This window comes from Mauremys reevesii, linkage group 1, assembly GCF_016161935.1.
Source record: "Mauremys reevesii isolate NIE-2019 linkage group 1, ASM1616193v1, whole genome shotgun sequence".
NCBI lineage: Eukaryota > Metazoa > Chordata > Testudines > Geoemydidae > Mauremys > Mauremys reevesii.
The window spans coordinates 355320851-355391039 of NC_052623.1; the positions used below are offsets into that span (position 1 = coordinate 355320851).

Below are 70189 nucleotides of genomic sequence, written 5' to 3' on the forward strand. Positions count from 1 at the left end.
CTTGTCCCCAGCACTGTTACCACGTTGCATTCCCATAGCACCTAGGAGCCCCAGTCACCAGCCAGGCCCCTGCGAGCCCCAGTCACCAACCAGGCCCCTGCTGTATTTGGGGCTGTACAAACAGAACAGACAGCTGCGTTAGCAAAGGAGAGATTCCCCAATGTGCACAGCCCCAGGCTAGCAACCAATTCCCCTTCCCAGAGTACTGTTCAGTCAGGCTGGGGGGCCTGAACAGCTTCCACACCATGTCCCTACCCACGGGGGCAGCACACGCCTGGGACAAGCGCCACCCCACCAGCTTGACAGACAGTGGTTCTGTTCTAGGCACTGACCCAAGGAACGTAGCAGGCTCCCGTCGACTATGAAAACCTCGGATGCTCCTGCTCCAAAACGCAGAGCACTCTGCTCCTTGAACGGAAGGAGAATCTGCATGAGCAATATAGTGCATATGACCCAGCTGAGCTGTTAGGATTCCACCCAGCAGAGGGCAGTAGTGTGTGCAAACACAGGCACACATTTTATTTCAGGGCAGGTGCAGTACAGAGAAAACCAAATAACTTCAGCCAGAACCCGATTTGATTTTATTCTCCACGGAAGCAAAGGGAACACATCACAGAGGAGCTAATTTCACAGATAAATATAGAACCCACGTGTTACTTACAAACATCCCAAAAGAGAGACGTCTCTGCCGATCCCTCCCTTTGTACAGTGTTCAAAATATATATCTGTGCATGTTCCAAGAAGACTGTTACAGCCTCTCCATGCTAGGAGGAGATGCTGCCTCTTGGGGGCAGGAGAGCACATGGGCAGATGTCCATCCACAGAGGTAACACACAGATCATGTGGTCTCACCTTCCACCTTGGTGCAGCTGATGGCGGTTGCAGGGCGCGCGCTGACTGAGCGTTACTGGCGGAGGGGAAGGATGGTTATACCTTCCTCTGACCCACCTGGCACCAGCCCCTGGCCAAGATAAACTACCCACAGGCACTAGGGCTGCAAGGGACTGTTACGGACATCTCGTCTGACTTCCTGCAGAGCACGGGCCAGAGAATTCCACCAAGTGACGCCTGCATCAGGCCCATAACGTGTGGTTGAATTGGGGCATCTTCTAGAAAGCCACCCCGCCTCGAAGCAAAGAGCCCACCGGATGGAGAAGCCGCCCCATCCCTGGGAAAGCTGTTCCAATGGTCCATTACCAGCACCGGTAACAATTTGCACCATATTTCCAGTTTTAACTTTGCCAACTCCCAGCCCTTGGATTGTGTTCCACCTTTGCCTGCTAGGCTCAGGAGCCCTCCAGTATCAAGTATCTTCTGCCTGTGCAGGTAACTAATTAGATGGATCAGCCACTGGTTCAGATGCAGCAAACCCTCTGGGGAGAGACGCTGTGCTGCTTTTCATGCCTGTTCTCTCAGTCAGACCCTGCCTGGTTCACGCACGCCAGGCTGGTGACTGCAAACGCCTGTTACCCCGCTCGCTTCCTGCCACATGGCCCCTCACCGCTGCCTTACACAACGGGGCGAGCCTCTCTCGCAAACAATGTTGGACAGGCATAGAGCGTCGGGATACAAAACTGCTTACCTCCTCCTGCCACGTGTAACCTGGGCTAACGGTGCGACTTCGTCCCCCTTAGGGGTGACACCGCGTACACAGGTTTACGAGTGTTAGTGGCTGAGCTAACAGACTTGGTCCGTCAGCTCAGACAGCCACGGCCACGTTTCTAGAGCCGGAGATCGCAGGTTCAATCCCTGCAGCTGGACCCATTCAGGAGCACTGTTATACATACGGCTTAGCGAGAGCTCAGCAAGAGAGCAGCTGCTCTGAGGGTTTAAACACCCCTAAATTCGAGGCTTGGGGGAACTGACTTCAGTGTAGTCAGACTGGTAGAAGCTGTTACATTAATGGCCCTGACAACTGGACTCTTCCGTGCCCAGAATGGGACACGCGACTCCACCGCTGTCTCTGCTCTATGCTTGAGGATCTGCCGCTTCGGCCCCTTCCCACAGCCAAGCACCTGGGGCTGCGGGCACAGCGGCCGGACCTGGGGTAGCCAGCGCCCCCGCCGATCTTTGGCCATGTCCACTGAACTCAAGAGTCCAGAGCCAAGACCCACGCGGGCCTCCGGCTAGACTACAACCCCACAGACAGGGCTTCCCAGAGCTGCTGCCTGCCACAGGGATCAGCTGGGAGAAACTCGGCCTCTTGGGAGCTTTCAAGAGCCCAAAACATCCTCCCCGAGGTGACCCAGCTGTGTGCCGTGGGGATACCAGGCCCGGCGCGGCTGTCACATCAGCCTGGGCATGCCTGGAGGCTTCATATCCCGTGCCCAGGACCCACGTCAGAGTCAGATGGTGCCCCCAGACTGGAGTCAGCGCCCTGGAGGGCTGGGCTCCAGATCCCATTCCCAGCCCCCCCGTGTGGTTTTTGGCCACTAGTTACATCCTCTAGCCCTCCCCCCTTAGCAGCCCCCTCCTGATTACTGATGCTTCTCTGGATTCAGTGTAAGATCAGTGCAGGGTCAGGGGCTGATCATTCTGCTGTCTGGCGTCACTCCCAGCTGGTCCAGGCCTGGGGGGCAGGAACGTGGCTAGGACCCCCTTCCCGTACTCCAAGACCACACAGGAGGAAAGACACTTGTACCTGCATTATACCGCCAACCCCCTCATTTACCTCCCTTCCGTACCAGCCAGCCCAGCCCGGGTCCAATGCGCCAGCCTTCCAGGGGAAGATGCAGCCAAGGCAGCTCTCAAGACAATTCCCAGAGAGGGCCGGGGCAGCTGGGAAATCTTTTGCTCTTTTCCCTATTTAAAAAAAAAGCTGCCAAAAAAAGGACCAAGATGTGAGTCACTTGGGCGGGGATGCTACGGATGATGCCGGAGACAAAGCAGCCTCTCGCTGGCTGCCTGGGGGTCTCTCCTGGGGGCTACCCCCTTGTCCAGTCCCCTGCAGGGCAGAGTGAGCAATAGCAAGGAAAAACGCAGGTGGTTTCTTCCTCCTGGGGTACGCCGCTCCCTGCCACGGGACGAGATGCACTCGCTCTTCTGGGTGGGGTTTCAGAACCAAGGATCTGCTCGGTGCTGCTGGTTGTAGAGCTGCAGCTTGATCTGGTCTTTGATCTGGTTGATGAGGATCTGGGAGAGCAGGATTCCCACCAGCTGCAAGGAGAGGAGAGCACCACAGGCTGAATGCGCCGGGGAGAGCTCAGGCACAGGCGAGCTTGTTGCTCCAACCGGGACCGGCCGGCATCCTCGCTGGCCAATTGGTGCGCTCCCCTCCCGAGGCTGAGCCCGTCAGAAAGTCTCGCCACGGGACAAACGCACGGCTATTGACGAGAATATCCGGCGTTTATGTCTGGTGCTCGGGGGAGAGAGCCATGGCCCAGGCTGGAGCCGGTAAAGGGGTGAGCGGGCCGGGCGAGGGCTCCCTCCGCCCCCAGTAACTCTGCCGATCCCAACCCACAGCCTGTTCCAGCCCCGGGCTCCCCCCCACAGCTCTGCCACGCTCCTCAGCCCAGGGCACCAGTGCGATCCGAGGCTTCCTTAGGATTCCCCCTGGTTACATGCACAAAGTCAAAACGTGACCGGAGGGGCGGGGGAACCAGTCCTTTGCAGTCTGAATGCTGCTAGCATCCCAGACCCACTGACACGGGGGGCGTGAATTCATGCGTACGCACAAATTACCGGCTACACCCCTCAGATCTAGGGGTGCCCAATCCCCTGGCTTCAGGTCTAAGGGGCCATTCCCTTTTCATCCAGAGGACGACCCCTGCTCCATATACGGTGGCTCTGACTCTCCTGCAGGGGCGTGGGGGCTATGCCGAGCAGGCTGGGCCTGTCCCTTGCTCCCTTCTGCCAGAGCTAATGGGGGGCAGAAACTCTCCCCCCCCCCCGCCAAGTTTGAGTGCAAACACCAGCCCCTCTGGCCCCAGCAGAGCGCAGCCCGGGGAGGTGGGCGCTACCTGTGGGATGGCCAAGCCCAGCGCGATGCCCCCCAGCAGGAAGAGGTTGCTGTGGATCCAGTTCACCAGCTTGTCGATGCAGCCGTTGGTGTAGATGAACTCGCTGGCCTCCAGGTAGTTCATGGCCTGCATCCCCTGGCCACACATGGTGTTGATGACGGCCTGCGGGGAAGTACCGGGGCAGGTGACGGCGAGCCGGGGTGCCAGGGGACGGCTAGCGTGCTGCGGCCATGCCTCACACTCCGCCACGGGCCACGCAAGTCGCTCCAGCTCCCTCTCAGGCCTGGGGGATGGGGGGAAGGGGTCGGGCTTTCTCGAGCTGCTGCCTAATGGCACGTGGGACAGACCCAGGGACAGGTTCCGGCTTCCTTAGCCAACACGTCCTTGTTAACGTCCTGTTTCCCTGGGCGCTCTCTCCTGCAAGCCCAACCTCCAGCCCTCCGTAGTTCCCCCATCGCGGGAGGGTCTGGGGTCCGCAGCATGCTCCTAGCTGGGAGAGCGGCAGTGCTGCTTCCTAGGGAAAAGGGCAGATGCTCCGTTGCTTGTGACTTTTCGGGAGATTAGGCTGCAGGGCATCACCTTGTCTGGCTGTGGGACGGGCGGACTAGAGGGGATCCCATCCCTTATGGATGAGGCAGCCAAGAAGTGCCATGACGTACGGGAACCCACGTGAGCTGCTTTGCCATCCCGTGGCACGTCCGTGGGGCATTTACAGACACAAGCCATGCAAGTTTCACGGGACTCCTTTTCCACCCAGCATCTACAGTGAGGGTCTCCCCCTCGTAGGAGCTGCTGGGGCTGGGGATGGGAGAGGGGGGAGGGTATGCATCCCTCGCACAGCCTCTGTCTCCCTGACCCACTCGGGGACCACGGGGCCAGTACCTGCCTGTGCCTGGTGAGAGCCTGGGAAACCCCAGAATCAGGCCCCTTGTTTGTCACTCAGGATCAGTGATCGGCTCCCCCTTTTTCAGGGCTCAGAAACAATAGCCCTTCCCAGCCGTGATTGGGGCAGGGCAGCACCGGCCATCTCAACGGCGCCCCCAGACACCCTGCCTCCAGAGGGAGAAGAATTAGCAGGGCCTGCACCGATTCCTATACAGCGTCCCCAGCCCTCTCCTCCTACCCCGGCCTTGTCACTCAGCTAGGGTGACCAGACAGCAAGTGTGAAAAATCGGACAGGGGGTGGGGGGTAATAGGAGCCTATATAAGAAAAAGACCCAAAAATCGGGATTGTTCCTATAAGATCGGGACATCTGGTCACCCTACACTCAGCTGAGGGAGCTTCTTCCGCACCCAGCCAGGCCATGTCACGGACCAGCCTGGTCAGCTGGAGCTGTAGGCGCCACTGGGCTATGAGCGCCCCCTAGTGGCATGAGGGTTTGTCCAGCTGCAAAGGTCACTAAAGAGGAGCTGGCACAGGGATCACATGAATCTCAGAATCGCAGGACTGGAAGGGACCTCGAGAGGTCATCTAGTCCAGTCCCCTGCACTCAGGGCAGGACTAAGTATTATCTAGACCATCCCTGACAGGGGTTTGTCTAACCCACTCTTAAACCGCCAGTGATGGAGATTCCACAACCTCCCTGGGCAATTTATTCCAGTGTTTAACCACCCTGACAGTTAGGAAGTTTTTCCTAATCTCCAACCTAAACCTCCCTTGCTGCAATTTAAGCCCATCGCCTCTTGTTCTAGCCGCAGAAGTTAAGGAGAACAAATTTTTCTCCCTCCTCCTTGTACCAACATTTTACGTACTTGAAAACGTTTATATCAGTTTCTCAGGCTTCTCGTCTCCAGTTTAAACAAACCCAATTTTTTCCATCTTCCCTCGTAGCTCACGTTTTCTAGACTTGTAATCATTTTTGTGGCTCTTCTCTGGACTTTCTCCAGTTTGTCCACATCCTTCCTGAAATGTGGTGCCCAGAACTGGACACAATGCTCCAGCTGAGGTTGTATCAGCGCGGAGTAGAGCAGAAGAATGACTTCTCGTGTCTTGCTTACAATACTTCTGCTAATACAGCCCAGAATGAGGTTTGCTTTCTTTGCACCAGCGTTACACTGTTGACTCATATTTAGCTTGTGATCCACTATGACCCCCAGATCCCTTCCCGCAGTGCTCCTTCCTAGGTAGTCATTCCCCATTTTGTATGTGTGCACCTGATTGTTCCTTCTTAAGTCGAGTACTTTGCCTTTGCCCTTATTGAATTTCATCCTATTTACTTCAGACCATTTCTCCAGTTTGTGCAGATCATTTTGAATTTTAATCTTATTCTCCAAAGCACTTGCAACCCCTCCTAGCTTGGTATCGTCCACAAACTCTATAAGTGTACTCTCTATGCCATTATCTAAACCACTGATGAAGACACTGAACAGAACCGGACCCAGAACCGATCCCTGTGGGACCCTACTTGTTATGCCCTTCCAGCTTGACTGTGAACCACTGATAACTAGTCTCTGGGAACAGTTTTCCAACCAGTTCTGCACCCACTTTATAGTAGCTCCATCTAGGTTGCATTTCCCTAGTTTGTTTATGAGAAGGTCATGTGAGACAGCATCAAAAGCTTTACTAAATTCAAGATATACCACATCTACCGCTTCCTGCCTATCCACAAGGCTGGTTACCCTGTCAAAGAAAGCTATCAGGTTGGTTTGAGATGATTTGTTCTTGACCAATCCATGCTGACTGTTACTTATCACCTTATTATCTTCTAGATGTTTGCAAACTGATTGCTTAATTATTTGCTCCATTATCCTTCCGGGTACTGAAGTTAAGCTGATTGGTCTGTAATTCCCCAGGTTGTCCTTATTCCCCTTTTTATGAATGGCAGAGGGCACATGGAGGAGTCGTCCAATGCTACTCAGCTACCCGGCTTAGAGACTTCCTTGGCCCTGGGTGCAGGGCGGTCACCAGAATTGGAGGGTGGCGAGGAGAAGTCCTGTTCCCAGCAGAACAGTGCGGCTGCTCTTACCTGGTCAGCTGCACGCAGGCAGCAGGAATAAGGCACAGAACAGCGCTCCCTACTGGGGTTGTCAGCAGTGCAGTTGAAATACATGTTTTGGGACCAGTCCTTGTAGGAGACACCCCCACAGCAACTGAACTGTAACGAGACAGCACAGGTCAAAGAGGGCCAGGGAAGGGGAAACGGGGCAGATCTCAGAGGGCGTCTCTTTAAAGAGAGGCCAGGTCAATTTGAATGGGTTTTTAATGTTTTAGTAGGTCCTACATAAACAACAGTTTAAAAACAGATGTAGCAGGGGAATGAAAGACTCAAATAAATACATTACTCCCCATGGAGAAGAAACCTTAAGAACCAGAGAGACTGTCAGGTTGGGTCAAATTTAAACTTGTTTGTAATGTGGCTTCATGCTTTGCCAGGGTGAGACCATGGGCGAAAGCAAAAGACAGGGAACTCTAAAGGAAGCATGATTGTATTTTTCTAGTGCTAGTCCCATTCCCATTCCCTCCAGCCTCCATCATAGGGGAGGAGGCGCTCGGACGCTGCCGTGGTGAGGGGCCTACAGAGACCAATGGAAATGGGAGACCAGGGCTCTGGGGGACAAAGGGTTAATAAGGGTCTCTGAGCAGAGGAGTGGGAGTATATTTAGACTCCAGATGTGCAACGCCAGCTGCACGACCGTCCTGGGACCAAGCCCGCGGCAGGAGAACACAGAATCACGTGTGCGTACACGAGAGAGTTCGGCAGGTACTTGTGACTAGCACGACTGGACTCAAACTGGGAGGGGTGTGGTCTGCGATGGCACCGCCCTCCTGACGGAAGACGGGGGCCCACAAAGAAGCAGAAGGAGGTGGGACTAGTGGAATGGGGTCTGATGGACAATGGAAGGGAACCAGAGACCCGTGGACAGCCGCGGCCACTGCTCCGAGGAGGGAAGCAGATCCTGGCCCTGCAGCCTCGGCGAGGAGAGAGACTGTGCTACGTGCTTTGAAAGGGATCTTGGGTCAAGGCCGGAGAGATGATTTCAGGGGTGCTTTAAAGAGAGGGGAACAGCACGCGTGAGAGTTTGGAGGGCCCGGACCATACCCTAGGCCTGGCCGAGGACCAGCCATCCCTGCTACGGGGCTGGGAGACCCAGCCATCCCCATCACGGAGGCGGCCAGAGAGCTCGCCCAGGGCCAGTCACCCCATAGGAGGCAGGAGACCCAGCTGAGGGCTCTTTGACGGGACCCACCTCCTTCTGCCCATAGTCGATGAGGTTCTGCAGGTCCAGGTCGTCCCGGTAATGCACGACGGCATTGTTGATGATCTCGCTCACCTTCCCGCGTGCCTGGGGGAGGAACGCCGAGAGGTCACCAGGGAGATTTCCCTCCGGCCTAGGTGTTTGCACGCCCCTCACCACGGCAGCATCCAAGCACCTCCTCCCGTACGATTTAACCTCACAGCTGCCTGATGGGCAGGTGTCACCCCCAGTTTCTAGATCACATGTGGAGCCAGAGACCTGAACCCATGTTCCCTGAATCGCAGGCCAGTGGCCTCACCCCAGCCCATCCTGCCCTGCCCTCTCCACTTGTTTGGGGTGAGGCGGGGACATACTGGAAACCAAAACGCTGGCCACTGACACAGACAAGGAGGTCAGAGACCAAACCCTGGGGCAGACCCACCCAGCCAGCTGCACTCGGGTGCTCACGCCCCAGCCGAAGGCTGATGTGTTTGTCTCCAAGTCTGCTGGGGAAGCCTTGGATCAAAACAAACTTTTTCCTTTAAATAAGATATAAAAAAGAGAGAACAGTCTCTGTTCATGCCCAGACACCTCGCCCCCCATGTGCGGTTCAGCCTCTTTGGCCCTCCGTCCCCACGTAGAACCACCTTTCCCCGGAGAATCGCAGCTTAGTGAGGGAAGAAATCTATTCTGTGCTCCCGGGCAGCTCCCGGCCAATCCAGGACTGGGTCCTCCAGTTATGCTGGGGCATCCTTCCCCCCCCCCGCCCTCCCCAAAAGAACAATGTTCACCCCAGCTCTCTGGTGTATTTACCTTGTCAGAGAAGACAAAGCCCAGCACTCCAGCTGCCAGCTGCAGCAGGAAGACTATGGTTAGGCAGATTGAGAACTGCAGGAGAGAGAAAACTGCCATCAGCAAATTGCCACGGAAGAGGCAACAATGCACCATCTTTTACGGAGCCGGAGTTGCGCCACCATGACCCAAGCAGGGACGCTTGAAGCTGCAAGGTCCCAGGGCAGCAGGACTCCAGGCCCATCACCTTATATTCCTGTAGTGCCTTTTTTACCGATTCCTATCTACTGACCACTTCACCCAGCACCGAAACGCAGCCACCTCTGGGGTGGAACAGAACGGCTGCTTAACAATGCACAGAGGATTGGGACAGGGAGAGAGAAACAGTCACTTTTTGAAACTGCAGGGGATGTCAGAGAGGCATAGTGGAGTTAATACCTCATTCTTGCAAAATATGCTCTGGGATCATCCCAGAGTGCTCAGAGCCTGGGTTTTACATCTCTTCTGGAAGATGGCACCTCTTGAAGCAGAGCGCTCCGGTAGGACCTTGCTGGGTCACTGGTTCAGGGCTGAATCAGACAGAACCCACCTCCTATGGATTTGCCACACTGCTCTAAAGCATTGTCCATGTCTGTGCTAGCAAACACTGAGGGCTGAGAGCTGTATGTAACTACAGGAGCTCTGTACAGACTCCAGCATCTGTTCCCCCCCGGCTATGCAAGCAGCTCCTACCAACAACTGACTGGATGTGTGAAGGAACAAGAAACCCTCTTTAGCCGAGACGCCCAGCTCAGTGCCATTAAAGGCACTTTGGAAAGGGTCAGTTTCCCTGGGTATCTCTTGGGGTGCAGGAGTTCCCCAGCTCTGGCCACTAGAGGGAGCCACAAGCTTTCCCATCATCAGCATGGCTGGGCACCAGTGGAGATTTCACACCAATGGGTGGGGGAAGGAAATCGGAGACAGAGCAGAGAGACCCTGGTCCCATCAGTCCTGACGGCTGCCTGAGGTGCCAGTCATTGGCGGGGGGGACCCCAAACCCACTCCTGGCGGTTTCTGCAGAGCCAGGTAGACAGCGGGGTCCCCATGAGGCTTCCCATCCCCTGCCCTGGCTATAACCCCCTTACGACTGTCCCCTTCTCCCCCCCGGCCCAGGCGTGGATCCCGCAGCCTCCCGTCCGCTCACCGTCTGCAGCAGGCAGATGTTCTCACGCAGGGAGCCGATGCAGCCGCAGAAGGTGATCAGGAACATCAGGATGCCGACCACGATGAGCAGGATGGCGGGATCCACCGCGAGGCAGGCCATGGCTGCCTCTGCCAGACGGGAGCAGAGAGGTTGGGGGAGAGAGGACACGAGAGCTGTTAGTCCAGCAGCACCACCCTGCCCGCTAAAGGAACCCAAAGACGACGGCTCTATGGGGTGGGGCTCAGGGAAGGATCCTTTGGGTCCCCAGCCTCTCCCATTATCACCCCCTCCGCTTTCTACCCTCTACTGCAACAGGCCCCTCCAGAGCCAGCCAGCCACTAGAGACGCCTTTCCCCAGGGCTCTCCAGTGCTTCTGGCCCCGGGGCAAGAAGGAACAAGTCCAGATCCAGGCTGCTGTAACTCCACGCGGCCCCGAGACCAGAGGGTTATTTGGCAATGGACAATGGCCCCAGATCTGAGCAGGCCTGTGACAAGCAGGAGTGGGGATGGGGACGCGTCCAAGCCCCGTTTCACTGGACAAGAGCGGCAGCTTCTCCCCTCTCACCGCAGACGACATCTGCCGCACACAGCGGGCTGTGCTCCCCACACAGAGACCTCACCCCCCCTTAGCCGCGTTCCAGTCCCAGACCCAGGGAACGGCTCCGCTCTCCTCCTCAAACCCGTCTGCTTCCAGGGCAGCCAGTCTCCGGGGCCCTCCCCTGCCTCCCACCGGAAGGAGAGATCCCAGAGCCCCAGCACAGACCTGGGGCAAGGGGAAGGCGCCAGTCGCTCACCTGCGTGCTTCATCAGCCTGGCGTAGATGCCTACGGCCACCATCACCATCGAGATCATCTGTAGAGGCAGGACATGGAGATTCAGAGCCAGCCACCTGCTCGGCACTTCAACCCACACATGCAGTGTCCCTAAATGAGGAGCGGGTACTGGGGGCCTCCAGAGGGCTCAGGGGATTGGCAATAGGATAAGGAGCCCGCCCCATAGGCACGAGATCAAATCCCGGTCAGCCCAGCCAAGGTTGAAAGTTACCACCATCTGAGGAGTGCTTGGGGCCTTGCTAAGTGTTAGAATATAGATATGTAGGCCTGCATAGGCCTAGACTTTAAGAACTTAGGTGTATTTTTATCACTTAGCAAGTTACAGGGGCACAAAAACAAAGAATCAGAATCTTAGTCTGCCTGTGTCTGGGCCTTCTCTCACTAGGAGAGTCTGAGGCCTGGTTCTTAGGCTAAGGCCTTTGGCTAAGCAGGAGAGGCAGCCATAAGCTGGGAAGCGAACGGTCACATCCTCCTGTCCCAAACCCGTCACACTGAAATAAGGTGATGTTGGGCTGTTAGGAAGACGATCCTGTCCTGATAGTGCTCATCACCACCAGATAAAGAAACAGATCTTAAGATGATTAAAGAAAACGTAGTTCGACAGCATCCTGTCTGGCAAGAAATCACTTCTCAATGGCTGTGGTTGGGAAACCCTCATTTCTGTATGTTTTATCTTTATGGCCCCCACTTTCCTATTGTTAATCTGTCTGGTTCTCTGATTGTTTCTGTCTGCTGTATAATCAAGACTGCTAGGTGTAAATTAATTAGGGGAGTGGGATATAATTGGTTAGAGAATTGTGTTACAATATGTTGGGATTAGTTAGTTAAATTTCAGTAAAATGATGAGTTAAGGTCTAGCTGAGAATATTGTAGTAAGATGAGGCCCTGAAACAAATTCTTGTGTCAGAGGCCCAGTCTGAGGCCTGAAGCCTGAACCAAAGTACTTCCAGGCACTGCTGAGCAAAAGCTGGGCTGTGAGCCAGAGGCAGGCCCCACTCACAGAAGCTGGTGAGAGGAGGGCTGCTAGAAGCAGGTGCATCCACACCTAAGTGCTAATAAGAGAAACTTGTGCCAAGATGGCATCAGAACGCTCCACAGAGATAACAAGGAACAGGCAGGTGCATCTTAAAGGCAGGGTCAAAAGGACAACATGATGGAGAGATCTGTTTGAAACAACATGATCAACGGGGAGACAGCCCCCAATGAGCCATATGTCAATACGTCAGGAGGGATGAGTAATCTGTCCTGTAACTATATAAAAGTAGGTCCCAGAGTGCACATCTTTGTCTGGCCTAGGGAGCAGTGGAAAGTCCCGCCACTGACTGAGCCGGTCCATTGCCAGGGGGCACAAATTCGTAGTAGGTCTACGGGAAACTATTACCGTGCTTCATTTGACAATAAACCTGGCTCGGGATCCTTCGTACTTTACTAGAGTCTGTGGTCTTTGGGGGATCTCTCGGGGTTTGCTGTGTCAGCGACCTGCGCAGAGTGGGGGCAGCACACAGAGGGAACACGCACTGTTCCCATCATCAACTGTTATCATCGAACAAGAGCAGAGCACCACACTGGTAGCTACTGACAACACTGGTGACCCCGACCGCTGATCTGGTGAGTAAGCGAGCTGCTCGCTGTAGGAATCGCCATCTAACATGGCAGAAAACCACGAGCTAGGGAACCCCCTTAACACCTCCCTGCAAATCCCCCCAGAGTTTAAAAAATACAATGAGGAAGAAACATGTAATGTAATTTGTAAGGCTAGGGCAGAGACTGTAGCCTTAACATGTAAACTATTGCAAACTATAACCAGGGCTGTTGAACGGTTAAAACAGCACCCCACAAAATTGGTGGGGCAAGTAACAGTAACAAAGAAAGAGTTAAAAGAATCAAAAGAAGTTACACGGCCCTGGAATGTTCCCATCCCCCTTGCAGGGTGGCGAGCAGCCCAGAGACAACCAGCACAGGAACAGAATAAAACACTGGAAACAACTGCAAGGACCCGACAAAAAAAATACATGTGCCGTCCCCTGTTATGAATATTGGTGGTAAACACCAGGCTTCAGGGAGCTCCCCTGTGCCTGAAGAACGAAGACAGAAGTGGAAAAAGGTGCCCTAGTAAAATTAAAAGATGAAACAGGGTCCACTGCAGTGCAACCACCACCTTATGATAAAGCCAGGTACTGGTACAACCTAAACCGGGCCCTGATGGGTGCCCGTCAGAACGGGAGAAGTAAGTGCACGGAAGGAAAGAGGAGCACACAGCACTGTCACTGAATTGGTAAATCAAATGAAGGAAAAAATGGAACAGTTCACAGAGCACATTAGGAGACAGGAGCTGCAACTTGATCGCAGGGGAGTGAATTAAAAAGAATTTCAAAGTAAATACCCCAAATTAAGTGGGTTAACACCTAGAATTGATGCATTAACACATGGAGTTGCCCCAAAACAGTTAACTGCAGCACAAAAGGGCACTCCCGCCATCCATCTGGCATGCACACAAAAGCAACAGACACCGGGGGAACAAATTCAGGTTTTACAAGAGCAGGTAACTACCCCCCTTCTCCTCTCAAAGCCAGGATAAAAACCGGGGGCGCGGTTCCCAACTGTGCAGGTTCCCAAATGCTTTGACCCACGGAACCACACTGCGCTCAGTGTCTGAAAATAGAACCTTCTTTCTCAAATATTACATACCGGTTACGTTTTGTCCTTTCTATGCTTTCTCAGTTTGCTAAACTTGCTGCTGCTGCCTGTACTTTCAAACACCTTGATAGAGTTAATCTCTCTTGGCTCAGGTCTCGCTACCTTCCTAGGTTGCTTTTCACCTCCCTTTCCCCCGCCTCTCTTCACTTTGGCTCTCTCACTTTGTTTTAAAAGTTATAGTTTTTACAGAAACCTTCAAAGGATAAAGCAATTGAAAACAGAACAAAACAAGACACAAAAAGAAAACGGTAAGAACTTTACTTTAAATAAATCCAGTAAATTAATTATTTTAACCCTTCAGGAATGCAACAGCTGGAATTATTCCTAACTTTCTAGAAGATATGGTTGCCAAGCAACAGAAATGCACACTCTGCTTCTAATCCTAACCATTAACTAATATTTAAAACATGAACCTCTCTTATTTCCATATAGCAGAGTTTTAAAATAATGTTAAATATGAAGTAATGCAAAATTCATCGTTACCAAATGAATACATTTGGCAAATATGAATTTTTTTTATCAATTTATGTTACAAGTTTTAAAGAAGGTCAAACATTTGAATAAACAAATTGTAACCCTTTTTATTTTATTTTTTATTGTGTTTGCCTTATTTTGTATAGTTATGAATAGAATTCTGGCACCATTTGTTTTTAATTGTAAGGTTGTCCTGTATGTCATGTGTGTTGTCTTCTGTTCTATGTTGTGTGTGTCACGTGACTATTTTTTATTATTTTTATTTTGTTGCAACAAAAGTCAATTTTATACCCTTTTTAAAAAATATACGTAAATGTGGTACCACGCTATTTTAAAATCATGGTTGGGATATAATCATAGTATTAACACCACCAATTTTTTGTGTAAAGTCAAAAAGGTTTCAGTTACAAATATATGTCCATATATTTATGCCTCAACAAATAATGCAATTGCCAACAAAAAGAATTCTCTTTTTGAAAACAGTTTTGTTTTTTTACGTATTTTTTATTGTTATTCAAAGAAAAAAGGTAACATTAAGGTAAAGATAATATTAACAAAATGTCGATTTCTTGTTTGGGCTTTTTATAAACTTGTTTGTACTTTTAAATACAGCTATAAGAATGTGACAGCAAAAAATGTATTTATAAAGCTAATAATTTATTCATAAAGCAACCAAACGTCAACAGGTTTTCAACAGGTTTCCACCTTTGGCTCCCAAACACAACAAAGCATCATGAAAGTTTAATATCCTCAAAGTATTTGCATGGACCTGTATTGAAAATTTATTTTGGTTTAATTTTATAGTTGGTTTAATTGTATATGCTTTTCTTCTGCTATGCTATGTTAATGGGAAGCAATGGTTGTTAAAGTTTGTGCTTCTAAACAGTTAACAAGAGTGAAGTTGGTATCACAAGCAAATTAACTCTAAAAAGCTTGTTAAAATTATGTTACTAACTCTTTTGCTGAAACAAAGTGTTCAGCAAGGGAAAGGATTACACCTTCGCATGTAGGAGAACACTTCAACCTCCCTGGCCACACAATAGCAGATCTTAAGGTGGCCATCCTGCAGCAAAAAAACTTCAGGACCAGACTTCAAAGAGAAACTGCTGAGCTTCAGTTCATCTGCAAATTTGACAGCATCAGCTCAGGATTAAACAAAGACTGTGAATGGCTTGCCAACTACAGAACCAGTTTCTCCTCCCTTGGTTTTCACACCTCAACTGCTAGAACAGGGCCTCATCCTCCCTGATTGAACTAACCTCGTTATCTCTAGCCTGCTTCTTGCTTGCATATATAAACCTGCCCCTGGAAATTTCCACTACTTGCATCCGACGCAGTGGGTATTCACCCACGAAAGCTCATGCTGCAAAACGTCTGTTAGTCTATAAGGTGCCACAGGATTCTTTGCTGCTTTTACAGATCCAGACTAACACGGCTACCCCTTTGATACTTGACACCTTCGCATGGAACATCGTGAGCATCTATTTTAGCCGTTAAGCATAACATTTACTGTGAAATATTAGTAATGCACCTCAAATGAAAATGAATGTCTATACAACAATTGAAAAAGTATAGCTTGTGTTATAAAAGACTCAGTCCCTACTACATTGTTCTTATTACATTGTAAACAAACTAAGTTAAACTGTGTATTAAGTTTGGGTTACTGAAAACAATCAACAACAAAAAACCAAACAAAAAAACCCCCTTTATTATGTTAACTAACTAGCTGTTTAAGCTGCATCCCACAGACACCAGAAAATATCACACCCTGAAAGACACCAGTTGATATCAGGACACAGTGAAGAAACCCCCAGCATCAAGAAAAGAAAAATGAAGTGCTTTATAAATGAGAGACTGGTCAAACACACCTCTACCTACCATATATGGACAATTGAGTTAACGATCAGCTAAAAACCACTAGCTGGACCAGGAAAACTATCATTTAATTTCAACTTGATTACGGTGTAAAAACAACTGTATTATTGCTGTGTTACTGTATTATCATTGTACTGTTGTATTACTGCTGTATTGTATTATTGCTGTACACCATTTACAATGTGCATAACTTTGCTAAACTGTTTAATCAACACACAGGTAAAAATTAAACAAATGACAGCAAACAAGGTGAAGGCAAGGAAAAAACAAAGTGGTAAACACACAAAAAGTTACATAGTAACTACAAAATGGGTAAACACATTGCCTGTTAGTACCAGTCATAATTCGGGTCGGTGACAATGCATCCTAACTGAGGCACATGTTATTCAAAACACTCTTGTTCAGGGCTGCCCACAGGATTCAGGGGGCCTGGGGCAAAGCAATTTTGGGGGCCCCTTCCATAAAAAAAAGTTGCAATACTATAGAATACTGTATTCTCGTGGGGGCCCCTGCGGGGCTTGGGGCAAATTGCCCTACTTGCCCTCCCCCGAGCAGCCCTGATCTTGTTCAGCGTCTGGGTGCCAATATTAAATCCTGACACAGCAGTATTTGATAAATTGGTTACTGTCCTTTCAGTAGGTTATCTGGATGATAGCATCCATAATAAACAACCGGATCTGCATCAATCACTGGTGTATCACAGAGCAATTCAACCAATGGAACAGAGAAGTGGCACTCCTGTTTCCTGCCCAGCGACGCTTACCAGAGGGTGACAACCAGCAGTACGGGTAATTTATAACATGGCTGGGCAGTACCGTGTAGTAACTAATCACAACATATTTATATATAAAAAGGCCTCAGTGGTAGTGTCACTGCTCCAAATTTCTGTTTTACTTCTCACATATGAGGACACATTATCACAATCCCTATCCCAGTATTTCAAAACACTCAGCCTACTACTACTAATGAGACAGATGGTAACTGTCATTGCCCTAAGAAAAGGGGGTTGCTATCTGCAGTATCACAAGGGCCAAACTGCAACAACAGATTGGAAAAGAATTGTTATGCTTGGATAGGAAGCGTTGCTGTATGTACACATACATACTATACACGTATGCCCATATACACCATATCCATATTACTAATATATATTAATGATTTGGGAGTGCCCCTAAGACTCAGTTATAAAACGGCATTCCTTAGTCGAGGTCCCGGGTCTAACATTCCCAGGCCCACAATAAGGGACTAAAATTAATTGAATAATAAAATCTGTCTACCAGTCGTATGAGGGAATGTGCAGAGTGAACGACAGGTGGGGCATGGGTGTATGGATGGTAAAAGGAGGTAACCACATAACAGTGTTTAGCCCACTGGGTTATCTTCAGTCCATGCATTATGCTTTTCCAGGACGATGGGTAAACAATCCTCCCCATAAAAAGACAAAATGAGGGAATATAGTAAGATGAAGCCCTGAAACATTAACTCTTGTGTCAGAGGCCCAGTCTGAGGCCTGAAGCCTGAACCAAAGTACTTCCAGGCATTGCTAAGCAAAAGCAATGAGGCAGGCCCCACTCACAGAAGTTGGCCAGAAGAGGGTTGCTAGAAGCAGGTGCATCCACACGTAAGTGCTAATAAGAACTTGTGCCAAGATGGCATCAGAACACTCCACAGAGATAACAAGGAACAGGCAGGTGCGTCTTAAAGGCAGGGTCAAAAGGACAACATGATGGAGAGATCTGTTTGAAACAACATGATCAAAGGGGAGACAGCCCCCAATGAGCCAAGGGGCGCATCTTTGGCCAGCCTAGGAGGTAGTGGAAAGTCCCGCCACTGACTGAGCTGGTCCATTGCCAGGGGGCACAAATTCGTAGCATGTCCTGTTGAGTCTACGGGAAACTATTACTGTGCTTCGTTTGACAATAAACCTGGCTCGGGTTCCTTCGTAGCTTACTAGAGTCTGTGGTCTTTGGGGGATTCTCTCGGGGTTTGCTGTGTCAGCGACCTGCGCAGAGCCGGGGCAGCACACAGAGGGATCACGCATGCAGCTGACTGTTATCATCAAACAAGAGCAGAGCACCACACCGGTAGCTACTGACAACAAATATTACATGAAATGGAAGAAGAGGAAATTGGGATCATGCTTGCTGTGTGCGTGACAAGAACCGGGGGAGAGGGTGACGGGAAACACTAAGCAGTATGGATAGGGCCCACGGGCCCTCTACCCACAGCCACTATTAGTCTGCTGGGTGTCCTTGAATGAGTCACTTTATGCCTCAGTTTCCCTTTGTCAGCAGGTATTGACCGAGCTTCGTAAAACACCCATCAGCCACAGGGCTCAGAATGCCGAGTATCACGGTGCCCAGTCCCTAAGGGACAAGTATCCACAGAACATCCCCCCCCCACGGCAGGTGGACAGCAAGGACTGGATGGGCCCTAAACTCCCCTCTCGCCCTGATGGGGGATCCAAGCGGGGCTGGGGGCAGTACACCGGGGAAGGGACTTCACTCTGCAGGGCCGTCAGCCAGCTCCTTTCACCAGCTCTGGATTCCCACCCACCCACGGAATCAGCGCCTGGAGTGATGCTTTGCAGCCAAGCCGTGTGTGTGTGTGGGGGGGTGCGTGCCGTATACTTTCCAGGTTCACATACACAGCCGCACACACCTTCCCCCTCCCACTCAGGGACGCCACGCCTGGCTGGCTGAATAAAGCAGCAGCATTTCAAGCAACGCTGCTCTCCCACAGCTCTGTCCATCCTGGAACAGCCGACCGCCAGAGCCAGGAGCTAGGCGGTAGGAGTGGAAGTGGATTCTTTCTGTTCCACAGGCAGGCTGATCCGCAGACCCTACAGCCCCCTTGCCTACTGCTGTGTAAAAGGCTCCTGGTGCTTTGCACTGGCAGACGAATATCAATGCCCAGGGGCATGCGTCTAACCCAGCGAGGCAGGAGCACACCCAGCGGGGAAGCTGGCGCCAGCCACGGGAGTTAAAGGGGAAGCAGGCAGCAGGCAGGTGCCTTGCCGCTGAGCTCCATCACTAAATGCCACTGCAAAAGGAGGCTTAGAAACAAGCCTGGCCCCCTCCAGCCCCTGGGGGAGGAGCCTTGTTAAAACCTGTTACCAAGAGGCCTTCACTTATACGGCGCTGCGCAAACCCTGGCCCGCTTTCTGTCGATAGAGGAAACTGAGGCTCAGAGGTGACGCCGCTGGCCCGCGGCCGGTGCCTGAGGAACAGCTGCAAATAGAGCCCAAGAGTCCCTGCCCAGTGCTCAGTCCACCAGACCGCGCAGCCTCTGCTAGCCACTTCCTTCACTTGGGCCTCGCATGGTACGTCCACACTGCCGTTAAAACCCGTGGCCAGCTGGCTTGGGCTAGGGCTGAGGGGCTGTTTAGCCATTTGGGTTTGGTCCGGAGTCTGGGCTCTAGGACCCTGCAAGGTAGAAGGGTTGAGCCTCCACACAGCAACTCAACTGCCCCTTAGCCTGGATCGGCTGGGACAGGCCAGCCGGGGGCATCTAACTGCAGGGTAGACCTACCCGCTGCCGGCTGGAAGGTAACAGAGTCCCTCCAGGCTTCCTCTCGGGCTGGATTCTCTGTATTGGTCTCCCATTACAGGAGGCACCAATGACAGGGCCGAGTTCCAGGGTCAGATTCCTTCTTTCCTAACCCTGAGGGACATCCTGACCAGACCAGACCAGGGAGAGGGACCCCCCCTAAAGGGCATCGCCACCTCTGCTGGCTACAGCTGAATCCCGAACACCCGCTGGGATGAAACGGGATCGGGCTTTAACAGCAGCATCTCGACTGACTTCGTCTCTGTCCTCCAAAAGGACGGTTATCACCATCCGAGACACCATCAAAGAAACCGTCTAACAAGGAAGGTTTCCGTCTAAAACTCTCTGCAGCTCAGGGGCAAGGGAACAAGGGAGGCTGTTAAAACGAAGCCTGACAATACTTTACATTTCAAATGCTTTAGTTGGTTTTCCTTCTTTTCTTTACCTTTACTAAATCCAATGGTTTTTACATGGTGCGTTTGCCATGGCGAGCGGCTGGCTGAGGGCTCAGCACAGCGAGCCTTGTTTAACGCTGTTCGGTGATGGCCAGCGACTGGGTGAGGATAACCCCTTTAGTCCCTCTACATTAATACAACACCCCTCCAGGGCCTTTTGCACTGCTCCCAAGAGCCACGCGTCGCTGCAGGGCCTGCGGCTGTCCTTTCCCGGAGCCCGGAGGGTGAATGCAGACAGAGGCCGGTGAATTCAGGCAGTTTCTCTTGCGTTTGTGGGCCCTGCATCTCTGCCCCGATAAGACATGCCGCTCGCTGCTCCCCGGCAGCTCTGAACCCAGGGACTGGGAGCGGGGTGGCTTACAGGCAAGTCTATCAGGACCACAAAGGCGGCCCTGGCTGGGGAAGGAGAGTCAAGCCAGAGGCTCTCCCCACTTTGGCTTCCAGCCTTCCCCCTTCGCACAGCAGCTTACGCACGTCCCCTCCTGCCCGTTCTCCCAGGCAGAAAGCAGCTTAGGTTGAATTTATAGAAGTCGATTTTTCAGAAATCGATTTCATACAGTCGATTGTGTGTATCCCCACTTAAGACCATTAAGTCAGCGGTGTGCGTCCACAGCACCCAGGCTAGCGTCGACTTTCAGAGCATTGCACTGTGGGTAGCTGTCCCACAGTTCCCGCAGTCTCCGCCGCCTATTGGAATTCTGGGTTGAGCTCCCAATGCCTGATGGGGCAAAAACATTGTCGCAGGTGGTTCTGGGTAAACGTCAGCCCCCCGCCCCATGAAAGCAATGACAATAAATCATTTCTTGCCTTTTTTCCTGGGTTACCTGTGCAGACACCATACCACGGCAAGCATGGATCCTGCTCAGCTCACCGTCACCATACGTCTCCTGTGCTGGCAGCTGTGGGACTGTGTTGCTACACAGCAGCAGCTCATTGCCTTTTGGCAGCAGACGGTGCATTACAACTGGTAGCCATCATCGGCGTCTCCTGGGTGCTCTTTTAGCCGACTTCGGTGAGGTCGGTCGGGGCGCCTGGACACGATGGGAGACAACAATGGCCAGCAGTCGTACTTCACCGTCTTCTGGCAAGCACCCAGGAGACGACGATGGCCAGCAGTCACACTGCACCGTCTGCTGCCAGGCTAAGATGTATAGGAGAGATGGAGTGGATCAAAACAATAGAGACCAGATTTGTTTTGTATTCATTTGTATTCTTCCCTCCCCCGGTGAATAGTGGGCAGGGGAGGGATAGCTCAGTGGTTTGAGCATTGGCCTGCTAAACCCAGGGTTGAGAGTTCAATCCTTGAGGGGGCCATTCTATGTGACAACCCTGTAGGCCATGTCATCAGTCGCCCCTCCCTCCATCAGAGCAACAGCAGACAATCATTTTGAGTCTTTTTTCAGCCCAGACGCCATACCACAGCAAGCATGGAGCCTGCTCAGGTCACCGCCGCAATTAGGAGCACTGTGAACACCACGCACCTTATCCTGCAGTATATGCAGAACCAGAACTTGCAAAAGCAAAACCAGGAGAGGCAGCGCAGTGATGAGGACATGGACATAGACTTCTCTCAAAGTACAGGCCCCGGCAATGTGGACATCATGGTGTTAATGGGGCAGGTTCATGCCATGGAACGCCAATTCTGGGCCCAGGAAACAAGCACAGACTGGTGGGACTGCATAGTGTTGCAGGTCTGGGACAATTCCCAGTGGCTGCAAAACTTTTGTTTGCATAAGGGCCACTTGCATGGAACTTTGTGACTTGCTTTCCCCTGCCCTGAAGCGCCAGAATACCAAGATGAAAGCAGCCCTCACAGTTCACAAGTGAGTGGCGATAGCCCTCTGGAAGCCTGCAATGCCAGAGAGCTACCGGTCAGTCAGGAATCAATTTGGAGTGGGCAAATCAACTGTGGGGGCTGCTGTGATCCAAGTAGCCAACGCAATCAAAGAGCTGCTGCTATCAAGGGTAGTGACTCTGGGAAACGTGCAGGCCATAGTGGATGGCTTTGTTGCAATGAGATTCCCTAACTGTGGTGGGGCGATAGATGGAACCCATATCCCTGTCTTGGCACCGGAGCACCACGCCAGCGAGTACATAAACCACAAGGGGTATTTTTCAATGGTGCTGCAAGCACTGGTGCATCACAAGGGACATTTCACCAACATCAACGTGGGATGGCCGGGAAAGGTACGTGACGCTCGCATCTTCAGGAACTCCGGTCTGTTTCAAAAGCTGCAGGAAGGGACTTTCTTCCCAGACCAGAAAATAACCGTTGGGGATGTTGAAATGCCTATAGTTATCCTTGGGGACCCAGCCTACCCCTTAATGCCATGGCTCATGAAGCCATACACAGGCAGCCTGGACAGTCGTCAGGAGCTGTTCGACTACAGGCTGAGCAAGTGCAGAATGGTGGTAGTGTGTGCTTTTGGACGTTTAAAAGCGCGCTGGCGCAGTTTACTGACTTGGATAGACCTCAGCGAAACCAATATTCTCATTGTTACCACTCGCTGTGCACGCCACAATATCTGTGAGAGTAAGGGGGAGACGTTTATGGTGGGGTGGGAGGTTAAGGCAAATTGCCTGGATGCTGATTACACGCAGCCAGACACCAGGGTGGTTATCAGAGAAGCTTTGAAAACCAGTTTCATGACTGGCCAGGCTACGGTGTGAAAGTTCTGTTTGTTTATCCTTGATGAGCCCCCCCCACTCCCCCTTGGTTCACTCTACTTCCCTGTAAGCTAAACACCCTCCCCTCCCCACTTTGATCACCGCTTGCAGAGACAATGAAGTCATTGTTGCTTCACATTCATGCATTCTTTATTAATTCATAACGCAAATAGGGGGATGACTGCCAAGGTAACCCAGGAGGGGTGGGGGAGGAGGGAAGGACAAGGCCACACTGCACTTTAAAACGTATTGAATGCCAGCTTTCTGTTGCTTGGGCAGTCCTTTAGGGTGGAGTGGCTGGAGGCCCCCCCACCACGTTCTTGGGTGTCTGGGTGAGGAGGCGGGCTGCTGGCTACACAGGGGCTGTCACAGCGGCGGTGTGCTCAAGCTGCCTCTCCTGAACCTCAACCATACGCTGGAGCATACGAGTTTGATGCTCCAGTAGCCTCAGCATTGCCTCTTGCCTTCTGTCACCAAGCTGACGCCACCTATTATCTTCAGCCCACCACCTGTCCTCGCGTTCATATTGTGCTTTCCTGGACTCTGACACTGTCTGCCGCCACGCATTCTGCTGGGCTCTTTCAGTGTGGGAGGACTGCATGAGCTCAGAGAACATTTCATCATGAGTGCGTTTTTTTCACCTTCTAATCTTCGCTAGCCTCTGGGAAGGAGAAGATAGTGTGAGCGTTGAAACATTTGCAGCTGGTGGAGGGAAAAAAAGGGAGAGTGGTAGTTAAAAAGACATTTTAGAGAACAATGGGTAACTCTTCCACAGTAAACCTTGCTGTTAACAAGGTTTTAGGTTATACCTTCGGTATAAGGTCGCGTTTTGCCTCTTACTGAGGGTATGCCGGTTTGGTGTGAGAGATCTTTCATGCAGGGCCAGGCAACAGAATTCGGCTTGCAGGCAGCCACGGTAAGACAATCTTTTGGCTCTTTTAACCTTCATAACATGTGGGAATGGTTTCAAACAGCAGCGCCCTCATTTCCCATACCAAGCAGCCATTGGGTTGGCCATTTAAAAGGAGGAGGGGCTGCGGTTTTCGGGTTAATGTGCAGCACAAACCCACCTAACCTCCTCCCCCCCACGCCCAATTCTCCGGGATGATCGCTTCGCCCCTCCCCCCACTGCGTGGCTAACGGCGGGGAACGTTTCTGTTCAGCCAGAGGCAAACAGCCTAGCAGGAATGGGCACCTCTGACTGTCCCCTTAATAAAATCACCCTGTTTCAACCAGGTGACCAGGAATGATATCACTCTCCTGAGATAAAGAACGGATGCTGTTTGAATGCCAGCAAACACCGGGACCATACGCTGCCATGCTTTATTATTCAATGATTCCAGACTACATGCTACTGGCCTGGCGTGGTAAAGTGTCCTACCATGGAGGACGGAATAAAGCAGCCCTCCCCAGAAACCTTTTGCAAAGGCTTTGGGAGTACATCCAGGAGAGCTTTATGGAGATGTCCCTGGAGGATTTCCGCTCCATCCCCAGACACGTGAGCAGATTTTTCCAGTAGCTGTACTGGCCGTGAATGCCAGGGCAAATCAATCATTAAACACGCCTGCTTTTAAACCATGTATAATATTTACAAAGGTACACTCACCAGAGGTCCCTTCTCCACCTGGCAGGCCCGGAATGCTGCCTTGGCTGGGTTCGGGGGGTACTGACTCCAGGTCCAGGATGAGAAACAGTTCCTGGCTGTCGGGGAAAATGGTTTCTCCACTTCCTTGCAATGAGCTATCATCTTCCTCGTACCCAAAACCCGCTTCCCTGTTGCGTGCTACTCCATTGATGGAGTCAAGGCACAGGGGTGGCATAGTGGTGGCTGCACCTCCTAGCATGGCATGCAGCTCAGCATAGAAGCGGCATGTCTGGAGCTCTGACCTGAACCGGCCATTTGCCTCTCCGGTTTTTTAGTAGGTTCGCCTCAGCTCCTTAAGTTTCACGCAGCACTGCTGCTAGTCCCTGTTACAGCCTCTGTCCTTCATGCCCTTGGAGATTTTTTCAAATGTTTGGGCATTTCATCTTTTGGAACGGAGTTCAGCTAGCACGGATTCGTCTCCCCATATGGCGAGCAGATCCCGGACCTCCCGTTCGGTCCATGCTGGGGCTCTTTTGTGATCCTGGGACTCCTCTGCTGATGAGATCTGCACTCACCTGCACCTTGCCGCGCTGGCCAAACAGGAAATGAGATTCAAAAGTTCGCGGGCCTTTTGCTGTCTACCTGGCCAGTGCATCGGAGTTGAGAGCTCTGTCCAGAGTGGTCACAACGGAGCACTCTGGGATAGCTCCCGGAGGCCAATACTGTCAAATTGCGTCCACACTACCCCAAATTCGATCCGGCAAGGTTGATTTCAGCGCCAATCCCCTCGTCGGGCGAGGAGTACAGAAATCGATTTTAACAGCCCTTTAAGTAAAAAATAACGGCTTCGTCGTGTGGATGGGTGCAGGGTTAAATCGATCTAACGCTGCTAAATTTGACCTAAACTCTCAGCGTAGACCAAGGCTCAGACACACATCCCAGCCGCCTGAGCCCTGAGAAATAGCCGAGCCAGCCCTCAGGCACACGGGGCAGGAGGCTAGACGAGGCCTGAGAGCTCACTGACCGGCCTTGTGCTGAAACCAGCACCAACGCCAGGTGGCCCGGCTGAGCGGGCAGGAGCCAAGCACAGACACTCGGGCAGTTGCATGCGAGCGGGACGGCTTTCCTGGGAAGCCGAAGGTGGAGTTCGGAGGCTAACGGGTTCTGGGGTTTAGAGCACCCTAGAAGGAACCCCCCCTCACTCCAGGGCCTATGCTTTGCTGCTGCTTCTGAGAGCAACAGCGAAGTAAAAACAGCCTCCAGCACTTACATTTCAAACAGGACAGCCCCATGTTAAACCTCAGTCTAGGTGTTTTAAACACCCTTTGTTACCTGAGCACCATCCAAGCACTCAGCCCCGTACCAAGACGGGCAGCCCGGAGGAGCACAGACTCTAAACAAAATCCTACCACCCCCAGCTCTGCCATAGAGCCTCTGTGCAACCACAGGTGTAACACAACCCCGCCCCGTGCCTCCATTTCCCCTCCCACCCTTCACCTGTCCTGTCCATTTAGCTTGCAAGCGCTTCAGCACGAAGGCTGTTGCCTACCATAACGTAGCCTCAGTCTTGGCTGGGGCCACTAGGCAATTAGGAAAATACACACACACACACACACTTTTACAGAGTCTAAAGTTTGGCTTACGTCTGATCTGAAGTGCAGCTACAGGCGGAAGAGAAAAGGGACCTTTTTCACACAGCCTCTCTCAGCTGTATTGGTTTTCATACACACGTTTATCCCTGTCAGCCCTGCAGAACCCAGGCAGCTAGAGGAGGAAATCTGCTCTGCCTCCTACCCCAGCAGGTTTTCCCCACTTGCACCCCTATGGCCTGTACACCCGGAACACACACAGTTTAGATCAAGCTCTCTGCTCCTTGCGATTGCCACGCAAACCCCACCTGCTCGGTACGGCGGCACCGGAGTCTGTGCTACACTAGAGAGATTTTTGCACGACTTTCTCAGCATTGCTCCCACTGGCTCAGCTCCACCTGAATTAGCGTTAGCGTTATCCACCCCTACTCAGTGCGGTGGTCTGCTCCCCTCTGCTGGTGGCTGGGCCATATATAGACACTGACAAGTTTGTCACACCCTTAGCTTACAGACCTGAGGTCCCTTAGAAAGGCCCAGGCTTTTAGATCCAGAGGTCTTTGGTCTGATCTCTGCTGCCAGTGACCTACCCTGCAGCGGCGTAGCTGGGCTGCCAGGACAGCAGCCAGAGCTGGCTTTGTAACAGCACATGTTCGTACAGCACTAGGACGCAATGCAGAACGTGGGGCTATTAAATAGAAGTGAATAATCAAATCAATTGAAGCGTTAGTTAGGTTCAGACGGCAGGTTACTTGGGATCGTGTGCGAGGCAAAGAGAACAGCTGGGTTTTCACACGACAGGGGAGGCAACGGGGGGGAACAGAATCAGTTGGAGACCTCCAAGAGGAAGCAGCCCCACAGTGCCATCTTTTCTTGATCCTTAGAGCCCTTTACACAGACCCACAGATGCTGAGAGCTCCCCGTGCCTCCAGACTGCCAGTCATTTCACACGCAAGTCACCCTGTGGGCTGTATCTGCGCCAGGCCGTTCCCCTCCCTAGAAATCCCCGACTGCCTTCATCTGCATCGGCATCCACCGGCGCTTCAGCAGCCAACCCCACACAGAGCAGGCCTGGGGCACATGGGGTGTTAAAACGCCGGGGAAGGCCGCCCCGCGCCAGACGCCCCCCTAGCAGTGGAGCTATCCGAACCCAGGTCAGAAGAAATCCCAACTCCACTGGAGTGATGCAAAGTTATGCCCGGGACAAGTGACAACATTTAAATGTATGTAAACGACTCAGCCCCCACCCCAGCCATTCACGCACCGAGTTCTGGATAGCTGCACACGGTGCCTGCTGTAATGCTCCATCCAGACACGGCTGAGTGACGGATCACGGGCTCAGCTACCCAGCCTGAACGGCAGATGCGTCTGCCCTGCCAGCCTGCTGCGGTGCTACCGCGCCCGGGTGCCCTTTATCTTCCATTCTCTTTCCTCGCCGGCCACCTCCAGCCAAACCCGCTGACAAAGCAACACGGCTCGGAGCCCCCGATGGCCCTTGCTGACCTCGGTGCAGGGACCCACGGACGTTTCCAGCCCCAGATGGGCCGACAGGCCACGGGAGGGATAAGCCACGAGACCCCAGGTGCTGGCACAGGAGTCATCGGGCAGCTCACACCCAGGGCCAGTGAAGTGGATGGAGCTTGCGGCATCCTGGGGAGACAAGCGAGGTGGGATGCGTAGGCAGCTAGTGGCACAGTCCCCTCCGCTTCCGCCCGGGGGGGGCAAGTGGGGCAATTTGCCCCAGGCCCCCCAGGGGCCCCGCGAGCCCTGGCCCGGCGGCAGTCCAGGTCTTCGGCGGCATTTTGGCGGTGGGGGGGCCTTCAGTGCTGCCGAAGATGCAGAATGACTGAAGGGCCCCACTGCCGAAGACCGGGACCACCACTGGGTGAGTACAAGCACCGCAGCTCCCTCGCCTTGCGCCAGGCCCCCTGAATCCTCTGACGCCCAGGTGCATGGCACACACCAAAAAGCTCCCAGATCAAGGATGCAGTCGGGCCATCGCTGCTTCTGGAGACCATGGGACGGGGCCCTGCTCCCCTTGGGAGACCTCCAAAGGGGCACAGTCTGCCCCCCAAGGCACAGCAGCCCCGGGCTGGAGTCTCTCGGCCAGAGAGGAGCGGACAGTTTCATTTCATCCCGTATGAACCAAGATTTTCTTTTTCCGGTGGCAATCTCTCTTCGTCCCATTCAGACCAATTTTAGCCCCCCAGGCCGTTGTGTTTTGCACTACGTGCTCCCTGGCTCACTAGTGCTGGCACGCTGCACGGCCGCTTCACGCTCAGAGCACGCCCAGGATGCAATGCTCTCGGACCAAAGGAACCCTGGCACCCCCCGAGGGCCCAGCACCTCTGTGGGGCACCGCACCCGTGACCACCACAACCCAGCTCCAGAACCCGGGTGCAGGCCGCTGCAGCTGCCGGGGAACATCAGGCGGCCCCGACACGGAGAGCGTTTATAAGCCAGAGACAAGACGAAAACACAAGGAACTAGTCTGGAGGTGGTGGAGCGGGAGCAGCAGCCAAACGCGCACGCCAGGGCTGTTCAGAAGGCAGCTGGAGCGATTCAGCCAGCACAATGGCTCTCAGAAGAGGAAAGATCTGTGCTGGGGGAGAGACGCCCAGCAGCAGCCTTGCACAGCAGGAGAAAGAACATTGTGGCCTGAGCGCTGGGGCAGTCCACCCTTTCGATTTTAAAGCGACACCGCCTAAATACGAGTCCTTTCACAGGGTGTCCTTCCCTTGGTTAGATTATTAAAACAACATTTTAGCAAAGCCTGATTTACTGTACTAGGGGCGTTTCATGCCATATTTAGCATTAAACTAGACCAAACTAGTCAGTTTCATTGTATAGGCTGCATTCACTAGCTGCCCGCTCTCGTACGGGTGCACGCCTTTAACTCTCCCATGCATTTCCTTCTCATTTCACGAGAGCTTTTATACTTATAATGAATCAAATCCATCCCCATGGATACCTAATGCACGGTCTCCTGGGTGTCACTTTACCTCCACTATGCTCGAGAGAGAGACAAGGCGGATGAGGTAAACACATCTTTTACTGCACCAGCTTTTGCCAGTGAGACAGACAAGCTTTCGTGCTTGCAGAACACTGCAAGCATCCGACGAAGTGGGTTTGAGCCCACAAAAGCTTATGCCCCAATAAATTTATTAGTCTCCAAGGTGCCACAATTACACCAGTTCTTTTTGCAAACAATAAGGGGCTTAAGGGATATATAGACACCATATGCTGGTCTTCTGCAGGGACTGAAATTCACCCAGCACTTTTTGGTAAAATCCTTTACAAGATTTTAACGTGCTGGGCATTATGCTACTGACAGCCCCCTTCGCCATCTCCCCCCAAAAAACACTGTTCTATTTTCTAAAGCGCCTCCTTAGCACAGTGGTTCTCAAACTGGGGTCCACGGGGTACTCCAAGGGGTCTGCGAGTCACGTCCGGCTCCAAGGGGGCCATGAGTCAAGTCCGAGGTCGCCGGCCCCACTGATCAACTCCTTCCCCTCCCTCCCAGTGCCTCCTGCACGCCGCAGAACAGCTGTGCTGGGAAGGAGCGGGGATGGGGCCTGCTTGAGGGAGGAGGCGGGAAGAGGAGGGTTGGGGGTGAAGCGGGTGCAGGGAGTGGGGGAGGGACTTTGGGGGAAGGGGTGGAGTGGGGGCAGGTTCCGGAGCCGAGTGGGGTTGAGCACCCCCAGGGAAAATTAGAAGTCGGGTTGGGGGGGTCCATGAAAAATTTTTAAATCAAAATGGGGTTCCTCAGGTTGGTAAAATTTGAGAACCGCTGCCTTAGAGGATTCGTTTTCTTTTCCAATATTTTGAACAGGCTGAAATTACAGGGGTTACAAAGACGTCTCCCAGGGAGGCAGTAATACAAGTTAGACACAGCGCCTCTTTCTGGTGCTTAAAGTTGTCCCAAAAGAGCCGGGGGGACCTGTTATCATCTGGGAGCAGCAGCTTCGGTAAAGCCAGTGCTGAACGCGGGCTCTTCAGCAACACGGCTCTATCTGTAATTATTTTTAGGGGACAGGCATGGCCCGCTGCCCCCACCTGCAATCAGGAGAGCCGTGGTACTGTCAGCTGACCTGGGGTTTAAAATTCTAAAAGCCACCTTCTGACAGTGTGTCATGGGGAAGTTTAAAGAAAAATAAGACAGTGGCCGAGATTTTCAAGCGAGCTGGTGACTGTGGAGGATTGGGCAGTTTCAGACACCTGAGGACACGTCTGTAACCTCAGCCCCACTTACGTTAACACACTAAAAATTAGCTGCGTGGATGCTGCAGCTCCAGCGGAGACTAAGGTTAGGCACTGAGCGAAGCCTAGGGGGTTGGGTGGGCTTGAACTCTGGCGGCTCAGGGGTCTCTGCTGGAGCTCCAACATCCACACGGCTATTTCGAACCCCAGAAAGGTGAGTCTGTTTAGCTGGCCCAGGTAGCTCGCTGCGAACTGCAGCATAAACATCCCTTTACACGGTCTGATTTTCAGCTGAAAGTGCTCAGAAAAATCAAGCCCCTTTAGGAAGTTAGGAGTTGGCCGCGCAGACAGACGTCGAGGACACCCAGGCAAACGTTTTCAAAAGTGACTTGTATGATTTTGCTCCTCCTCCCCGCCCCGCTCCCCCCGCAAATCTGTGGATGTTAATGGCTGGTAAAGGGGGCAGGGAAGTGAGACACACAAAAACCAAACCCCACAGGTTAGACGTGTCTTAACACCCCCTCAAACAACGTGTGTGTATGGTGCCTGCCTATTTCTGCAAGTCTGTTTTGTCTAGTTAAGCTGGTAAGCTCCTGGGGGCAAGTACGGTGTCTTCCTAGGTCTCTGTACAGCCTCAGGGACTCTGACGTGCTAACGCACTGGAAAAATACAATCCCAAGGCGGACATCTAGGATCGCGGGAAACAATAGACAATTAAACATTCAGAGCATTTGGCAAGAAAGTTTTTGTTGGCTGCAATATACAAAATACAGCCACTCTGTAGAGTTCGGGTGGTTCTTTCTTTTATACGAAGCCTCAGCTGCTGGATGAGATAATTTCACACACTTCTCCATCTCCCGCCCGCCCACACGGGGATGCATGGACCACAGGGTATGTCTACACTGCAAAGAAACCCCCCCCCCCATGGCGACTCAGAACCTGGGTCAACCGACTCAGGTTTGCAGGGCTAAAAAGGCAGAGTAGAGATTCGGGCTCAGGCCGGAGCCCAGGATCCGAAACCCTCCACCCTCGCAGGGTTTCTCGGCCCGGGCTCCAGCACAAGCCCCAACTTCGACATTGCTGTTTTAGCCCTGAAGCCTGAGCCCTGTGAGGCCAAGTCAGGAGATTCGCTTTCGCTGATCTTTTACTGCGGTGTAGACAGACGGACCCACTGTGACCTGCTCAGAAAGCAATGCCCAAAGGCAGGTCACAGGAGCTGGAGTCCATAGGAGCTGGGGGCACCGTCTGGGAATCAGTCCCTAACTTCCCCCCTTACTGCTGTAACTCGGCGCTAAGCCAGGGTCAGTCCTTTGCATGCAATTCTCTCGCCTGGGTTTGCTCTTCCAAGCACCTAAATCTGCAAGGCAGATGGTGACTGCTTAGCTACACAAATCGGACATCAGGACTGGTAACATACAAAAGCCAGCAGGTGAACACTTCAACCTCCCTGGACATTCTATAACAGATTTTAAAGTCACTATTCTTGAACAAAAAAAAAAACTTCAGAAACAGACGTCAGAGAAACTGCAGAACTAAAATTCATTTGCAAATTTAACACCATTAATTTGGGCTTGAATAGAGACTGGGAGTGGCTGGCCCATTACAGAAGCAGCTTTGCCTCTCCTGGAACTGAGACCGCCTCATCTATTATTGGGAGTGGACTACGGCCACCCTGATCGAATTGGCCCTGTCACTGGTTCTCCACTTGTGAGGTAACTCCCTTCTCTTCATGTGTCAGTATACAATGCCTGCAGCTGTCATTTTCACTCCATGCATCTGAAGAAGTGGTTTTTTACCCATGAAAGCTTATGCCCAAATAAATCTGTTAGTCTTTAAGGTGCCACCGGACTCCTCGTTGTTTTGGGGGATACAGACTAACACAGCTACCCCCTGATACTCTGCTCAGAGCAGAGCCACATCTCCACACACAGGGCTTGGCGTGGGTTGGGGCGAAAGAAACTGGGAATTTTTCCTATTTAATACAGGCCCTTAAGTCCCCACACCTCCCCCCAACATACGGAAGATTCTACAGCCAGATTCTGCAAGGGGAATTCTATACAGATGCTTCCCTCTCCTGCTTCTGCATTTCTTTAACTGCATTCAGGTGGCAGCACTTCCCCAAAGGGGCCTGGTCACAGGACAGTGGGTCCCTCTTCCTCAAACTGCCTGGATGGACGCCACTGGGGGTGGAGGGCCCAGGATTGGGCAGGAATTGGGTGGTGGGGGAAATACCAGAACTCAGCTGCATTAATATTCCCTGCACCACAAGCAAAGCTCCTTCCCGTGGAAGTTAAAATAATCAAAGCCACCCAGTCAGTGCATCTCATTACAAAGTCAGCGGAAAGCAAGTCACACGCGTGGGAATCACCCCATCCCCAGCACGTTCCTCCAGGGACCCTGGCTCTTCCCCGAGCTCATTACGCTCCTCTGTTCAGCTGCCAGCGCAGCTCGTTAGCTATATAAAGTGCTGTAATCTGCATCCCGAGGCTGGGGCGCGCCCTCTCCGTTGGGTGGCCAGAGGGATTCTAATTCAATTAGCGGCCCAGCAGGGAACACAAGCCGGGGTTTCACTCAAGGACAGGGCTTTGCCCGCCCCTGCTGAGAACCAAGGAGTCGTTACATGCCAGAGCCCTGCTCCATGGGGCAGTTCAGCCGGTATGGGACGGCTTCCCCAATGAATGTATCCCCCTGCCTGCTCCTTGGTTTAACCTCTAAACCCACCCAGCCTGATTTAACTCTTTACTTTCCACCTGTGCTATTTGCAATGGGCATGCGGGGGAGTGAGGGATGTGTCTGCTCCCCCGCCCCCCCCGCAAGCCAAATAAAAACAATCACGCGACGACTGACCGGATTAGATGAGCTGCAAAGGAAAGTGCCAGGCAGGTAATTGGATAACGCAGGCAGCCGTAATTACGGTGCGTGCAAGCGGCACGGGAAGCCCGGGCATGGCTGGCCCAGCCTGGCAGGTCTCTGCTTAGAAACATGCTGACAGCATTTCTTTTGGGGTGGGGCTTTTGAAGCAGCCCCCCCACCCCGTCCTTTGCGCTCTGGTTTTTGCCATCCCCCGAATCGCACGTTTTCCATCCCCACCGGCCAACGACCCCGAATTCCCATCACTCTCTTGGGGCACGCAGCGAGGCCAGACTCCCCAGGGCTGCATGAATTCGGAAGGCCGGTGGCGAGGTCTGCAATGCCCATGGCCCGCTCCGCACCACTCCAGCCCCCGGCATTTCTGCAGCATTGCAAGAGGGCAGACGGAGGGGGACTCCCGCACACGCACTTGGAATGCGTTTGCACTTCTGACCAGGAATTGCTGCGCCCATTTACAGCAGCAGCGCCAGCTAACCAAGGGGCAGGGCTGGTGGGCTCTGAAAGGAGCCCCCGAGCCCAAGGCTGTTCTGAGGGACACTGGTTCCCCTTTGCGAAGGGGAAGGGCAACCACGTTGCTGGCTCCCTCCTCCCACTACAATACTGAGCCTGGGCACTTTGCTGCCACCGTCCCTGTCTCTAGATCCAGCGCGATCAGGCCGGAGAGAAGCGTCGGGGTGAAAGCCCACCAGATCAGATGAAGGACAAAGCAGCAAGCACCGCACAGGGATGTGCCTTATAACAAGAAGAGGCAAGAAACTGCCTCCTCCATGCGCTCTTCTCTCGGGCGGCAGGTTCCCTCTGGCCCCGATCACGCCAAAGCTGCACCCACAAGGGTGACAGATGTCCCCCTGGCTAGGCTGGGTCTGGAGCCTTTATCGGAGCGAGCCTCATTTGACCTCGTTGCACCTCCTGGCAGAAGAACTCTGTGTTCTTTGCAAGGGACAATTAGTTAATCCTCAACTCCTCGGAGTCAAATCCCTGTTTTACAGGCAGGGAAAGTGACCTACTGTGGCCTGCGCCAGGTGTATTTAGAGCTGGAATAGCTATGTTGGTTCGGAGTGTGAAGAAAATAATCAATACACCTCTACAGAATACAGTCATGCTGGCAACCCCCAGTGTAGATGCAGTTATACTGGGGGGTGCAAGCCCTTTTGCTGGTACACTAGCAAACCCCTTCTTGTGTAGGCAAGGCCTGGGAGTCCAGCAGCAAAGCCAGGAATATCACCTGACTCCCAGGCCCCCCAGCTCGGACCACTAGACAGCGATGTAGATGCCAATACAAACAGATCAAGGCAAGAAAGCTAGAAGCAGAGGATTCTGCTAGACTGGAAGTACAGGGGGTTTTGGGGCAGTTCCTGGCAAGCTACAAGTGACAACGCTGTGAGGTCCTGCTTCCCAGTCAGAGGACCACTCTAAGGATCTCAGCTATTAAAGGAAACATCATTGGCCAAGGGAGGGTTCAAAGTGCATCGGGAGAGAGAAATGGGTGACCCAGGAGGTATTGACAGCTGTACGTTTATTCTAGGTTCGAAGTCAATTTCACTTTTACACTGAGCCGGCCCAAGTCCATTCAGATGGACGAGATCAACTTGTGAAACTACCATATTTGATGCTTCCTCCTCTTCTTGGGATTTTACAGGGAGATGATAACACCATAGTGTTCAACGGGGACAGGCGCTGCACCAGGACTGCAGACGGAAGACAGGCAGAGAAAGCCAATCGCCAATGGATCTGGGAAGCCACTGGGAAAGGAGATGGGATCTCAGCCCCATTTCCAGGGGGCAGGCGGCCACCCCACAAAAAGTCTCCTTCCTAACCAACAATCGCAGCAGAGGCGACAAGGAACGAACGTGCCACGGAGACTGAACTGTTTTTACTCCAAGGTGGCCCTGGACATGGTTGAGAACATGGGCAGGAGGCTGTGGGAAGGCTGCCATTGTCCACGCGGTCCCTGTTCGGCAGCTACGCAAACCCTTTTCACTAGCACCGCAGTACGTGCACGCGCGTGCATTGCTAGCACAAGACCCCCCCACTGGCATGCAGATCAAGAGCGTTCCTCTGAAGCCCCCGCCAGTTCACAGCAATTCTTTTATCTCCAAGTCTTCTCTACACAACGCTACCTGCGGAAACTGACAACCTGATGTTCAGTTCAGGGAACAAAGACTCGCCAGTTAAGACGAAGGACAGTGCTGGAGACAACCAGCAACCGCCCCCCACGTATGCTGGGCACAGCTGTAAGGTTCGTAAGTTCATTGGGGAAGGCACATCTGACCAGGGAGCTGTTTACAGGGCTGACCAGATAAATCAGAGCAGATCTTTCTGTTCTCTGGCCTGCGTCTAGCCCTTCTCAGACACTGTGCTCCCCGAGCAAAGATAGTCTGACTATGGCAACTCCAGTAAGCTCTGAACACTTGTCTGAACTACGCGAACCTGGGAAAAAGAGAGCAAAGCAGATGAACTGCAAAGGATGTTCTACATGGCAACAAATTCACTCAGCAGCACTGGAAACAGCCAGCCAACCTGACGGTGCCTACAGGGTAGGTCTGGGCATACAGGCCTAATGTGTAGCCATTCTAAGCTCTAAAAGCACCTTCTTTTTACCCCAAGACATTACTCCAGTTAGTACAGTGAAGTGAAGTTACTGCTAATATCAAACAGGCAACATCAGCTGGAAATACAGTCGATTTAAAAATATGCAAAGGAGTGTCCCCAATGTTGCTACGCAGCGATCACATTTTCTTTTAAAAATAAAGAATCTCTCTCTGTCTCTGGCCTGCCAGTCTCAAGAAAATCCACACAAAGCAGAAGTGGAAACTGACGGTGTAAGACAGGAACAAAGATCCATAGTGTGTTTAAAAAAAGCCAAAGGGATGTGTGATTTTTAAAGTCAATGTTCCAGTAAATTCTACAGGCTTTGAAGGGCAAGGAGAACAGGGATACTTATTTTTTTCCCCCTCTTACCGCCCTTAATTAAAAGATCTTTTTTGAAGAAAAAAAAAGAAACCAGACAAGTATATGAGATATGGGAAGAAGTCATACAATAGCTGACTAGCAACCCCATTCCACAGTCTCAAGCAATGCAGCACCGCACAGGTCCCTGTGTAATAGAAATGCATAGAGCAACAAACACCAATAGAGACAAAACGTGTCCAAATTTACGTTCAGCTGGTTATGCAAAGGGACGGCATATCCTGACATGACACCGCTGCTGATAGTGGCCGAAGGTCCATGAAGCACATTTCTTTCCAACTACTCAGAGCAAGTGAGATTTCCTTTGCATGTCCCCCCCACCGCTTTTGACCGATTTCACACAATAATCAAAGTCTAAACAACCACCAAAAATACAAATAGGCCCCTTTAAGTGTAGCATTATCTGCTGTTCCCCAATTCTCAGTCAAGTTCATACCAGGTCAGAGTTGCTGTCTTTATAACTCTATCCGGGCTGAATGAACTGTGATCACTATCCAGTGACCTTTCGGATATTCTAAGCACCACTCCCTTCTTAAAGGGATACATCTCACAACGGAGGTTAGAGACAACCTTTACCATACGTGCACCTGGGTTGGAGGCAGTGGGGGAGACGGACAGTTTTACAAAACCTACTGAGACTAGCAATGCATTTTGTTTCTGGTTTCCTGGATTTTAACATTTGAACACAACCACAAAAGTGAAGCCAGTCCCCTTTCAGGTGCAGGTGAAGTAAATGAGAGTTTTCCCCTTCTTTCGGTTTTCCTTTCAGAAGCCCAGGGAAGGGTTTTTTACATGTACAATTTTGGTCTGGACAGCATCTCAGCTCCTGGTTTTGTTAGGAATAAAAATATCCCGCCCCCCGCCCAAATTAATGAGCAGGCAAAGAGAGAGGGGGAGAAAGAGGGAAAAACAGAGCGCTTCCTCCATTACATGGCTAAAAAGAAACTGACCGCGCTCCTTAAAGAGTGGGGAGCCCTGTGCACAGCTGGGATGAAGAGAACATTAGCTGGGTTGAATTTTATGGGGTCATTTTTCTCCACCCACGGACCGTCTCCTGGCCCTCCCCTCCAGATCCCCACGCACCTCTGACCTGAGGGTTCATCCCTGCCATGACCCCCAGGCATGGCAATGCCCTGGCAGCCCCATGCCCTGCCGGCCCCCCATGCACCAGACAGGGGAATCACTCCCCACTCTGCCAAGGGATGGGGCTGGCTGTCCCTTTGCCCCCCGGCTGCCCACCCCCTGCTTCAGGTGCCCCCCGGCTGCCCCCTCCAGGTGCCCCCCCCAGCTGCCCGCCGCCCCGGTTCTCGCCCCTACCCCCGGCTGCCCGCCCCCGGTTCTCGCCCCTGCCCCCAGCTGCCCGCCGCCCCGGTTCTCGCCCCTACCCCCGGCTGCCCGCCGCCCGGCTCTCGCCCCTGCCCGGCTGCCCCCGCCCCCGGTTCTCTCCCCTGCCCCCAGCTGCCCGCCGCCCCGGTTCTCGCCCCTGCCCCCGGCTGCCCCCGCCCCCGGTTCTCGCCCCTACCCCCGGCTGCCCCCGCCCCCGGTTCTCGCCCCTACCCCCGGCTGCCCCCGCCCCCGGTTCTCGCCCCTGCCCCAGCTGCCCCCGCCCCGGTTCTCGCCCCTGCCCCCAGCTGCCCGCCGCCCCGGTTCTCGCCCCTACGCCCCGGCTGCCCGCCGCCCCGGTTCTCGCCCCTACGCCCCGGCTGCCCGCCGCCCCGGTTCTCGCCCCTACGCCCCGGCTGCCCGCCGCCCCGGTTCTCGCCCCTACGCCCCGGCTGCCCGCCGCCCCGGTTCTCGCCCCTACCCCCGGCTGCCCGCCCCGCCCCGGCTCTCGCCCCTGCCCCCGGCTGCCCGCCCCCGGTTCTCGCCCCTGCCCCCGGCTGCCCGCCCCCGGCTCTCGCCCCCTGCCCCCCCGGCTCTCGCCCCCACGCACCCAGAAGAGCAGGTTGAAGAAGAAGAGCAGGTACTTCACCAGCGGGCTCACGAAGGAGAAATCCTCCCCGTAGGGGCCCGCGGGGGGCCCCGCCAGCCGCCTGGGCATGACCCCGGGCCGGCTCGCTCACTCACCGCCGGCCCATGGGAGCCAGGGCCGCCCTGGCCAGCCGCAGCCACAGATCGACCGCGAGCGCCAGCTCCAGCTGGCAGACCCCAGCCTTGCCCCGCCCACCTCGCCCGCCCATTGGCCCGGCGACCCCACCGCCTACCTCCCTATTGGTCGCTCTCCCGCGTCACTCCACTCCCGCCGCGCCCCCTGCTCAGAACGCTCTGTATCAATCACGTCTGGCAACACCTGCGAGGCGAGCCCCGGGGAAGGGCAGGTCTTAAAGGGGCAGCGTCTGCTTCCCGGGTGGGGGAGGGCAGGGGACGGGCATGGACCCAGAAGGGTGGGGGTGGAGAAGTTCTTAAAGAAGCAACATGTCCCGGCTCTGCAGGTCCAGGAGAAGGGGTGCCCTGTGCCAGACCAGCTCAGCTGGAAAAGGGGAACCCCACTGGAATCTGTGAATCCCCTTTGCCCAGAACTCTGACGGCCTATGTGCACTGGGATCTCGGGGCAGCTGGACAGCAGTGGTTCTCAACCTTTCAGGAGTCTGTGTACCCCAAGTTTCACCTCACTTAAAAATGACTTGCTTACAAAATCAGACATAAAATACAAAGGTGTCGTGGATTTTTTTATTTAAATCGGATTTTTTTGATAAAATGCTTTTTAAGGAAAAAACCTAGCTAAAGATAGTTTTAATTAAGATATGTTATAGCTCAAAGATCTCTCATCATGGAACAGGGATTATAAATTCTAATTCTATAGTATGAGAATATATTCATGTCATGTTTAAGAAAAGTTTTGTAAATGAGTTTCAATAGTTCATGGATTAGGGACCCAATTTTATGGGGTTCCAGGGGCTTCTGTATAGATTATTTCGGTTAATCTTTCTATCTATGCAATGGGACTCAGTGCTCAGTCTAGAAGAGACCATCAGAGATGCTTAGTTTTGCAGTTCTCAAACTGTGCATTTGTGTCTCCAGAGGTAACACGCTTGTTAACAGCAAAAATCTTTTAAAATAAATAATATACAGAGGTGAGAAATAACAGACCTCAACCCTATTGTCCCTCAGAAAATCTGTGTACACAGAGTCAATCCCTTACCTTTCTCTTAAAAGTGCAAAGTTTCAAAAAGTTCAATGAATAGAAGATTGTTGGGGGCGGAATAGATCTGGACAAGGAGAAGTCTGGAGATAAATATGAGAAGCGAGGGACATATAATATTTTAACAAAACAAGCATATGTTTGCTGTTGTAGAAAAAATCCAGAATACTTAACGTTGTTGTTTTAGTTAAATAAAACAATTTAAATATCTGTCTGGTGATGTTCTCCTCCTAATGCAGCATGGCAGGAAAATCCTCCAAATATTGATGATTAACCTGTTGAATTGGAGATAGTTCACCTTCCAATGACTTCATAAATATCTGCTTCAAATACCTTTGGTAAATGATCAGAGGGGTAGCCTAACTACCGTGTTAACTAGCCTAACTACCGTGTTAGTCTGGATCTGTAAAAGCAGCAAAGAGTCCTGTGGCACCTCATAGACTAACAGACATTTTGGCGCATGAGCTTTCGTGGGTGAATACCCACTTTGTCGGAGTGGGTATTGATCTACGAAAGCTCATGTTCCAAAACCTCTGTTAGTCTATAAGGTGCCACAGGACACTTTGCTTCTTTGGTAAATGAAATAACCAAACAATCGTTCATTTTCTGATATAGCTGTAAAACTAATCTGAAAAGTTTTCAAAATAAATCACTGTTTAAAAATATATTGTGTGTACCTTCTAAAAATGAAACCTACATCTACCTCTGAGTTGTGAAGAATATGTATTAAGGTTATAACAACCAACAAGAATGCACTTCTGTGTAGAAAACCATGATTAAATCGAGTCTTCCTGACTAGTGATTTAAATCAAATCCGCCCTGTTGTAAAATAAATGGATTTGAATATAAATACTGTACTTATATTTCAGTGCATGGTAGATAGAGCAGGAGAAATGAGTCACTGTCTGTATGAAATGTTAGTCTGTACTGACTTTGCTAGTGCATTTTATGTAGCCCGTTGTAAAACTAGGCAAATATCTGGATGAGCTGATGTACCCACTGGAAGATCTCTCCCCCTTCGTCTGCCCCCTTCTCCACTTCTTCTCTCTCCCCCTCCTTCTCCCCTCTTTCTGCTTCTCCTCTTCTGCCCTACATGTCCCTGCCAGTCACTACGTGTACCCCTGGTTGAGAACCATTGCTGTACACAGGGCCGGTGCAAGGATGTTTCGCACCCTAGGCAAAACTTCCACCTTGCACCCTCCCCTGGCACCCACCCCCGCGGCAGCCCCCGCCCTGAGGCGCCCCCCTTGCAGCAGCTCCCCACCCCTCACCCTCCACCCTGAGGCACCCCCCCAGCCCCAGCTCACCCCTGCTCCGTGCACGAGCACGAGCACCCTGAGCACACCATGGCTGCTTCACTTCTCCCGCCTTCCAGGCTTGCAGCGCCTAAGCTGATTGGCGTCGCAAGCCTGGGAGGTGGGAGAAGTGAAGCAGCCACGGCGTGCTCGGGGAGGAGGCAGGGCAGGGGTGAGCAGGGGTGGAGAGTTCCCCTGCGTGCCGCCCCCCCGCTTACTTGCTGCAGGCGGCCCTCCCCGCGCTCTCCTGCCCCAGCTCCCTCCGCCTAAATGCCGGCAGCGAGCAGGGAGGCCAAAGATCCAGCCGCTGCGGTCGCTGCCGAAGCAAATGGCGCCCCCCAAGTCCTAGCTCCCTAGGCGACCGCCTAGGTCGCCTAAATGGTTGCACCGGCCCTGGGTGTACAGGACACAGGCAGAGACCATCCCTGCGCTGCGACACTTACAGTCTAACAGAAGCAGTGGTCTTCCCGATACAGTGAGGGGGCTATGGAATTGCCTTGGTATCCCCAATCCTAAATGTTCAAAAATTCATCCCTCAGGCTCCAAAAAGTCACGAGGTTGGCTTAAAAATCACTAAAAATAATACAGGTTTGAGTCTTTATTCTTCTGATTTCTGAGCTTCTGGGGATCATGTCTGCAAGTTTTGCTCTCCAAGCATGACCAAGGTGAGAAATGTACTTAAAAGAAAGAAGAAGAACAGATGCGATTCTCACTTAATCACAGGCCTCTAGGAGCTAGAGCTTTAAGAACATCAAACGTCACCATGACTGGCAAAAAATGGCAACTCCTGGCAGTGCCCTGGGATGCCCGGAGTAAGAGATCACCCCCTTTTGATCCTCACGTGCTTCCACAGATTCCCCATTCATTTCAGCCGCCAGAGCGCCACCGGCCATCCCCAGGATAATTTGAGTGCTCTTCTACACAAGAGATTGGCCACTGGGAGACCCGTGAGCCAAATTCCTCTCCTGGCAGTTTTACATGGGGACCAAAGCTACCATCATCTTAAATGTGGAGTAACAGTGTGCAAAGAATACAGGTCCCTGTCTGGTGTTCTCGCCCTGCTGTCTCTGCCACCGGCATCACTACATCGCAGATGATGATTCTGCTCCAATTTAGGTACGTTTGCTGTGCATATGGCTGCTATCGATTAGCCTCCCTTGTTAATGGAGCAGAATAACTTGAGTTTCATGCCTGCCGACAACTGCAAAGTCCACGTGGTGGTGGTGTGCACGAAACCTGACAGCCATGAGGTCTGTTGTGGCCACAGATTATTACAACTCCTCTAACCTACATGTCCCTGCCCGTCACTTCTGCATTTAGCCCTGGAGAAAACCCACAAACAGAGCCTGAGTCTCCTCTCAGTAAAGACCAGTCTACAGCAGAGGAACTCAATGGGGTTACATGGGTGTAAAACTGGGGTAAGGGAGTGGGACATGTGAGCATTTCTTGGCAAACTGTACCTCTGAACTTTCCAAAAACAGGGGAAGAGTTTCTGCAACAGGATAAAGACAGACGCTGGACACCGCACCTTGAAACGGGTTAGAAAATCAGTAGAGAATCTTAAGCAAACCTGATGCGACATGCTGCACGTTGTGAGGTGTACATTCCCGCGTCTAAGACACAGCCCCATTTAGGATGTAGCAGAAGGATATTTCATACAAAACGAGTCCAAATAAGTTTCAGATCTTCATTTCGCTGCAAAGGCCATCGCTTCACGCCGGGCCTGGAAAGCGATCGGAGACGCAGAACTTTATTTTGGAATTGAACGGTGTTAATGAGAGAATCACTACAGGGCTAGGAGGCTGCTGACTTCAGAAATTCTGGGGCTCGAGCCACTGAGAGCCTAAGACAAAGCAGCCCAAGGGGAGTTTTTAAGGGTTAGGAAACTTTTAAAATAAATGTAATTCCATCTCTCTGTATTTCTCTCCCGTCATTCTTTATAATGAATGTAGTTGGGCTCAGACACCCCCATTGCTGTCTGGGGCTTCACAGATGCCCCGATGCTGGCCACAGACTGTCCTGCTCCAAAATCTCAGGGCCCTGGCACCCGAGCCAGGAGTGGCAGAAGCGCCCTAAAGGTATAGGGGGGACGCACAGGCACCCAAACTGTGGCCCCACCCTCTGAGGCTCCACCTCCATTCGCTCCTCTCTGCCCCCTCACTCCCCATCACTCACACTCATGGCCAGCATGGCCCCCTGGTCCCTCTGTTCAGGTGCCCTTGGCGTGAGCTAAAGGAGAGTCTCCTTTTGGGGACACTGTACAGCCATGGGGATTTTAGCAAAATAGACCCGATGATGTTATCGCCAGGTCAGCTGCACCAGGGAGAATTTTTTACCAAAAGTCCCTGCTGCAGAGATTTTTGGGAGGCAATTTTATGACAGGGAGTTTTGCTGTATCAGGGCTGCATTTGGCTGGGATGACTTCTGCTTTGCTGTAATCTGAAATCCTGTTTAGCCTTTTCTTTAATAAAGGAGAAGTGGCCTAAGCAGAGATGTTGTCCAACTGGCACAAAGCTCATTGTGAAGAGAGATGTTTTTATTTTCCTTTGAATGTAAAGTACATTTATATGTCAATCGTCCCCGGCGGGGCTGGGCACTGAAATGGATCAGCATTATGTCAGTGCCTGAGAATCAGGATGTGAAACTGGTTTGAGAAAGAACATGAAATGTACCATTCTGGACTCAGTATCCCAGCTGAGAAAAAGCAAAAGAGTAAAGAAACTGCAGATGCAGCATTGCCAACTCTTGCAGTGTTATCAAGAGTCTTGCAATTAGGGTGGGAGCTCAGGGGTGTGTGTGTGTTTCTTAAAGCCTTCGATTGCTGGAATCATGTTGCTATCTGAAAATCTCAGCTTTCATTAAACAAAAAAGTAAATTTCCAGCCCTCCTGGCTGCAGAGAAAAACCACAGGGGGGGGGTGAACCCTGAAGTCTCCGACATCAGAAGACAAAAATAAGAAGAACCCCACATTTATTATTTTTCGAAATCTCAGGATTTTTGAGCCCATCTGAAGATGTCCGGGGTCTGACGGATGATTTGGAGTTAGCAATACCGCAGAGGCATGCTGCAAAGTAAATTAGGTTTTAAAAACCACTCAGTTTGAACAATCTGGGGTGTTATTAGTAACCGACAAGGAATGTGGAGGTTTTAGGCTATAATTTTTACCTTGTGAGGATCGCTTTAAAAAGATGGGTGGAGGGTTGGGGTAAGGTCAGTTGGGGATTAAATCTAGGAACTTTGGCTCAGTGCGTATCAAACAGGCTCTCACTCCAACGTCTCCTGATGACACGGACTGGTTACCTCCCCACCTGAAAACGCTGTGCCAGGCTATCCATGGCTGAGTCATTCCCATTACTGTACCTGGAGTAAAATTAAACCTTGCACAGAGCTGCATTAATGGGTTGCTTTAATTACCTTTCTAAGTGCTTAGAGCTAAGAATTTCTCCATTGCTGTCAGCACGACACCAGGCTGGTGCATTTTCGCACAGGGCCAAGTGAATCCGGGCGCCGCTGATTCGACAGTTTCTTGGGGAGGGAAGGATGATGCATGAAGTTGAACAAACCTGAGTCAGCAAAAGAAAGTCTCCGAGGATGGTTTATGGCTTTGCTCTGGTGCAAAACGATAACTCCTGGTTTGATCTTTTGTTTCACATTTTGGGCCATAAATCCGTGACTAAAGGCTGCAGATCATCCATATTTCAGCCTCTTGTCCGCTGTCACTTGGGACTGTTAACCCAGCAAATCCTTACAGATTCCAGTGGGAGAGAACCAGCTCGTCTCAATCAGGCTAGACTGTCCACCCCATAATTACCCCCCCCCCCCAAAGATCAAAGGGCTATAAGAACTGAAAGCTTCCTGCTAACCGAGGCCCGATTTCAGGATTCTGGGTTTCCCATACATTCACTAATGACAACACAACTGACACATAGAGCAGGGCCAGAGCTCAATTCCTTACATTGAGTTATGTTGTAGTGACAGCAACAATTATTTCCAGAGAAACACACAACATTGGACTCATGGCTTGGGTCAGGTCAGCCACTTAGTGCTAGGGGGCCTGAGTCTTCATTGTCCTGCATCTTGTGTTGTCATTTATACCTGTGCACGAATGGCGAGTGCGGATTTTACAGCACTTTATAGTCACTAGGCCCATAGTTTACAATGGTGGGGTTGACGACACAAGGCGTAAGGCAGTGGAAAATCCAGGCTGGAAATGGGAGAACAGGCCTGCATGCTTTACTTTAGATTAATGGGGAAAACAACAAAAGAAGAAAGACCAAATGCACAGCCTCTGTGAGAGAGAGCACAGTGTGGTTATTATCCTCTGGACAACCCGCTGCATGGGAACAGAACACAAAATGGCAGATATTTGAAATTTAAAGGAGCAGTTACATAGTTACACTCCCAAGGTTGCTTTCTACTAACTCGATAGTAACTGTATCATAGGCTAGAAACTTACAGAGGATGAGGCATCAACCATAACTACATTTACTGACTGTCTCTTAGTTAGAAAAATCATCATCATCGGCAATGCCTTGATTCAAGGGGGATCTCTACCACGGATTTACATATGGGCCCTGAGATGACTCAGGATTCTGATCCTTGAACCACAGATCCACCCACAGTAGGTACAGACATTGCCTGGTGAGTCAGCTGCCTGCTGGGAGAAAGTTCTTTCTATGCCACATTTAAAACATAACTTTCCTTATTCGGGCTGAGATTTCCAGACTACTGTCCCAAACCCATGTAGAGCCAGACCCAGGATCACAGCCTATGTCTGTCGGATTTCAGAGATTCATCTATTCTAAGGCAGAAGAGATAATTGTGATCCTCTTCTGACCTCCTGCATGACACAGGCCATAGAACTTCCCCCAAATAATTCCTAGAGCAGATCTTCTAGAGAAATGTCCAGTCGGGATTTTAAAATGGTCAGTGATGGAGAATCCACCACGACCCTTGGTAAATTGTTCCAGTGGTTAATTACTCTCACTATTAAAAATTTACACCTTATTTCCTGTTTGAATGTCCAGCTTCAACTTCCAGCCATTGGTTCACGTTTGACCTTTCTCTGCTAGACTGCACAGCCCATTATTAAATATTTGTTCCTCAGGTAGGTACTTTTAGACTGTAATCAAGTCATCCGCACGGGTAACCCAGGAAAAAAGGTGAGAAAAGATTTTTTGCCGTTGCTTTCATGGAGGGAGGGAGGGAGGCCTGATGACATGTACCCAGAACGACCCATGACACTGTTTTTGCCCCATCAGGCATTGGGAGCTCAACCCAGAATTCCAATGGGCGGCGGAGACTGCGGGAACTGTGGGACAGCTACCCACAGTGCAACGCTCCGGAAGTCCACTCTAGCCTCGGTACTGTGGACACACTCCGCCGACTTACTGCGCTTAGTGGGGACACACACAATCGACTGTATCAAATCGATTTCTAAAAAATCAACTTCTATTAAATAGGCCTAATTTCATAGGGCAGACATTTGTTTGCTTGGGCCCAGTTTACCTAGCCATCCACATCGCTCTGTATCGGTGACCTGTCCTCTTCGTTATTTCCCACTCCCCCAGTGTCTGTGGCATCTGCCAATGGATCAGTATGCAGAGTAGTCGTAGCTGAGTCGGTCCCAGGATATTAGGGAGACATGGTGAGTGAGGTAACATCTTTTATTGGATCAACTTCAGTGATGATTTTATGTTTTCTTCCAGGTCACTGATAAAGATGTTAAATAACACAGGCCCAGGAACTGATCCCCGGGGGGGCAGCTAATGCCATTTGCTTTATGGCTTTCCAGAAATGGAAAGACTCCTATTGACTTCACTGGGTTTGGATCAGGCCCTGAAGGAGTTGCCGTGTTGTTCAGGAGGATGGCTGCTGTTGATGGCTGAAATGGTGAGCGACCATCAACAGAAGCTGGACACATGCAAAATCCCCTTCTAGTGCTAACAGCAGAGATGATGGGCCGCATTCTCAGCCCTGGTACAGCTGTTCTGTGCCGCTCTGGTGGCGAAAGCACCTTTACAGGGAGCAAAACAAACTTTGGCAAAGTGACCCACTCACGCCATCAGCGGTGTTGAGTCCTGACCGCAGCCGGCCGGCCCTTCAGCCCCTGTGGTGGTTTCTAACATTTTGTGCACCTGTTCTGGTGTTTTAAATGTATCAGATTTTAACAACTGGCCCGTTCAGTTCCCTCCACCCCCGGCCCAGCGTCACTGCAATAGGTGTATATGTAGGGGTCTGATGGGCCTCACGTGGGGGTTGGTTGGTCAGATAGTGGTTCCTACGCCGATGGGAGAGGGCTGTCCCATCAGCGTCATTAATCCACCTCCCCGAGAGGCGGTAGCTGTGTCGAGGGGAGAAGCTCTCCCGTTGACAGCGCTGTCCACACCCCGGGTTAGGCTGCTATTACTTTGTCGCTCGGGGGTAGGGAAGTAGTTATACTGAGGTAAGTCTGTAGTGTAGACCTGGCCTCAGGTCTCATTTCATCACTTTCTCCTTTAGAATCAGTGCAGAGGGGGAAGGGAGAAATCCCCCAATCCAGCCCCATCTATAAATAACTCAGAGTAGCGTGTGCTGGAGTTCACACAAGCAGAACCAAATGGCTGAGGTAATTCGTCTGTGATGACTCCATAACAACGGGGATTCGTCTTCCCCGCTCCTGTTATGAGCCTGGCATCGGTTTCCACGTAGCACTTTGGCTCATGTTCCACAGGGTTTCATTCTTCCTGGTTCTTGCCATCCGTCTCCGGTTTCTGCTCCGCTTTGTCCATCCTTGGTCAGGTGTCATTGATTTGGACCATACATTCCAGTCTCTCAGCTCGCCGTGATCCAATCACGCAATATGATCTCCAGTGAAAATTGATCTCCCGGCCCCGGTCCAGATTTGTCATCATCACAAAAGAAAACCTGCCACCTGGTTGGACTAATCCAAGGTATAATTCTGGTTTCCCCTAACCACATGGTAATCTGAGGTCATATCTTTTATTGGATCAACTCTATCCTGTACTGCAGGTTCCAATTTACAACTGATTTCTGCATGCTTGTCATAGTGCAAATACTGTACTGCACTGAATTTCGATATGTTTGAATTTTCATGCTGGCAATTACTGACCCTGGAATAGTATGAAGGACACAATGTAATGGACAGGCCGGCGGGGGCAAGCGTCTACTACATTTGGCTACCTGTGGACAATTTGGAGGCTTGGCTGCGTATGTATCATGGCGATACCGTATTTCAGCCAAATTGCCAAGCGATATTAAATGCCGCAGCCACAAATGGCTGTTCTCCGTGTTGTTCGGTGACAGGATTGCCCATGACCGTGGCTATCGCTGGAAGAGGAAGAACGGTCACACCCGGGGACTCGATGTTCCCTCCATCCCGTCCGTGGCCTAGTGGAAGTGTTACCCTTGCAGCGCCGTGCTGCTAAAAGCCGCGTAGTGTAGCCACAGCCTTAGAAACGCACTAGTTTTTAGTGCACAAGAGCTGACTGAGCCGGTTCGAAACATGATCCTTAATTAGCTTGGGACGGGTGCTTACGGATCCTGGAGTGTGTCTGGCTAGCGGCAGAACAGCCCTTTCAACCGCCGGATGAATTCAGCCCCACTTTAGGCAAAGGAAGGACAACAGGAGGCCAGAATTTCAGCTCGGTGTAAATCCGCAGGTCTCCCGTGACTGCAGAAGTCTGAGCAACCTCATGGCAACTCCAACACATGCCAGGGCCTGCACAGATTGGGCTCCAGCCAGGGCTGGTGCAACCATTTCGGAAAACTAAGCGGCTGCCTAGGGCGCCTAGTGGTTGGGGGCGCCTAAAAGCCCGCTCAGGCCAGGAGGTGGAGTGGAGGCGAGCTGGGGCGGGGGGGCGCAGGGAGGGCCGCCCTCAGTAATGGGGGGGGCGCACAGGGGAATCACTCCCTGCCCCACATCACCTCCACTCTGCCTCCTCCGCTGAGCACACAGCCCAGCTCTAAGTCTCCTCCAATCGGCGCCATGCCACCCGCCGGCTGCCCCAAGCGCCCTGCCCCGCCGAACACCCCCGAGCGCCGCCCTGCCCTGCCGAAACACCCCCAGCGCCGCCTGCCCTGCGAAACACCCCCAGCGCCACGCCACCCTGCCGAAACACCCCCAGCGCCACGCCACCCTGCCGAACACCCCCAGCGCCGCCCTGCCCGCGACACCCCCAGCGCCATGCCACCCGCCAAACACCCCAGCGCCACGCCGCCGCTGAAACACCCAGCGCGCCACCCTGCGAAACACCCCCAGCGCCCGCCACCGCGGCTTACCCCCAAGCGCCCTGCCCGCCGAAACACCCCCAAGCGCCACGCCACCCTGCGAAACACGCTAGCGCCGCCCTGCCCGCCAAACACCCCCAAGCGCCGCCTGCCCTGCGAAACACCCCAAGCGCCATGCCACCCGCGGCTTACCCCAAGCGCCGCGCCACCCTGCCGAAACACCCCCAAGCGCGCCCGCCCGCCAACACCCCAGCGCCGCACCGCCCGCCAAACACCCCCAAGTGCCGCCCGCCCTGCCGAAACACCCCAGCGCCATGCCACCCCGCGACACCCCCCAAGTGCCGCCCGCCCGCAAACACCCCCGAGCGCCGCCCGCGAAACACCCCCAAGCGCCATGCCACCCTGCGAAACACCCCCGAGCGCTGTGCCGCCCACCGCCAAACCCTCCCCGAGTGCTGCGCCACCGAAACACCCACCCGAGTGCTGTGCTACGCTGCTGAAACACCGTCCCCCGAGCACCACGCCACGCTGCCGAAACAAAAACAACAACAAAAAAACCCTTGAGCGCCGCTAAGCCAAACCAACCCCCCGCCCCCCAAAATAATAAATAATAATAGGAGATATACCCATCTCCTAGAACGGACTTTGAAAGGTCATTGAGTCCAGCCCCCTGCCTTCACAGCAGGACCAAGTACTGATTTTTGCCCCAAATTCCTAAGTGGCCCCCTCAAGGATTGAACACTCAACCCTGGGTTTAGCAGGCCAATGCTCAAACCACTGAGCTATCCCTCCCCTTCCTCAACAAAACCAATCCTGAGTGCCCCCCGCCACCCCAAGATTGGCCACCCCTTACAAGGTGCCGCCCCAAGCACGTGCTTGGTCGGCTGGTGCCTGGAGCCGGCCCTGTGTGCAACCTACCTGCCAGGTACCAAGGGCCACAACAAGGGCTGGGTTCAGCCTATCCGAGGGCCCTTCTCTAAAATACACCGAACGACAGCTCATGCCGGGCTCCTATTTCTGGCTCGGGGAAATTAAAATAAACCCTGGCAGGGCACCGTTGCAGGTGGGTCTTCTCCACTCATCAGCACTCAGGGGCCTTGGGAATATGGAACTGGATGGATCTTTTGCTTTAGCGAAAAGAGAAGTCAAAAGAAACATGAAAACCCTACAGATAAATATTTTACATACAAGAAATCGAGTGAGCCAGAGCGCTGCATTAGGAATTTGATTTCAATGGGAGTCAGGTGCCTAAATACCTTTAAAATCTGGCCCGTCCTCAGCCCCATAGTTCCAAGTAATAACTGGCCGGCTTCTTGAGGCTCAGATCTCATAGTCTGAGCACTACCCATCTCACAGGTCCAATTAGTTGCAGTGGTAGCCCAGTGGTGGCTGTGCTGTACCAGTTCAGAGAACCACTCCATGAGCTCCTGCTCAGCTGTGCAGCTGCCTACTCCAGTTCTGGGACATCTGCTCTGCCTCCTCCGGCCTGGGGGTCGACGGGGTGTGAAGCGGTGTGCAATGAACTCAGTGCCGCAGCTGGTCCGGGCAGGCCTGCTACAAAGACAACTATGTGGGTGAAGCCAGACAATCACTGTGCTCTCGCATGAACTCACACAGGAAAATGATAAAAGTCAAAAACCCCTATATCTGATCACCCTATAAGCCATCACTCTAGATCTGACCTCTCAGTCCTCATCCTCAAAGGAAACCTGCACAACACTTTCAAAAGATGAGCCCGGGAGCTTAAATTCATAACTTTGCCAGATACTAAAACTCATGGACTGAATAGAGACACTGGATTTATGGCTTATTACAACAATTTGTAACCCACTAACAACCTCCGGCAGCTACCGTTCCCCTCCTCCCTTCCTTTCCCCCATGACTGGAGGGGTGTTAACAGGCCACCTCACCTTGTCTGGTCCCTTGAAATATGCTAACTACTTATGCTAAACAATCTGTTCCACCTTGTATTTAGCTGAGACGCCCTGAGTATGTTTCCCAGGCCTGAAGAGGAGCTCTGGGTAAGCTTGAAACCTTGTCTTGCTCACCAGCAAAAGTTGGTCCGATAAAAGCTATTACCCCACCCACCTTGTCTCTCTAATATCCTGGGACTGACATGGCTACAACAACCCCGCATACAATGCAAAGCTTTTGTCTTTCTAAGTTATTTCTGTGATGCATGGGCCCAGGCAGTTCAGTTTACCTCCAGGGCTGGTCAGAGCTGTGTCAGGTGACTTCAGCTCGGGGCGGGGGTTGAAGGTGACTGTCAGTCCTTTCTGAGATGACTGGCACATCAACCCTTGAGTCAATTGTCTTGCCAGCAATATTCAGTTTCACTCTCTAGGCAGACTCTGATAGATCCCAGAAACAATGGCCCTTAGTTGTCTGTAATATGAGTCAACTCCCTGACTGCTTTGGTGCAGCGAACAGCTGCAAAATGTCCATATTTCATGCATGTATTACGCCTTGCGTCTCTGGCTGGACAGGCGTCATCTCTTGGGATATGGCTTTTTCCACACCTTGTGCACACAGGCTGGAATTGGTCCCTCTTAGCCCGGGAGTGCTCCCTCCTTGCGTCAGGGGGTTCATAATAATTACTTCTAACACTCAAGTGGCTGTTTGTAGTTTCTAAGCTAATTTCAGGTTTTTCAATGTTTGTCAAGTTTGCTCTAGGTTTTGCAGTCTCATCATCTCAGACTGCTCTCTGTATAGCCGAGGCTAGAGTTAAATCTCTCTACAGCTGTAGCTGCTGTGAAAGGGTTTCATCTGTTAACCCAATAACCAGCCTGTCTTTGGTATTTTCATTTTTGCATTCCCCAAAATCATAGTTTTCAGCCAATACATGCAGAACTCTTATAAAACATTCAATATTCCCCCCACTCCCACCCCAGTTCTTGAATTTTCTGGAGAAAACATGCTCTTTCACACACCACATTTCTCTGAGGTGTAAAGTATGCAGCAAACATAGCCAGAACCCTTTCATAGCCATCTTTGTAACTGTCTTCAGTAAAGTCAGAAGATTTAAAGATATGCTTTACTTGCTTTCCCATAGCATAACTTAGAGACAATACCTAGATCGCTCCAGTTTCTTCGTGCAGCTTGATAGCAATGCAAAATCTTGCAAAATACTGCTTCCAGTCTGTCCGTTCTGAAGGTTTGTCAAAGCTGAAGTGCTCTGGCGCATCGAAGAGAGGCGATGTTGATGAGATACTGCAACCTTTGGTGCTTTGTTCCTTCTTGTCTCTGTTCTCAGTTTACTCCTGACACCATGTCTTGTATATACCTCAGATGTGTTCATCATAAAATCCTTTAACACTCTTCCAGGTATAGCTGAGGTTAGCTTAAATCAGCAGTTCTCAACCAGGGGTCTGGGGCACTCTGGGGGGGCCATAAGCAGGTTTTAGGGGGTCCACCAAGCAGGGCTGGCCTTAGACTCACTGGGGCACAGGGTCCCAAACCCGGGGCTGAAGCCGAAGCCTGAGCAACTTAGCTTTGCAGGGCCCTCTGTGGTGTGAGGACCTGGGCAATTGCCCTGCTTGCTACCCTCTAATGCTTCCCTGGCTTTTGTATGCAGAAAAAAAAGGCAGTTACTCACCTTTGTAACTGTTGTTCTTCGAGAGGTGTTGCTCATATCCCTTCCAGTTAGGTGTGCGCGCACCGCGTGCACAATCATCGGAGAATTTTTACCCTAGCAACATCCAGTGGATCAGCTGTGGAGCCCCCTGGAGTGGTGCCTTCATGGTGCTGGATATATACCCCAGCCGACCCGGCACCCCCTCAGTTCCTTCTTGCCGGCTACTCTGACAGAGGGGAAGGAGGACGGGTCTGGAATGGATATGAGCAACACATCTAGAGGAACAACAGTTACAAGGGTGAGTCACCGTCTTTTCTTCTTCGAGTGCTTGCTCATATCGATTCCAATTAGGTGGCTCCCAAGCCTTACCTAGGCGGTGGGGTCGGAGTGAGATATCGCTGAGTGCAGAACTGCTGAGCCAAATGCAGCATCGTCTCTGGACTGCTGGACTATTGCATAGTGGGAGGCAGAAGTATGCACTGATGACCAAGTAGCAGCTCTACAAATCTCTTGAATTGGCACCTGTGCCAGGAAAGCAGCTGAAGAATCATAGATTATTAGGGTTGGAAAGGACCTCAGAAAATCATCTAGTCCAACCCCCTGCTCAAAGCGGGACCAATCCCCAAGTGGCCTCCTCAAGGATTGAGCTCACAACCCTGGTTTTAGCAGGCCAATGCTCAAACCACTGAGTTCTGCTTAGCTATACCTTAACCAATCATTTTACTGAAATTTAACTAACCAATCCTAACATACTGTAACATGGTTATTTAACCAATTATATCCCACCACCTTAACTGGTTTACACCCAACAAAATTAATTATACAGCAGAGAGAAACAATCACAGAACCAGACAGAGATTATACAGACAAACAACAGGGAAGTGGAGACTGCAGTGATAGAAGAACACAGAAATGAGGGTTTCACACCCCAGCTGTTGATAAGTGAGTTCTTGCCAGACAGGCTGCTATCAAACTAAGTTTCCTTTTCCATCTTCTAGGCTCTTCCCTTTCTCTGGAGGTGACAGGGATATCAGGACAGGATTGTATTCCTAACAGCCCAATAGCACCTTATTTCAATGTGACTAGTTTGGGATGTGAGGATGTGACCATACACTTCCCAGCTTATGGCTGCCTCTGCTGCTTAGCCGAAGGCCTTAGTCTGAGAACCAGGCCTCAGATTGCCACAGGAAGAGAAGGCCCTTACACCGGCAGACAGTGATTTTGATTCTTTCTTTTATACCTCTATATCTAGCTAAGTGATAAGAATACACCTAAATTCTTAAAGTACAGGCCTTTGCAGACAGGCCTGAATATCTATATCCTAACAGTGTCCAGCATCACCCTCGCCCTGGTCAGGAGCAGAGACGCCTGGACGCGAGTTCCCCTCGGACTGCGATGAGTGCGAGGCAGAACATGAGGGCCAGGGTGGTGCCAAATGCGACTGCGTCGATTCTCCAGGAAGCGGTGGAGACCGGGACTGAGTCACCGGTAAGCAGTGTCACTGAGATGTTGGGGAGCGGTGTTGGGACCGAGACTGGGTCAGGCCTGGGTCAGTACCGCGATCCGGATCTTGGCCGCGACGATGACCGTCTGCGAGAGCAGTGCCGTGATCGTCTCAGGGAGGGCGATCGGCGCTCTGAGCAGTGCCGGGATCAATGTTGGGAATCCGATCGGTACCGTGAGTCGGAGCCGCATCGTGAGCCAGAGCGGTGCCATGAGTACAACCGAGGATGCGAGTATGACCGATGTGAGGGAAGCGGCATCGGGACTGTGAACAGCGCCGGGAGCGGGCTGGAATCTGGAACCGGGACTGGTGCCGTGCTTCTGCCGGAGGAGTTCCTGGACGTACCAGGGCCGGCTTGCCCCTAGATGATACCGCACGAATCGGAGGTGGTACCATGGTCTGTGGCAATGCCGGGTCCATCAGGGCAATGAGGTCTCACGCTGCTGCAAAAGTTTCTGGCGTCGATGGAAGCCGGGGCTCAACCACGGTCTATGTCGCGGAGCCTGTGCGCACCGGACTCAATGGCTCTTCCCTCGGTGCCGGAGTCGACGGTGCCGGTGTCGGCGCTTGTACTCTCAGTCGCTCCGTAGCTGGACACGACTCTGAGGTTGGCCTCCGGGGTGCCGGCGACTGCTGAGGCGGATCCGTCGTCTCTGGCCTGCGGTGCCGCTTCTGGCCAGGCGAGAGAGATCGGCACCGGACCGATTGTGCTGGCGGTGCCAGGGAAGCCCGGTGCCACGTGTCTCTGATAGAGTCCGTCCATGGCCCAGTACCTGCTGCTGACGCCGTAGTGCTGCGCACCGAAGCGCCCGGTGCCGGGTCTCGGCGCGCCGCCGGAGGGTCGGGGCTAAGAGCCACCTCCATTGAGAGCTGCTTTAATGGAAAGTCCCGCTCTTTCTTGGTCTGGAGTTGGAAAGCTTTACAAGTCTTCCACTTTTCGGCCTGCTGAGACACCCCAGGCACTTCAAGCAGGAGTCGTGGGGGTCGCCCGTTGGCATAGGGTTAGAGGAGGCCGAACTAGGCTTAAAGCCGAGAGCCTTGGGCATGAGCCCAAGCGGCGGGCGGGGAGGAGGGGAAAATCCCCTTCCAATCCACTAACCTAACTCTATATACACAACAACTACAACTAGAACCAGAGCACAGAGGGGACCATTGTGGGACCAGAGCAGTACACTAATGTCCCACAAGGCACTGCGCCGGACAGCAGTGTGGGATATACCAGGACACCTACCGGGTGTGCACACATTTTCCATCGATGCAACCACACGTGGTGAGTAAGCACAGCGGTGATGCAAGCACCCAAGCGTGCATGCGCCCAAGCAATATACAAAAATCCGCATCTGTACACCCAACGTCAATCAAACTGCGTAGCATTGAGCCGGCCCTAGTCTGCTTTGCATCGTGCAGAACTTTCCACCCAGTGATCCCTGCACAGAGGAGTCCGCGTATACCCAGCTCTGACAGCCTGGATTCCACCATGAGAAATGTCAGGGCATTTGCCAAGCCTGAGATGCTTTGTTGAACGCTACATTGATCAGCATCGAATGCCTCCATTTCCTGGATACTTACTTTTCATGAAGCAGCCTAGCAGGAAAATAAGCCAAAGAACCACAGCTCCTCCAAAAATAAATCTGATGAGGATGATTGGCACAGGTAACAGCGCTGCTGGAGACAGGGGAGAGAAGAGAAATGCATTTGTTTATCACTGTTGATCCCTGCTGAGTAATCATCATCAACATCTTATACTGGATGGGAAGCAAGGAATTAACATGCCAGAGCCTTAACAGGTGCAGGTAAGAAACAATAGCATCTGGAATCCCATTGCTGAGCAAAGACCTTCTCAATGAATGGTAACCCCAAGAGTCATGCAGTAAACACAGCGCAACAACTCCCTATGGCCCTGCTGGCATTGCGGTGTTCCCTCACCACGAGCCAACATCAGCACATGTCAGGGCAACACCACAGCAAAGCCGAGGAACAGCCAGACTGGGACCCATCCAGTAGCCTGTCTCTGACTGAGGCCAGCACCAGATGTTTCAGAGGATGGTCCATGGAACCCCATATTGGGCAGATGTGGGGCAATATGCCCCCCCATATTAGGTCTTCTCCTAATCTCTTTAGTTAGAGTTGGTCTTAAACCCTGAAGCATGAGGTTTAATCTCCCAAAATGTACGTTAGCATTAACTGTAAGAACTCCCGACATTCTTGCTAGCCATACAAACGTCCAATCCCTTTTTGAACCTTCCTATGTTTTCAGTCTTGACAGCATCCTGTGGCAAGGAGTTCCACAGCTTCATTACCTGTCGTGTGGTGTAGTAGGCAGTTCACCACCAGGGTGCCCTCTTGTGTCTGGGCATGGCATCACGGCGAGTCTGCCTCTAGTTGTTCGCTCTCCACTGGCTTCAGTCCCTGCTTATGGGATGCTAGTTATTGAGGCTCGACCACAGTTAGCTAGTGCCTTGCTCCTCTTGGGATATGCAAAGAGTCCAGCAGCTGATAATCCTAGGATCAGCCAAGAGGGTCAACAGGCCTCCCCTGAGTCTATGTTTTGAGGTCTCTGCTCTCTTGGTTTTGGGGCTTTGATTCCATCCAGGTTCTCTCATACCAGGGTAGTCTTGTGACCCTCGGCACCCCCTAGGGGTTAGTAGGGGAACTTAAGCCCACCCTCTCCGCTGCGTTCCAATCCAGGGCCCTGGGGTAATCAGCCAAGGTTTGCACCCAAAGGTGCTGTGCTTCTCCTTCCCTGGATTGCCTCCTGCCAGTCCCCTGCTCCAAAAGGACAAACTGAAGACATGAAATAAAATAAATCAGAGGTCAGAGCCCTTCTGAGTGTGGAGCGGCCTTTTCCACAGCAGGTTGGGTAGGGTCCCAAAAGCCAGTGGCCCAGGCAGCTGAACCTCTTGCAGGAGGAGCTGAGGCATAGGTCAGTTCCCCTCCGCTCTGTTCTGTTTGCTCTTCAGGGACAGCAGGGTGGGGCTGCGTTAACCTCTTCCTTTCCAGTGCGGGGTTTGCACACCTTGTCGCACATGGAAGAACGTTCGCTGGTATAGACCACTGGCCTAGATACGCCAAACCTGCTGATACAGGATCAGGCCTCTTGAGGACCAGAGTGGAGTCAGTCATCGCTGGCTAGTGCAAAGACCGGTACTAAATATTTCCTAAGTCAATGCTAAAATACAAGCAAGATAAGAAGTGGGCAGGTGGGGGATTAAGTTATAAACCCTGAGGCAGAGCTACAATTCAGGGTGGAGCAGATAAACTAGCATTTAAGAAACTGCACTAGGTAAAAGATGGATATTTCCACATTTCTGGTACTTTCAAACTTAGGCCTTGGCTACACTTGCAAATTTGCAGCACTGCAGCAGGGTGTGAAAACACACCCGCTCCAGCGCTGCAAATTGCGGCGCTGCAAAGCACCAGTGTGGTCAAAGCCCCAGCGCTGGGAACCGCGCTCCCAGCGCTGTCCGTTATTCCCCACAGGGAGGTGGAGTACAGACAGCGCTGGGAGAGCTCTCTCCCAGCGCTGGCGCTTTGACTACACTTAGCGCTTCAAAGCGCTGCCGCGGCAGCGCTTTGAAGTGCAAGTGTAGCCAAAGCCTTAGTAATTTCATCTCATGCTCATCCCTAATACATCACAATGGGAAATCCCGGGTGCACATCTTAACTTCCATGAGAATTATGCTGCATGCATCAAGAGGGTTTGTGTCGTACGTAGACATATAGCTGTTGTGACTCTTGTCTCTTCACTGTGCCTTTAAACTACTAAGGCGTCTGCCTGCCTGCATAGGCAGCTGCCATTTTGGAAGGCAGAGGGCATGCGGCTTATTACAGAAACACACACACGCTGCGCTCTCCCTCTCCCATAGAGACTTCACTTACTTTCTAGCTTGTTTGATTGCTTCCCTTAATAGAAACCATTCAGAGTGAACACAGACGTGTGCAGAGACGAATTCAGAGCAGGCTGAATATCCACCCAATACTCAGTGTTTGCTTCTGCAGCGGAACAGAGAATGAGCCATTTGGTACAAACCTGGGCCCCTAACCACATGCCGTAAACTGCTTCCTCCTTACTCTTTTCTGCTCTATGGTCACGCAGTAGGTGTGAAGATAATGCCCGGGGCATTGCTCAGACCGTGTTCAGCTGCTGCAGTGTCTGAGCAGGTTATCTTGAAAATGATAAAGATGGGCTCGGGGGGAGGGGAGGCCAGGGAGTGGTCTCATAGCACTGTAGAAATCCCAGTACACTGCATGGCTGTGTGTGTCTGAAGCAAAATCAACCCACTGCAACACACACTGGCTGGCTGGCTGCACACTGTGCACAAGGCAAGCCAGCAGGCTGAGTACGTACACTTAGAGCAGAGCGATAATTGGCTTTTCGGTTCAGGAGCCGAAACGAAACATGGAAAATGTTTCATTTCGGGTGGAACAAAATGTTTAGTTTACCCCAAACAATTATTTTTGTTCTTTCCGTTTAATGTTTAGGTGTTTTTACCCTTTAGAAAGATAAATCTAGCGACGTTTTGAAACAAAACTCCCAATTCCAGGAAAGCAGCTGGGGATGACTGCCGGGGTTTTCAGCTGAGTTGATTTGGTAGCTGTATTGTGGTCAATAAACAAGCCCTGAGGAGAGGAGTAGTGCACGTGTAACACAGGCCGACCCCAGTCATCCGTGGGCGGGATCGAACCTGGGACCTCAGGGCATGAGCCTCTACTGCATGAGCTAAAAGCCACGTGGCCACTTGCTGGGACAAAACTCCACACCCAGGAGGTGTGTGGGTTACACGTGGCTCCTGATTTCCTTTCCCTGACTGCTGAGAATGCTCACTAGTCTGCAGTGTTTACAACTGTTAAAGAGAGACCCTGCCCCAATGCGTTTGCAGTCTATCCATCCCACGAGACAACACCACCAGGACAAAAGAGAGACGTGGGGATTGGGAGGAGAAGGTAAAGAGTAAACCATTAGCTTTGTAAGGGACTTATGTAAGCCATACTCTTAATAATAATTATTATGAATTATCGGCATGGTGGTAGTGGCTAGAAGTCCAGTCCTGGATCCCATTGTGCTAGGGGCTGTACAAAACACAGCAGAAAAAGATGGCCCAGACTCAAAGAGCTCACGATCTAGGACAAGAGACGACAGACAAGGCAGCCCAAAAAAACCCAATTTGCCAGTATTGGTCAGCATGCTGGGCCGTGGTCTGTGGTTCTGATGTCCAATCTTTTTGAGTACAGTTAAGTTACTTATGTATTTGGTTTTGTTAGAAAATAGCTCTAGGTACAGACAGCTCCTGCTCTCACCAGAAGCCTAAAATGAATGGGAACAGCAGGACATTTGACTGGGCAGAGGTCTGCTCTGACACAGCAATCGATGAGCCTGCAAGTACATTCAGACCCTTCGGGCTGTGGCTCATCACCCTGGTAAAACAGAATTAATAGTGACCACACTGAAGCTGCAGTTCAGCTTCCGGGCAGACAGGAAAATGGAAACTTGGGTTTTGAAACGTGCCAAACTTGTGAACAAACCACAACCCTAAAACACTCAGTTGCCAAAATATGCTTTAAAAATAATGTCAGGCCTTATTTAAAGCCAGCTGAAATCAATGGAAAGCCTCCTCTGGACGTCAGTGGGACTGCAAAGTAGAATGGAGGCCAGGGCCACCCCGGAGGGCAAGTGGGGCAATATGCCCCAGGCCCTGCAGGGGCCCCCACGAGAATATAATATTCTATAGGATTGCAACTTTTTTTTAATGGAAGGGGCCCCTGAATTGCTTTGCCCCAGACCCCCTGAATCCTCTGGGCAGCCCTGCTGGAGGCCAGCGGTGGAACTGGGCAAAGGCGGGGTGTTGTTCGTTCTTGACCAAACATGGAGTCACAGCCGGCTGTCATTGGTACAACCACTTGCTTACAAGGCCATTTGAAACCTAGTCAGTTTCACAAAAAGCAAGTGAAAGAGCAGTGTCAGGGGTAAATTGCAGTTTCAGGTGTAGTTTGAGAGTCCCGTTGTTCTCCTTATTAATATATTTCTCTCTTCCCTGTTGCTGAGTGAAAGACTCACTAAAATGACACAGAAAACGAAGGGTTTGTCTACACATGAAAATGAATCCAGAATAAAGTTGGATGTGAATTTAAAGAGGATTATTCCTGATTATCCACTCATGGAGTTACTCTTATTCCAGAATAACAGTGCCTTATTCCAAATTAGTTGAATTCACTGGATTAAGCTAATTCAGAATAAAGCCCTCTAATTCTGGCATAAGAGTATCCACATATGGAGTTAATCAGGAATAATGAATCAGGAATAACTCCCCGTGTAGACAAATCCTAAGAGTCAAACCTACAAATGCTCATGCAAATGAGTTACTTATGTGTGCAGGATCAGGGCCTACATCCCCAGTTAAGCAAAGCATTTCAGCATCCAGCCCCATTCACTTAAGACGGTGCTTAATTTTAACTACGTACTTACACACCGTTACTCAGTGGTGTTTCAGGACATGCTTAGTTTTAAGCACGTGAATTCAACGGGATTTAAACATGTGCTTAAATCTTTTGTGAACAGGGAAATGGACTAATTAAACTCAGTCTAATTAACGGCACAGAGGAAGCAGTGAAACTGGCCATACATAAAGGGCTGTTGAATGCCCAGTCAGCAATCCGTTTCCAGCTACAGGATGCTCCGCTGTTCCTTGCAATGACAGCAGGTCGGAAGTTTCCAGGCTGAAGCGCTATATTTAAGTTCACAACATCCCATTAAAGCCTGGATGACTCTAGTGCCTGCACAGGTGCATAATTTGCACATGCAATTGGGGCAAGTTTGGCTATTATTATTTTTGATTTAGTGAATGCATCCATCCCGCACTCTGGGCACATGGTCAAACCATTTTCTAAAAGTCTTTGGAATCTTCCATTGTCTCCCCCCTCCCTCGATGCATCAAGCTCAAGCTTCTCATCCTGCCCTACACAGCTTTTTCCTCTATTCGCTGCTTTTATGTCCCCCTGCACCTTCCACCCTCCTAGCCAGGACTGCTTCTTTCCCAGCCGTCTTCGCAGATTCCCCCACAGTGCTCCTACACCTGGAAAGCCTTCTCTGAATTGATGCATAAGGCCATTACCCTCTCAGATAGCCAGACCTCCTACCTTTATTTTTTGCCCTGGGTATCCAGAGAATCCTGCGTGTCTCAGCTGTGAGCTGTCTAACCAAACAGGTCACTTCCGTCCCATTCTGGCAGTCGGTCACATTCACCCAGGCCTGTAGGGTCGTGTTGAAGGTCCCATCACCAGTCATGACGGCTGAAGCATTGTCTGCCAGCGCCGCGTACCCCCCGCACGTTGCGTTCAGTGTGGCGTACAGAGATTGTGGATAAAAGTCCCTCACTGCACAGGTCACTAGGGCCGTGGGAAGAGCTGCTTCCGAGGGCGAAGCAAAGAGCCAGACTTTGGGCAAAGCTGCAGAGGAGAAGAGAACCAGGTAAATCAGATTACAGATTGGGGGTGGGGGGGGATGGAGATCTAGAGGGCCTCGTTGTGACGACAGGCATCTGTGTGGCTATTTATTTGTTCAGGTACATTGGAGTGTCAGAGATTCGCAGACCCCTATTCTGAGCCAGAGGCGCCGACCCCGTGGGTGCTGCGGGGCTGGAGCACCCACAGAAAAAAAAATAGTGGGTGCTGAGCACTCACCAGCCACCCGCCGATCAGCTGTTCAGTGCATGCTGCCAGTCAGCTCCTCCCCTTCCCCCCAGTGCCTCCCACCCACTGCCGATCAGCTGTTTGGCAAGGGGCGGGAGGCACTGGGGAGGGAAGGGGGAGCAGCGGGGACGGGAAGAGGAGCAGCCAGGGCGGGGTGCATTCGGGGCAGAGGACAGAGCGGGTGCAGAAAGAGGCAGGGTGGAAGTGGAGCCTCGGGGGAGAGGCTGGGGAGAGGTGGAGTGGGGGCGGGGCCTTAGGGGAAGGGGCGGAGTGGGGGCGGGGCCTTGGGGCGGGGCAGAGTGGGGGCGGGGCCTTGGGGCGGGGCACCCCTGGGGAAAGCAGAAAGTCAGCGCCTGTGCTCTGAGCTCTTACGTGGGATTTAAGCGGTGACTTTATGCCGGTACAACGTGCAGGGGTGAATTTCACCCATACAGAATACGACACACACCCCAGCTCTCCCTCATCCCTCATCTGAGCTGCAAGACAAATTCTCCCCCTCAATGGACAGGTGTCACATAAACTGGATTTAGGTCCTGGAGGCCAGGTCCTCAGCTGGCGTCAATTGCCTTAGTTCCATGACTGCTGAGGGTCTGGCCCCTGCTATTTGTGTAAATGATCCTTACCATAGACTTCAAGCTGAGTGCCGGGCCCTTTCAGGATCACCGTAGGAGGTGGCACGTTTTTAATCATTGTACACACGTAGGTTCCCTGGTCGTTGATCTGCAGGTTTTTAATGAGCAGCAAAGATCTTGAGTTTCTCTGGTGCGTCACAGAAAACTTGCTCTGTGGGTCCAGGTGTTTGGAACTGATGGCCGTCTTCACGGTCAGGATGGTGCCCGGGCCCCTGTCCCCACTGGCGAAATGCCATTCGGAGTGGAAGTCAGGGTAGTTACAGACGTCGCAGGAGCAGGGCAGCGTCACAGACTCCCCTCTGAGGGCTCTGACAACTGGAGGCTGATCTAGACCCAGGTCTTGTGTGGACGCAGCTAAGGAAAAGGAGAGTGGGGAGTAAGTCCCGACGCAAGCGTTCGGTCCGGAGTAACTCCAGGAGGCTCTGTCTACACAGCAAAGGCAGCCATGTCAGGGAACCTGGTTACGCGACAGCTGCCCCCACCCCACGCCATCCAGTTACAAACGTTGCTGCAAGTTGCCGCGTAGGTGTGACGCTGACCACATGCAGAACTTCATGCAGATTTCCTTGCCTAATAAACCCCGTGTCACTTCCATGACAGAGCTGCCTGATATTCAGGGACGGCTCCAGAGGTTTTGCCGCCCCAAGCAGCCAAAAAAAAAAGCCGCGATCGCGATCTGCAGCAATTCATCGGGAGGTCCTTCGCTCCGAGCGGGAGTGAGGGACCCTCCGCCGAATTGCTGCCGAATCCCTGAAAGTGCTGCCCCGCTCCTGAGTTGCCGCCCCAAGCACCTGCTTGATAAGCTGGTGCCTGGAGCTGGCCCTGACGATATTAACATGGCTCCTTGGCAGATTTTCAGCGTCACACACTGGGCTGGTTCTCTGGGAATCTTCCCACCACCCAAGGTGCTTTTCCACGGCACAAAGCAGTAGGCTCTAAAAAGTGACCATTAAAAAAAAATAATTTCTCTGCTGCCTGTGTTGATAAATATGTTGCTACTTTGTAGCTTGGAAGTTGCAGAAGAAGATCCTAGGTCGTAGCCAATCAGGGTTGGAAGGGACTTCAGGAGGTATCTAGTCCAACCCCCTGCTCAAAGCAGGACCAATACCCAGACAGATTTTTGCCCCTGATCCCTAAGTGTCCCCCTCAAGGATTGAACTCACAACCTTGGGTTTAGTAGGCTGAGCTGTCCCTCCCCCCAGATAAAGCTAACTCAAGGAAAAGTGGTGTTTAAGAAAACTCACAGGTAATATGTTGCAGAGATTAACTGGGTTCTTTTCAAGGCTGATCTAAGAGGCAGACCAAACAGCAGGGTTGCCCGTGTGGCTGGCCCTGGGGACCACCTAAACAGTGGCCCCGAGGCGGCTGGAGTAGCTGCTGCTTGGCGACCCTCGGCAGCTGGTGCCGCGGGCCCTGGCCCAGTCCCCCAAGGTGTTCCCTGAGCAGCACCCCGGTACCACCCCAGCTGCAGTCCCCCAGGTGCTTCAGCAGTGACCTCCCGCCCAGATTTAGTCAGGGGTATTTATAGTATAAGTCACAGACAGGTTACAGGCCGTGAATTTTTGTCTATTGCCCGTGACGTGTCCATTACTTTTACTAAAATACCCATGAATAATCATAGTCTTAATTATCAGCTGCTCAGATACTAGGGTAACGAGGCCCATATAAATACCCAAAGCAGAATGAAATCCATCATTTGTCTAACAAGTTACTCCATAACAACTCTCACAAATCTCCTTAGAATAAAAACACAGGCCAAATTCTGCTTCTGCAGCCTGCTGATTTCAATACGAGCAGAATTTGGCCCATACATCTACCAGACACCGTGCAATGTTTTTATTTCTGATGCACCACAGATGTGCACGATGCTCTGCCGTCAAATGCAAGTAGCCCAGGTCCGTACCTCAAGGAGCTTCCAATCCAAAATTAAAATCTACGCCACCCTTTACTGTCACATACAGTATAGAGCAATATATAGACAGAATATATAAGAAATGGTATTAGACACACAGAGAATACTCAGACGTGTGTGTGTATTTTATCCCCCTCCACTTAGCTGACTCAGGCGGCTGAATGGATTTTGCTCAAACGTTCCATCCACCTCATACTGCTGAGAAAATCTCTCACATTTGGAAATTCTGACAAAAAGAAATTCCACGTATTCCTCAGGATTTTTCCCCCCCAGTTTTAAGCCAGTGCTAGTGGAAACCAAACATATGACATTTAATCCCAAAAGGATTTTTTCCTCCAGAGAGTTAGGAGCTAATCAAAAGAGAGACTTTGAACAGAAAGCTCTTCTCAAGCCCTCATAGATTGTCCACTGCTTGTGAACGGTAACACACAGACACACCTTCCAGAGAACAACTACGCAAGCAACTAACTAGGGCCCTGCTCCTGCAAAGACTTAGGTGCAGGCTTGCCTTTATGCACTGCAAATAATCTCTGGACTGAATTCTCATGGTGCGTAAAGTCAAGCCCATAGGAAAGTCTGTGTAGGATTGGAACCAGGGTGCATACATACCATGCCCATCGTGTGAAAAGTGAATGCCTGTACTATAAACTGTGTGTTACAATCAACCTGAAAAAGATAAAACATTTGCAATGTTGTAGTCACACCAGTCCGGGGATTGGTCCTGCTTTGAGCAGGGGGTTGAACTAGATACCTCCTGAGGTCCCTTCCAACCCTGATTGGCTATGACCTAGGATCTTCTTCTGCAACTTCCAAGCTACAAAGTAGCAACATATTTATCAACACAGGCAGCAGAGAAATTATTTTTTTTTAATGGTCACTTTTTAGAGCCTACTGCTTTGTGCCGTGGAAAAGCACCTTGGGTGGTGGGAAGATTCCCAGAGAACCAGCCCAGTGTGTGACGCTGAAAATCTGCCACGGAGCCATGTTAATATCGTCAGGGCTATAATTTGCTATAATACGCGCCTCTGTTTGAAGATTGTTTCTGCTTATAGTATGGTACTTAGAACACGGGGCTACATCAAATTCTACATACACAGGACAGATTTTCCAGCTCAGAGATAAAAGACTGAAATTCTGCACAAAGATACATTGCTTGCAGTTGATTTGCAGCTTGATTTCAGCTTCAGCCCATGCACAAGACCAACAAATGATCATGGGTTGGCAAAAAAATGCAAAAACCTCTCCTAGGGTAAGACTACGCTCGCAGATACGCTGCGCTGGAAGAGAAAACACTAAGATTCAGCGATTCCAAGCCCAGAAGGGACCATTGGGATCATCTAGTCCAACCTCTTGTATAACCCAAGCCAGGGAACTGCCCACAATAATTCCTAGAGCAGAGCTTTAAAAAAAAATCCAGTCTTGATTTAAAAATTGTCAGTGGTGGAGAATCCACCACGACTCCTGGTAAATTGTTCCATTGGTTAATTACGCTCAAAATGTACACCTTAATCCAGTCTGAATGTGTCTAGCTGCACCTTCCAGCCCTTGGATTGTGTTAGATCTTTCTCTGCTAGGCTGAAGAACCTGTTATTAAATATCTGTTCCCCATGTAGATACTTATAGACTGTGATAAAGTCACCCCTCAGCCTTCTGTTCTTACCTCTACACAGCCCGGTCCCCAGAAGGTAGAGAGAAAATGGCAACCACGCCATGTCTCATCCAAAACTGTAACCAGTCCTTGAGTTCTTCTCCAAGCCAAGAGCAGCCACACTCATGGGTCACTCATCACAAACTGCTTGAAACCCTCTTGAAAGAGGCAGAGATCCTGCACATTTCTCCTCCTGCCCCCAACAAAATCAGGCCTGATGCAAACAAGCTGGAGGAAAAAGTGAGTCGTGACTCCTGCCCGGTGCAGTCTCTTGATTGTTAATTGGAGAGAGCAATTCCCCGAGACAGAAGAATTCAGGAGACAGGGCTGCGTAGTGGAGAGGAACAGTTAGCTCAGGGTGAGAAGATCAAACTTTGCATAATTGTGTATGTCTTGCCACCTAGTGGAAATGGAGGGAGCAGCAACCAATCGAAAATAGCTGCAAAAACCCGAAACCCAAACCCAGAATATGCTGATGCTGTTCCTAAGAGAAATAAGAATGTTTTTTGGAAATGACATTGCAGGGAGAAGAGGGCAGGAGATGCGTAGAGTAGGAAATGAGCAGGTGGAACTGTTTTGTCTGGTCTGAGATGACTGTCTAGATAACAAATAATAACTTCCAAAAAACCAGACACCTCGTCACCAGCATATGCTCTCCTCCTCCATTCTTCTCTTGCTGTGTGTTCTGTCTTCTAACCCTTGTGTTCCCCGGGCCCTAGGCCAGGCAGAATACTCTCCCCAGCCCTACAGAACTTGAAAGATTCATGACTAAAGCTACGTTTTAGTCATGGGTATTTTTAATAAAAGTCTGGAAAGGTCTCAGGCAGTAAACAAAACTTCACAGCCTGTGACCTATCCATGACTAAAACTTGGGTGCTCTGGGAGAAGGGGCGGTCCGGGGCACCAAGGGTGCTCGGACGGGGTGGCCTGAGACCCCCATTGGTGCTGGGGGGGCGAGCGGCGGCACGTGGCCCAGGAACCCGTCTAGTGCTGGTGTGTGTGTGTGCTGGCGGGACTGGCGGGCTCCCTACCCGGCTCCGCGCAGGTCCCAGAAGCAGCCAGAATATCTCTGTGGCCCCTAGGCAGAGGCACTGACCCTGAGTGCCTGCTCCGCAGCTCCCATTGGTTGGGAACCATGGCCAATGGGAGCTGCGGGGGTGGCACCTGCAGGGGGAGGCAGCACACGGAGCCACCTGGCCATGCCTCTGGCTAGGAGTCGGACATGCCGTCCGCTTCCAGGGACTCCCCCCACAAGGTAAGTGCTGCCTAGAGCCCTCACCCCCTCCTACACCCAAGGGTAGAGATCTGCTTTTCAACAGTTTCTATTTTAATATAAAGATCAAGAAGTGTAAATGAAACATTCTAGTTCCTCTGGCAGCAGAATGCACCTATCTGCAATTCAAAAGAAAACAAAACAAAAAACCCCCAACAAACTGGTGCGGTGTAAAGTAAGTAGAACAAAATATTGTTAACTGTGAAACTGCATTTCATCTGGATTGGAACTGAAATGTTTGTTTGGCCATATCTGGCAGACGCAGCCCTTATGAAAATGACGAGGAATTGGATTTGCAGTGTGGTCTATCTCTGAGCTTCATGTGTATTTTTCTGTGTAATATGCGAGACTGTGACGTCTGTGATCTCCGTGACAAACTCGCAGCCTTATTCATGAGGGAGCTGAAGCAGGTTTCTGCTCAGTTTGCAGCACGTGTGGACAGTCAGTGGCGCCACATTTCTCTGAAGCTCGACTGTTGATTCATACCAATTAGGACTAAATTTGATAGGGGAAAAAACTTCTACCTCATTCCATGTAGAAAGGTCTGGAGGCATCGAGGCAACATTCTTGCCACTGAGTTAAGGATTTTAAAGCATGTAAACACGTGGGATATCATTTTATTATTATTTATTTGTATTATTGGAGTGGCTCAGAGCCCCACTTGTTGTGCTAGGTGCTGTACAAAAACTGAACAAAAAGTCCGTTCCTGCCGCACAGAGCTTACAATCTAAGAATAAGACAATAGGCAGGAGCTGGAGACAGACGGATGGTGGAGCACAAGGGAAGAATGAGACAATGCTAGTCAACGTGATAGGCAGTGGTCTCTCCACACCGGCTGCCTTGTCAGACTCAAGTTTCCAACTGCTCGATTCAAGCTTTGTGGGTGGACCAAAGGAACTAACCAAAATCAAAACTGGTAACTGGCCCACAGGGTAGAGATCTGCTTTTCAACAGTTTCTATTTTAATATAAAGATCAAGAAGTGTAAATGAAACATTCTAGTTCCTCTGGCAGCAGAATGCACCTATCTGCCATTCAAAAAAACAATAAATCGGTGCGGCATAAAGTAAGCAGAACAAAATATTGTTCACTGTGAAACTGCATTTCATCTGGATTGGAACTGAAATGTTTTCTTGGTCATACCTGGCAGACGCAGCCCTTATGAAAATGACCAGGAATTGAATTTGCAGTGTGGTCTAACTCTGAGCTTCATGTGTATTTTTCTGTGTAACATGTGAAACTGATCTATACTTGCAATGGGGTTGGTTCGACATGGTGCCATGGTATTTTCCCAGGCCCATTTTCAGCTTCCTGTTCTAGAATGTCGGGCTGGAAGGGACTTCAAGAGGTAACCAAGTCCAGCCCCCTGCGCTGAGGCAGGACCAAGTAAACCTCGACCTGACAGGTGTTTGTCCAGCCTGTTCTTAGAAACCTCCAGTGACGGGGATTCCACAACCACCGTGGGTCCCCCAATTCTAGTACTTGACTGTTCCCATAGACGACTTGTGCCTCCTGATACTGGGGGAGGGGTGGCACAAGGGGAGGACCTGGGACTGCCCCACGTGTCTCCCTGGGAGGAACTCCCAGCCCCACCTCCCTGGGCCAGGGCAGCCAATCCCACTGTCTCCTGGGAGGCTGGGGCCACAGGACCGGGGAGCCTGTGTCTCTGGGCCCAGCTGGGGCCAGCCCCGGCCCCAGCTGAGCAGGGTCCAGGTGGCCACAGGCCCTGGGTGCTCTGATAGGACTTCCCGTGGGGCCTGACCCCCCAGGACTAGCGAGATGCTGCTTCCCCAGGCTCCCTTGGTGGGGACGAGGGAGCGTCAGAGACCCAGGTCCTAGATCCTCACACCAGTGTGTTCTTGGTGTGCCCCCCCCCGCCCCAGAACGCCACCTCTGCCCTGGCGCCCACCCCCCGCCCTGCTGCACGATCTCTCTGGGCGTTCGCAGAGTCTGGTGGCGCTCGTCACAAGGCTGAGCTGGCAGGAGCGGGGCACGCGGCCGTCACCGTCACCCCGACTCCACCCCCCGGGCTGGGCGGTCAGAGCTGACCCCACCCACGCCCGACAGTTTCGGGTGGTTTTTAGACCTGACCTGAACCCAGCACTTGTAGCCGGGACCTGCTGAGTTTGGCTCGGGTCACAGGGCTCTGCTCTCCGGCAGGATTCACCTCCCTGGAGGGGGATGAGCAGACTGACTAGTTGAACAGAGACCGCGGGCCTGGTCTCCCAAATCAGCCATCTCACCTTGAGGCCAGATCTGAGGAGTAGTGTTGGGTGGCCGTCTGGAGTGGGCATCCCCTGGCAGCTCTGCACGTACCTACAATGGGGTTCTGGGAGCTGGGTGGGGCAGGGGAGCAGTAGCATTAAATGGTGGGTTTCAGTCTGGGCAGAAGGTTAACGGGGGCAGCGTAAGATCCTGCACTTGGTCCCATGGTGTTTAATGTATTTATGAACAAGCTGGAAAGGGGGGTGAGGAGTGAGGTAGCCAAATTTCCAGCTGACTGTTGGAATTATTAATAATATTTGAAATGATAAAAAGTGAATAATTGGAGATATACCAATCTCCTAGAACTGGAAGGGACCTTGAAAGGTCATTGAGTCCAGCTCCCTGCCTTCACTAGCAGGACCAATTTTTGCCCCAGATCCCTAAGTAGCCCCCTCAAAGATTGAACTCACAACCCTGGGTTTAGCAAGCCAATGCTCAAACCACTGAGCTATCCCTCCCCCCAGATGATTAATATGGGAAACACCTTAACCCTGATCTAACCAGAAATTCCTTTATTAAATCCAACGGCCAAATGGGACTTACACAATTGCTCTAAACAAGACTAAAAAGCCAAGCATTTGATCAGCTGTATTGGTCAGGCAGGGATTGGCAATGAACCCTTTAGACTTTCCTTGTTATACCCTTTAACAAACAAGTGAGGTCATTGCCAATGACTGACATCCGCTAAAAACCGACTGGAGACCATTTACAACCTCCTTTCCTCCCCTCCTGGCTGACTGGCAGCTTTTTTCATTGCACCTGGGCTCACATAGCAGAGAACTCTGGTAGGTGGGCGGGAAGGTCCGTGTTGGCTCCTTTTAAGAGAGATTCTTTTTGTCTTGTTGAAAACCATCTGCCGTCACCGTTATCGGTCAGAGGCCTTTTTAGAAACCTCCCCTCATTTCATTAGTTATTTTTGGAACCAGACGTCCTCCCTCTTCGTTCCTTCTGGCCTTATAACTCTTCATTTTCAAGGCCTTCCTGCTGCTTGCTAGTCAGGGGCTTTCTTTACAACACACACACACATTTCCCAAACCAAGCTAACTTTAATTCTTCAATTTGATGCGTAACCGACATTGTCAAACAATGAGTTAGTTTAGCCAGGGTCAGAGAGCCCTGTGAGGAACTTCAGAGAGACCTAACCAAGCCAGGAAATGG

At 51.6% G+C, this 70189-nt stretch overlaps 3 protein-coding genes across 7 annotated transcripts; 1 reads left to right on the forward strand and 2 right to left on the reverse strand.

Moving 5' to 3' along the window:
* Positions 1-558: 558 nt before the first annotated feature.
* On the reverse strand, positions 559-37997 carry TSPAN33 (tetraspanin 33). Of its 2 annotated transcripts, none has more exons than XM_039519923.1 (8): positions 37806-37997; positions 10905-10962; positions 10111-10238; positions 8949-9023; positions 8148-8243; positions 6926-7054; positions 3960-4121; positions 559-3156 (listed from the first exon to the last, which is right to left on the reverse strand). In XM_039519923.1, the coding sequence occupies exons 1-8, from the start codon at positions 37911-37913 to the stop codon at positions 3055-3057; spliced, it is 858 nt and encodes a 285-aa protein (XP_039375857.1). In that variant the 5' UTR covers positions 37914-37997; the 3' UTR covers positions 559-3054. The 2 variants fall into 2 exon arrangements, with proteins under 2 accessions (XP_039375857.1, XP_039375858.1); XM_039519924.1 differs by having other exon boundaries at positions 3021-3156; positions 37845-37987.
* A 10299-nt stretch (positions 37998-48296) lies between these two features.
* On the forward strand, positions 48297-49112 carry LOC120380304 (vegetative cell wall protein gp1-like). Its single transcript, XM_039497935.1, has one exon. The coding sequence runs from the start codon at positions 48297-48299 to the stop codon at positions 49110-49112; it is 816 nt and encodes a 271-aa protein (XP_039353869.1).
* Positions 49113-49699: 587 nt separating this feature from the next.
* On the reverse strand, positions 49700-65762 carry LOC120394459. 4 transcript variants are annotated; one of them, XM_039518704.1, is made up of 5 exons: positions 65507-65762; positions 61926-62288; positions 60751-61059; positions 55186-55278; positions 49700-50092 (listed from the first exon to the last, which is right to left on the reverse strand). In XM_039518704.1, exons 1-5 carry the CDS (start codon positions 65556-65558, stop codon positions 49986-49988), a joined length of 924 nt encoding a protein of 307 aa, XP_039374638.1. In that variant the 5' UTR covers positions 65559-65762; the 3' UTR covers positions 49700-49985. The 4 variants fall into 4 exon arrangements, with proteins under 4 accessions (XP_039374638.1, XP_039374641.1, XP_039374634.1 ...); XM_039518707.1 differs by having other exon boundaries at positions 49700-50089; positions 55186-55281; XM_039518700.1 differs by having other exon boundaries at positions 55186-55281.
* Positions 65763-70189: the final 4427 nt, after the last annotated feature.

Bases quoted from the DNA above. Each gene is read 5' to 3' on its own strand.
- TSPAN33 (XM_039519923.1), bottom strand. From the start codon at position 37,913: ATGCCCAGGCGGCTGGCGGGGCCCCCCGCGGGCCCCTACGGGGAGGAT. The intron at 10,963-37,805 runs GTGCGTGGGGGC...CTGCCTCTACAG, and splicing joins TCTTCAACCTGCTCTTCTGG to ATGATCTCGATGGTGATGGT. The intron at 9,024-10,110 runs GTGAGCGGACGG...TCTCTCCTGCAG, and splicing joins ACATCTGCCTGCTGCAGACG to TTCTCAATCTGCCTAACCAT.
- LOC120380304 (XM_039497935.1), top strand. From the start codon at position 48,297: ATGCCACCCGCCGGCTGCCCCAAGCGCCCTGCCCCGCCGAACACCCCC.
- LOC120394459 (XM_039518700.1), bottom strand. From the start codon at position 65,558: ATGGCGTGGTTGCCATTTTCTCTCTACCTTCTGGGGACCGGGCTGTGT. The intron at 61,060-61,925 runs GTAAGGATCATT...TCTCCTCTGCAG, and splicing joins CACTCAGCTTGAAGTCTATG to CTTTGCCCAAAGTCTGGCTC. The intron at 55,282-60,750 runs GTAGGAGGTCTG...CCCTGTCTCCAG, and splicing joins ACCCAGGGCAAAAAATAAAG to CAGCGCTGTTACCTGTGCCA.